This window comes from Phalaenopsis equestris, unplaced genomic scaffold, assembly GCF_001263595.1.
Source record: "Phalaenopsis equestris unplaced genomic scaffold, ASM126359v1 Scaffold234456, whole genome shotgun sequence".
Classification (NCBI taxonomy): Eukaryota; Viridiplantae; Streptophyta; class Magnoliopsida; order Asparagales; family Orchidaceae; genus Phalaenopsis; species Phalaenopsis equestris.
This window is the reverse complement of record NW_018252370.1, coordinates 1-56,338: the sequence shown is the minus strand read 5'-3', so window position 1 is coordinate 56,338 and position 56,338 is coordinate 1. Positions and strand designations below refer to the sequence as shown.

General features: G+C 34.2%; 1 protein-coding gene across 5 annotated transcripts; it reads right to left on the bottom strand.

Moving 5' to 3' along the window:
* Positions 1-19,468: 19,468 nt before the first annotated feature.
* LOC110038946 (GTP 3',8-cyclase, mitochondrial) lies at positions 19,469-52,795 on the bottom strand (the record flags this gene model as incomplete). Of its 5 annotated transcripts, none has more annotated exon segments than XM_020743880.1 (6): positions 19,469-19,518; positions 34,362-34,460; positions 35,191-35,259; positions 51,578-51,769; positions 51,864-52,031; positions 52,153-52,795. In XM_020743880.1, coding segments are annotated over 5 exon segments (1,156 nt in total), but the record flags the coding sequence as incomplete, so codon positions are not given.
* Positions 52,796-56,338: the final 3,543 nt, after the last annotated feature.

Here is a 56,338-nt window from a genome sequence, read left to right as displayed (position 1 = left end):
AAGCCCTCACATCTTCTAGGCTATTTATGTGATCGTTTCACATAAATGTAAGCCTTAAACAAATAAAATTGGCCAGATGAAAAATTTAAATCCAAACAATAGGATGGACTGGGAAGTCACCGAGGTTCTCCTCCAGATCTATGACATCCCCTTGTTCTTCCTCCTTTAGATTCTACAATAAATGTTCCAAATTTGAGCCATTCCCATTCCACACCACTTTGTCCAATTTTGTTGAAAAGTTCTATCCTTTTGACCTCTTTGAAAATAAAATTCCCTAATTTTTATATAGAGTTTTCTTAGGTAACTTCGTTTATTCAAGATGTAATTAATTATATGGGCTTGCCCTTATAGAAAGTTTTTCCGAACCCAGCTTAATATAAACCCTATTTAATTTTTCATATTAAAAAGGGGAACTTTTCGGCTTATAAATAAAATGGTTTTTGCAGACCAAACAGATGTCATGCATTTCTTAGTTTATTTGATCGAGCCTCACCCTCAAGTCTTGTGTTTATCTTTCAGAATAGATACATGGCTTAAATTATAGTGCTCTTTCATTTGAACTATGAAAGATATGGGATCAGTTTGATTTCATATTTTTATAAACTTATATATATATATATATATATATATATATATATTAAATGCCTTTCCGAAGCAGGCGATGAGATTTTGATTCCAACAGCCAACAACTTCCAACTGGCAACTCCAAACCCAAAAATAGATGTCAACAGCCTAAGGATAAGGTGAGGATTTATGCCATACTATACGAGCTACCTCCAAGTCCTATGACTTTTTACTTATTTCTAAGAGAAGATTTGCTGTTGTAGATTGATTTTCTCTCTTGAAGTTGTTCTTCTGTACAACCTTGTCATGTTGTCCACAGAGTTAGCTCTAAAACTCCTCGTTAAAGTAATAGCTCCAGGTTTAAGGTTCAAAATAATTTTCCATATTTGTTTAAGTGTTTTAATTTTTTTGTTATTTAAGTATTATGGGGGGAGGTTAAGTTGACTAGAGCGATATCGGTTAGAATCCCACGGTTCCCTCATTCTGGTACCACTATTTTCTTTTGAATTTACTTAGTATAAATAAGTTTCATTCTGGTACCACTATTTTATTTTGAATTTACTTAGTATAAATAAGTTTTTAAACTCATTTAAACTAGAGAGGTCTCATTAGCAACTGTAGTTTATCTCATCTGAGAGACTTTCGTAAATTCAAAAAGAAGTGTTATGCCTTTTTTGTATTGAAAAAGATGTTTTAATTTTGAAAACAGGTTTGGTAATTTTTAGTTTTGGTATAGTTTTACAGATAAAGTAAATAAATGCAGGTGAGAATATGTCGTAAAGTAAGTAAAATTGCATTGCATATAACATAAATGTGTACCTGGGCCACTGCTACCACTGCATGGTTAGCACCATAAAACATAGTATATAATTGCAGGAAATTTAAATGAATTGCAGGAAAGTAAACAGAAGCATCCAATACTAAAAAAATTGGAAAAAATGAATCTTAGCAAAACATGAGGGAGTATAAGAACACTCGTAGTTACATATAGAAGATCGTGACTAAATGTAAGACATTGATAAAGGTGGGGGATCAGAGTTGGATTGTGTGCTTCCTGACCTTAAGTGAGAGCTACCAACCTAATAATCTATGGAGGGCAGTCCTACCCTCAATCCAAGTGATTAATTGTGGACCTTTATAAATTTTCATTTTTTTAAATTTAATTTTCATGCATGTAAAGTTACCTTAATAGGCAAAGAAATTTTATTTTTATAATTACTTTACAAAGTAGTGTAGTCCATAAGTTAATTACTTTGATTGAGCTAGGGTTATAAGCAACCTAAGAGTATCAGAGGCAACTTTCTCCTCAAGAGTTGTTGAACATTATCATTGGTCCTTATCCTCTCCTTTTATCAAAGTTCCTTGAGATAGGAGAAACTATTCTAAACTCCCACATCGTATCTCTCGTTTTAGCACACATTAACATTATCGTCATTGCCTTAGCCAAATAGACCTCAAACTTACACAAGTCTAATGATCCATATGTGGCAAAATAAATATTCTCTATTGCTCACAAATATTTGAATACCTTAGATAATACTCAAATCTTTGAGCAATGGGTCAATTAATGTAGGATAAGTACTGTAGAGCATTTCTATTGATTTAGGTGAATTATCGGGTCCCGAGGCATAACATGGTGGGTCTCTAAAAGTATTAATGGTAAGGTTTTAATGAAATATTTCCTGGAACAATGTATGATAAGTCCAATTGTCCTTCAAAATATCCAAAAAATCATAAAAGTGTTCAGGGCGTAACCCTAGACAACTTGTTAAACCTCTTGAATTGTTTCAAGTTTATTTGGAATTATTGTTCAATTAATCATCCGATATTAATTTAGGTTCAGTGAACTATATTATCGTGTGCTCAATGAACCTTAATACTTTAATTATCCCAAGAGCGAGGTACTCAGACATTCACTTAACATTTTATTCAAATGTTATGTAAGTAGATGCCCATTCAAGAGCGAGGTACTCAGACATTCACTTAACATTTTTTTCAAATGTTATGTAAGTAGATGCCCATTAAGGCAAGCTCAAGTCATTAAGGATCTCAGACCTACAATTGAAGTTGGGCTTGTAGTGTTTAAGGTTATTTTTAGTTAATCATGTTCCTCTTTTCTAATCCTCATTAGACAAGTTTAAATCAATCCTAATTCACTACTAATCCATTAAATCCCATTTTAAGGGTAAATTTGTAATAATCCAAATATTAAATTAAGTGAGTTTAATTCTCATCAAAAGATCATGCCTATCATTTAATCACCAATTAAAGGAGTTTCAAATAAGTAAGTTATTATCTTCCTAGCTTAATCCCACTACCTTAGGATCATTCAATCAGGTTAACTTCCAAGTCTCAATAATTTAAAAAAAATTACACTTTTACCCTTATTATGAAAAAGTGAAAAGTTGGTTTCTACCTTTTAAACCCTTATGTTTCAGACATCCAAAAAAGTTTATTATGATCAAAGTTTCTCATTTACCCTTCGATTAATCCTAAAATTTAATTATGGCATTAAAATTTCAAAATTCCAAAATTACCATTATTACAAAGTAAGAATTATAATTAAGTAAATTAAGAATATAATCGCATACATCACATTAACATCTATAAAGAGAATCAGGATCAGGTTTTAATTAGGAGGCTAATCAAAAAATTACCCTTATGGTTCCATGAGACCAAGGGAACCTTATTTTGGATTCTCCATGTGTTGGTTCTAGCCATCTTATCCAAAAGCTAAAAATTTGGGGAACCATCGACATGAGTCTAAAAAGAGTAGGGGAGTCAGGCTAATCATTCTTGGTTTAGGCTTTTAGGTTGAGAGTAAAAGTGAGCAAGTGTGTGTGAGCAGGACTGACCAAGACCACCCCACCCTGGGCTAACCTTAAGGTCAAACAGTCCTATGGGGACTCCTCTTGAGCTCCCCCATGTTGATTTCATCATTCTAAGTGCTAGAGGTCAAAACCAAACATGTGTAACTTCAAGAAAATTAAAAAAGTGTCTAGAATTTCTAATAGTGTAGAACTCCTTTACTAGTCCTCTAGGATAGTCAACAGAAAAGTCCTATGGCTAGATTTTAGGTTTCTAAGGAGGAAAGTCTAGACCTCAACAAAAGTGAGGTCAACATGAGCTTACTCAAGGCATTATAGATATTTGATGTCTTTGGTGATTAAGCATCCATCTGTTTCCATTCACAGCCTCCTTAAGAAAAAGAGAAATCAAGGAGCCCTCCTACGCGCGTTGTGATGTGGCAGGTGGATTTAGTGTGTTAATTTTGCAGATATTTTTCATTATTACAAAATACACATTACAAATACAATAACAAATATGCATTAATTCCAACAAAAATAACTTTAGTGAAAACAGTTTTATTTTTTAAAAAATTTTAAACTGTCAAATCCTCTTTAAAAATAACGCAAGTATACGTATCACTCAAGTAATAAAATGTTCTAATGGAGTTCGAGATATCGATCCCACAGGGAAGTTGAAAATGCATATATGTAAATTCTTAAGATTATAATGTAACTACAATTTTTTAAAACTACAAAAAGTAAAGTGCGAAAGAAAGTTGAAAATTAAATACTAGAGTGAATGATAATTAAAATACACTTGAAAGACAAAATTAACGAAACTAGATTCTAAACTTCCAAAAGTAAACTTACAAAAAATAAAAAAGTTTAGCAATCCTATTCTTTACCCTCTTTCGAGTGCATAAAGAATATTGACTAATCCAAAGTTTGGTCCCTAATTCCAAGGCTAGGCTTTTAGACTGGGAGGATATCGGCTGCCACTCCAGAGCTCCCATTAATCCCTCAGCTCCCACTACTCCCTCACCTGAGGGCTAACAATCTCACATCAGTTTCCAATTAACTGGACCAAATTGTGGATTTTAATCTGAGTATATTTCCCTATTTATTTGCACCCAACTACATGGATGACATACTCTCCCATGAAATCAAATGTGATTCTCCCCATGCTGTAAGAAATCATAGCCCTTTCGGGACATTTGTTTCTTAACACATTTTAATATTTTGCCTTTCGGAACATATGTTTCTCAACACATTTTAACATTTCAATTGGCTAAATCGAAAAAGTAAATAAAGATGGGAGTTCAAATCATCATAAATTATTGACATTTAAAACTGTATAAAACAAAATCAATTCTTCACAAAACCATATCTCAAAGTAGGGAGAATGATAAAGAAGACTACTCAGAATTCATGAGAAGGATACGACAAACCATGGATTTCATTAATAAAAACTTTACAAAATAATAAAATAAATAAAAAACACAACTTATCTCACAATCCTTCCCAAGCAAATCCCTAGAAGTTCTCTTCAAGCCTTTCTCTTTACAAGGACTCTTAATTATCTCCTAGAAATGTAATGAAGAAGAAATTTGTCACCTTCCCTCTCCTCTTACAATCTTTGAAGAAAATCTTCAAGCCCATGACTTTCTCTCTCTCTCTCTCTCCCTTTCCTTCTTCTCACTCTCACGCCACGCGACCCCCCGCGCGCGCGCACGCACACACACACACACACACACACACACCTCACTCCCCAAAACTCCTCTTCAAGCCTTAAACTTCCCTCTGTTTTATAAAAGGCTGCCTCCCTCCAAAAATAAATTCAAAATTTTCTCTAAATTCCCTCTAAAAGTCAAAACTTTTGAGTTCAAAAGATGTGTCATTTGATCCAAGAGACATATCCCTTCATAAAAGAACTATCTCCTTCATAAAAGAATTATAAAAGAATTTTCCAAAGTGTCTAGATGCATTGAAACACTCTAAGGGGTGTTTAGAAAAAGTGTCCCTTTTAAAATTCCCCCAAAGTTTGTTCTGAACTGCCTTAATCCTCTAAAGGTTGTCTCTGGCGCCACCACCTTAATCCGTAAAAAGTCATCTCTAGCGCATCTTGCACCAAATTTCTATCAAATGATGCATTCACCTTAATCCGTAAAAAGTCATCTCTGGCGCATCTTGCACCAAATCTCTATCAAATGATGCATCTGGCGCCAATCTGGCACATCATGCTTCAGTTTACTGAATACTGCGTTGTTCTGGGTTTTGGCGCTTCTAGCGCCAATTTGGCGCATCTGGCGCATCTTGCGTCAGAATCTCAAAATTCACTGTTTTGGCTACAAATTTCATCCTTTTTCGCTACTTTTGCTCTAAATACCTAAAATTAATATACTTGTAGCAAAAATATGAAAATAACATTCTTTAAAGTGTAATATAACAAAAAATAAGCATAAAATATATACTTAAAACTACATATTATTTTGGTGTATCAAAATCCCCCAAACTTAAATATTATCTATCCTCAAGTGACACTTTTACTTCATAAAAGCATATGACTTAGGATAGAGATTAACTTATAACTTCTATACTTTAATTTAATAAATAAAATAATAGAATTTGAGAAAAACCTTTAATAAATTAGATTCAAACTGTAAGTCTAAGAGCATTTAGTAATCAATTTTAAGATTTCTGAATCTCTATTCATTTCAAGAAGAATTGCATTTTGTCATTTCAAGGATACTTAAAATAGAAAATGTGTTCAAGTCTTTTTCCTTAAGTTGATTCAAGTGAAGACAATTTTTAATTAAGCATCTCCTCAAGCTTCTCCCCATGTATATTTTTTTTTCTTTTTCTTTTTCTTTTTTTCTCCTCACTCCTTTTTCTTTTCTTTTCTTTTCTTCTTTCTTCTTTTTTTTTTACTTTTAGGATCTTTTCAATCCTTTCTTTTATTTTTATTTTTTTTTAAGTGAGGATTACTATATCTAGATAGCCTTTAATAGTTTTGAACTTCAATATCCTCTTCTTAAAGTCAAAACCCTTACCTTTCTTTAGTTTATAAATTCATATTAGTTTATGATTTTCATAAAGTCTCATTCTTTTCTTTTTATATGAAACTATAAGATTCTTAACACTTCAAAAAAATACAATTTCCTTTACTTTAATTCCTTTACTTTCAATTTCCTTTACTTTAAATAGAAAAACATAGTCTTATCCTATCATACCAAATATCTTTAACTTTAGAATTGACCTTTATTATTAAAAACTTTTTACCTAAATTTACCATAATTTTTGTAAACATAAGTATAGTCATTTAAAGTTAAATATTAATATCCCATGTCATGTTAAATTAATTTTAAACATATAGTTAATTGAGGACAAATAAAATTTAGTTTACTTCTTTTTTAAAGAAAATTTTCTTTCCCCCAAACTTAAGTTTTTAAGTAATTTAAAAATGCTTTAGTACAAAATTGATTTGGTGAAAGAAAATCACAAAATTTAATTGGTGAAAGAAAACAGTAAATGCATGAAAATAAAAACTAACTTGTAGAGGATTTCTAACTATAAAACTGGGCTCTGTTATACTGCATGTACTAACTTTAAAAATACATACAGACTTTAAAACATTAAATCAAACATAATATATTCTAAAGAATTTGCTGAGAATTAAAAATAGAAACAAAAACTGAAAAATACTAAAATTGCAAAAAAAATTAAAAATCTACAGTTTCTATTACAGCATGAAAATAAAAACTAACTTGTAGAGAATTTCTAACTATAAAACTGGGCTCTGTTATACTGCATGTACTAACTTTAAAAATACATACAGACTTTAAAACATTAAATCAAACATAATATATTCTAAAGAATTTGCTGAGAATTAAAAATAGAAACAAAAACTGAAAAATACTAAAATTGCAAAAAAAATTAAAAATCTACAGTTTCTATTACAGTTTTAAGTTCACAACACATAATGAAAGTTTTACGACATCAGTTTCAAATGTTAACCAAATAACATTCAATAAACTTAACAGACAAACAAACAACCAAACAAATAAACTAAAATCTTAGAAACATCAATCTTCACAGCCTTCCTCATCATCATCATCATCTTCCTCTTCTTCTTCTTCATCATCATGAATAAGAGCGTAAGGAGTAAAGCAGGGGCAAGTTAGAAATTCCACATTGGATTCACCCCTAAGATATCTAACCATAGCTTCCTCAAAAGCTATATCATATTGAAATCTCCTCTACTTATACTCATCGTTATAAGCATTTATTGCTCCAATTTCTCCAATCTGATTTTGCATATTAACTATATCCATTTGTTTTGGGTGAATTTTCGGGTCCCGAAGCATAACTTGGCGGGTCCCTAAAAGTTATAAAGGATGATTTTCTTGAGCAAAGAATAATAAGTCCAGTTGTCCTTCACAATATCTAAAAGATCACAAAAGTTTTTAGGGCACAACTCTAAACAACTTTTAGAACCCTTTGAATCGTTTTGAGTTCATTCGGACTTATCATATTTTTCAATTAATCATCTAAAGTTAAATTTAAATTCAATGATTTATTCTACCATGTGCTCAATGAACCTTAATATTTTAATCATCCCATGAGCGGGGTACTCATACATTCACTTGATGTTTTATTTAAGAGTTATATAAATGGAAGCCCATAGGGCAAACTCAAGTCATTAAAGATCTTGGACCTACAATTAAAGTCAGGCTTGTAGTGTTAAAATATATTCATGATTAATTATGTTCCTCTTTTCTAATCTTATTAAACAAGTCAAGAACAAGCCTAAATCACTATTAGGCCCCTTAAATCCAATATGTAGGGTAGATTTACAATAATCAAAATTTTAAATTAAATGAAATTTAATTCTCATTAAAAGATCACACTTATCATTTAATCAACAATTAGGGGCTTCAAATAAGTAAGTTATTATCTTTCTATCTCAAGCCCACAACTTTAAGATCATCCAATTAGGTTAACTTCCAAGTCGCAATAATTTAAGAAAATTACAATTTTATCCTTATTATAGAAAATTGACAAATTGGTTTCTACCTTTTAACCCTTCATGTTTCTATCATTTAAAGAAGTTTATTATGATCAAAATTACCCATTATCCCTTTAACTTAGCCTAAAATTTAATTAGGGCAACAAAATTCCAATATTACCATTTTGCCCCTACAGCATTTCCACTTCATAACTCATTTAATTGAACTCAAATGACTTTGAAATTTTTAAGGTGCTACACTCATGGGTCAATTAAAATATCAGAGATGAAATTATGACTTTCTTATCTTTATTTAATTTATATAATTATTTTTATTCAAAAATAAGGATTTTTAATGTTAATTCATTTAATTATTTAAGATAAAGTTTCTGCCTTTAGAAAAATTATTGGAGGTTCACCTAGGCTAGAGGACCACTTGGGCCAAAGTTCATGATTTTTTGAATTATATGTTAATTATTATAATTATTATTTTTTTATTTTAGTGTTTAATTAAATAGAAAATATAATTTTATTTCAAAAAATACTTTTTATATTTTTCATGAATTTTCTACACCAGGTTATAGATTTTTAAAGTTCAAGAATTTAAATAAATAAAAAGTGCCCTAATTTTCTACTTGTCGACGTGGCGGTCTGCCCATCCTAGGCAGCTCCGAAGTTCCATGCGGTGTGCTCCCATTTGACATCGCCTTCCGCATTAGCGCGACTCGACCTGCGCTTTATGAACAGATCCCTCGTCCGACTCCTCCATCATTAGATAAATACACGCGCAAATGGATGACATCATCCATTCATCATCCCCATTTGTTCTAAACTGAGAACCGTCCACACAAACATTTTGATCTTGCTCAATGCTCAATCAAATCACATGAGATTTTTTCATATAGCTTCATCTAGTCAAGGTGAACATATTTATATGGTTGGTCAAGCATTAAACATAAGTCCAATTCACAATTGATGAAACCGAGGCCTAAAATTAGGGATTTTGAAATATTCCATTGCCCAAGAGGTGAGGCCTTGATTGGGTACTTGTGGAAGCTTCAGTAGAGTCCAACAAGCCTCCTCAAAGTGGTGCTTTCTTTTGATATAGAGTCTGAGAATGAATTCGACCAACAGATGGTGCAACCTTGGTTTAGAAGTGGGTTAGAAGGCTCAAAGGATAGGACTCTCAGTGGAAAACTTTCTCTTTTGGTCCGAGGAAGCTTAAGGGTGAGCTAATTTGAATTTTGGTAAAGTTTTGTGGAATGACAGAAAATGTCATGGATTTTGAGCTAAAAATTCCAGAAAGACAGTGGCTATGGATAGCTGAGGATAGTGGGATTGAACTCAGAGAGGCTTGGAGAGGTTTTCAAAAGATTTTGACAGAGTCTCCCCAAGTAATTGGATGATCTCTCCATTTAGTCGTGAGGGGTGCTCATTTATAGAGGGAGCCATGACTGCCACCAGAGTAAGCCAGGGGGGGACAGAGAGGACACTTATGTGGAGAGATAAATGACGTAATTGTCCAATGGGGTTGAGCCATCTTATAGAGTCCCAATTTTGGGTTTGAACTATTTGGGACCTCTCATACATGGTGTTTTCCGGCCACTAGGCAGACCGGCCAGGGTTGAGCTGGTGGCTAGCTGGGTCAAGGGTGCTAGGGGAGTTTAAGTGTGATGGTTTGGGAAGTCTAGTGGGAAGGATCTCATTTGTTTAGCCAATTTTAGGGAAAAAAATCACTTAATTTAAGGAACCCTTGGTCCATGGCACCATTAGGGTGGGCTAGGTGGATATAGGCTGGTCCCTAAGTTCTAACTTGTCGTTGTGGTGACCAAGTTTGGGCTAGACCAAATGAAAGTGAGTTTAGGCTTAGGGTTCAAAACTTGGGGTTTAACTTGGACTTGGGTTTAGCCTTGGTTAGAGTATGGATTCAGGTCAATTTATTGGCCAAATTGGTGTAGAAGGCAATTATGAGCCATTTGGTATCAATTGGGTTGAAAGTGGGAGGCTATGAAGTTCAATTTAAAGAAATTTGGATTTTGGGGCAAAATTGGGGGGTTTGGTTTGGATTGGATTTAAGCTAGGTTTGAGTTTTTTTCTAGAGAATTGAGGGTTCAATTTGTTATAGGGGAATGTTATGAAGAGTGTAGGAAGTGAATTTGGTGGAATGGAATGGGCTGGGTGGTTCAATTTGGTGGAAATTTGAAATTAGGCCAATTTTGGGGCATTTGGATTTGACTTGGGATTTGGACATGAAATTGGATTCACTTCGGCTAGAATTTGGTTTGCATTGGGTTGGGATATGATAAAATTTGATTTGGATTTGAAAATTGGAGAGTTTGAAATAAATTTGGTGGAATTGGGGGGTGAATTCGAAGAATTTGGTCGTAAAATTAGGATTTTGGTCAAAATTGGTTAATTTGGTCAAATTGGGTCCAATGTGTGGTTAGGATTGATTGAGGAGAGGTTTGGAATGATTTGGGAGGTTTTGAGAATTTTTTGGACATGAAGGGAATTTTGGTAATTTTTGGGAAGTTTTGGGGTATTTTGGAAATTTTGGGGTGTTTTGGGCAATTTGAGTGGTTTGATATTATTTTTGGATAAAACTTGAGTTGATATTATTTTTGGATAAAATTTGAGAATTTGGGTCTTTTTTTGGAATTTTAGGGTTTCAGCTAATTTTGGGAAAGTTTGGGGCTAAAAGGCCAAAATTTGAGATTTTGGGTAAAATTAGGGCTAAAAGGCCAACATGTGGAACTCCAAGAAGAGTGAAGAAGTGTTTAAAATTTCTAATGGGGTAGGGTTCCATTACTAGTCCTTTAGGATAGTCAACAGAAAAGTGCTATGCATAGATATTAGGCTTTTAAGGAAGAAAGACTAGACCTCAACAAAAGTGAGATCAACACCATCAACATCGATCATTCTTATATATTTTGGCATGTTTTACTCTCTATTGCATGTTTTCTTCCTAGATTGTTTTTCGTTATTTCTTTATGGTTTATCTGGGATGATACAAAAATTATAATCTAGACTTATTAAGAACCTTAAATTTATAAACTTTCTACTCAAAATTCTAATAATAAAAGATTGAAATAATCAAAATTTTAGGATTAAAATTGTTAGGATTTTCAAAATCTGCTTTTACTTTTTTACAAGTTTTAAATAGGTTGCATAGCATGGCTCTATCCAAGTCATACTTAATATGGCCTCCTCATTAGGACTTATTAGCTAACTAAATCATATGCATGTCTCGAGGAGAAGCTCTGGTGCTTCTTCAACTTGACTGCCTTAGATATATTTTTGTTTAGGTGGTTGTCTAGTATGCTTAGATCATTAGAAGGTTTCTTGACTCAGAGGGGGTGTAAGTCCTTTTGTTGGGAGTATTTCAACTTTGTATTTGAACCTCACCATTCTCTTCTTTCTAGTGGCATTCTCGCTACTTCAGCAAGTATAAATCCCACATTTTGGAGCTCCACCTGATATTCATAGAACAGAGTTTTGTTCCTTTGACCTTAGAGCTACGGAGATCCTGGTGGACGATGCAATTCATCGATTGCTGACCAGGGATCTCTGGACGCATTAGGTTGACTACCTTCACAACTAAGTAGACTTAGGGTTGTAGTAACTTAGGATGACGGGTCTGTGGTACCCAGACTTGACTACCTCTACTTATTAGAGATTACTCCTCCCATCCTTTGACCATCCACTTGAGCATTATCACTTCTTTTGCTTTTGTTGGTATCATCTCAATAGTCGGATTATCGACGAGTTGTCGCCCATTTGGAATACGACGATTTGTTCTCTGGCCTTATGGCTCGGATGTGCTTTAACATATTGGGATTTCTGATCAAGATGATTTGGTTATTTCACAGGCTCCATATGTCAATGAGACTATTTCCCATGTGGGACTGTGATAGACTCATTCTCCGCTCCGTGGCTTAATAAGAGTATTGGGATTTCTGATCAAGATGATTTGGTTATTTCATAGGCTCCATATGTCGATGAGACTATTTCCCATGTGGGACTGTGAGAGACTCATTCTCCGCTCCGTGGCTTAATGAGAGCTAAGAGTTTTGAAAGCATCAGGGCATTCCCTTGTGAAATAACTATCCTTTAGAAGCCCTATGCTAGTTGTCACTTTAAATATAAATAAAACACCTTGTATCAAGAGTATTCTTAGATAGCCCCCAAGATTTAATTGACTAAGTAGGATACATCCCCTTGGGAGCACTCTCGATCTTAGAACAAGAAAACACACTTTAATCTTTGGTGGTGGGTAGCTTTCATAGGAATTCTTTCGTGGATATTTGGCACAAGCTATTTATATCTGATCTTGATCTGGCGTATATGCTTATCCTATCATAGCGAGGTTTGTGACATGAAAGTTCTCCACAATCTTTCTCTTGTTTGCCTATCTATGTCAAATGTCCTATTTTTCCAGTTCCTCTCTTTTTTTAATCATTCACATGATTTGAAAGAGAGAATTATTCAAAAAAGGAAAGTAAATGATGACTGAAAAACTAACGACTGCTTTAAAAATAAAAGGAGAAAAGAACAAAAATGATCAAACTCATTATAAAGTTTTATTTATACCCTTCAAGGTGGTATACTACTTTTGATGTCACGTTTGATTAACTAAACAATTAAATCTTCAAATCTACATCGGTGTTCAAAGGCCCGTGCAGAGAAAAGAAAATTAACAACTTTCTTAGGAAATGATTCATTAAATAAAATTACATGTTCCCCCCTACTTTAATGGAGTGAGCAGAATGTTGTTAACTACATGGCCAACCCTCTTGTGCCCATGGGGAGGTTCCTGACAAGTGTATGAAGGAAGAAATAAAAAAACTATGGAAGGATTTGGCGGCCCTTCGGTTGGAACTAGAGAAAATTTGTGAGACTTGCTCAATGCTCTGGATCCAAGCCAAACGGAACCATGTAGATGGGTTTAAATTTATGGGTGAAGTGTTATATAAGAAGATGCTTTGGCAAGGACTTGTCTTGGCCGAAGCAGTAGATGAACCACTTACAAACTATTTTCTTTATGAATAAAATTTTTGGTTTATTATTCTTCAAAATGAATTTTTATTTCTCTAATTATTTCTCTCTTGAATACCATGTTGGTGTGATCCAATTTTTCAAAATCAAAGTATGATTTTTATGATGGTTTCATTCCTTCAAAAAATCTATATATAACGGCTAAGGTTTGAATTTTAGCTCTGCACTTTCTGATTTCACTTTTGCTTCCTTCTTTAAGTTTTTCGCTCCTCCTTTTCATTTGAATGGCTTTGATGTATTGACCTCAGCTCTTCGGGTCGATTCTAATGACAAATAGTTTTGTCCACTCACTAAGAAAGGTGTCTCTACTGCAAGTCACTCACATCTTTGATGTTGTTGTTTAGCTACGAGCTGTCAACGTATATGATCACGAAACTAGCCTTTTGGAGGGCGTCTCATCTTTTATAGAGATCAATTTAGATGGTACTTACGAATTCTTTTTGCCATGAGTTGCAGTTGAGTTTCAATCACTATGACATGATTTTGGCCTAATTTAAGCCAAACTCAATAGCTACCCGTATGACATACATCATCTACTGCTGGTGAGCGGGGGTTCCATGGTCACTAGAGCTTCTTTCTTACATGTTTTTGTTCATAGTTATTCTAGATGGCTACATTTAGTTTGATTTAGCTGGTAAGTTCCAACTATTTTACCTCGAGAATAAAATTGAAGAACGGAAAGTGTTTTTCTTCTTTGGATCATCCTCCAATAGTTGGGGAATTTAGCTTATCCCAACTAGAGGGGTGTACAAAAAGAAGGGAACCGTGCCTCCCCATGTCCAACGTGATGCAGAGGAAGTCGAAAGGAGGCAACTATTTGCTCATTGGTATACTAAGGTGATGGTTGTTAATCGGGTCCTACAACAAAATAAATTTGGTGCAATGATTGTAGCTATGTTAGCAATGTTAGTCATCCAAGAGGCAAATCAAGAGACAGACATGGTCTTCTAGGTTTTTTGAAGGAAACAATAAGGGAGAGCCACCAGCCCAGATGCTATAGTGGTGGTGAGTTGAGGGGTATCAATTTCTTGTGCTCGTGAAAGAACTGAAGGTGCAAACTATATATATATATATATATATATATAAAGAACTGAAGATTCACTAGATCAAAATTGAGGTCTCTTAATATACTTTTCAACTGGCTTATAACTTTGATTTGATTGTTTTTACCTTTATCACATTTATATTTTTTACTTGTGATAAACTCTTATAGTGGTTGATGGTTTGGTTTCCTATGAAAGATTTTCAGTTTCTTTTTTTGTAACATCATCCAACTCATGTTATGCTTTTGATATATCTTATGCTTAGTCGGGTCATCACTTTGGACGGGCCTCACATTTTACCAGGCATATTGAGTGGATCTTGTAGCAATCTTCATAAGGGTAACCATCGAGACTTATTTTTGGTATAATTTCCTTGCCACCAATTGTAGATCTTATCATTAATGAGTAGGGAACTATTTATAGAGCTTGATCGAAGTCAAGTTAGGGGACATAGGTTTTTATTGATGCTTGGGTGTTGAGGGTCAGTATTGATAAATAATTATGATCAAACATCTTGCAACACTAACAATCATTTTTATATGATTTTCACTGATCAAACATCATGCATCATTCTAAGTTTTTATTACCTTTTGCTAATCAGGCATCGTACATCACAGTAAATTTTACTGCTCGGGTTCAAGTTCCCTAAGCATTGGCTAGATATCAATTTATGTGAACTCCTTGAGTTCTCAGAGTACTGTTTCAATTTGGGATTACACACATAGTTAGCTGATTCATATCTTTATTATTTACTTGTGTAAAATTACTAAGGTTGGAATGAAAAATGCCTTTATTTTTTACTCAAGATGATACAAGAAATTTGTATGAAAAAAAATTATTTAGGTCATCTCCACTCCATTTTTTAAGGGACTATTTCTCTTGTGTTTATCTTTAACTTATATGCTCCAGGGATGACTTGTTGGTTGATGATAAAAGGGTCGGTTATGTCTGATTTAGCTTTTTTAGTTTCTTGTCTTCATGCATTTGGGTCAGACCTTTTTAACATAAGATCCTCGGGGATGAAGGCCTTCTCTTGAACATGCCTGCAATATTATCGAGTTGTTCTTATCTTCACTTATTATTATCAAAAAGTTTAATCATCCTGATTTTCTTCTACGAGTTCAAGCACAAACATCATACCTTCATCATTCGCTTCCTTCCACTCAATAATAATTTTTTCATCAAATGATGGGGCTATCACGACTCTCTACTGTGGTGAATGTATTCGATCAGCAGCTTGGATTCCATCCCATGCAACAACATGAATGAAGTTTTCCAAGTCATTATCAATGGTGTTATTTGAACTACCCACAAAACTTATAGAAGGATTTTAGTCTAGTTCCCCTTAGCTTCTTCAACCTCTTTCCTCAAAAGGTTCAAAATGATTTTGGTGGCCACATTTGCTTACCCATTTTTTCGAGGATAATGAACATTTAGAAACTTTTGAATGATCTCTTAACTTTGATGGAAGTCTTTTACTCTTTGGTTGGCAAACTGTGGTATGTTCTCAGCGATAATGATCAGTGAAACCCATAGAGAAAAATAAGATCTGTCCATATGAAGTTTTAGATGACATCCATAGCTAATCCAAGTGAGTGCCTTAGCTTTCATATACTCAGATAAATAATCCACGGTAACAAGAATAAACTTGTGTTAGCCTCATGATGGTGGAAATGGACTAAGGTTGTTTAGTCCCCAAATGATGAATGGTCAAGAGCAGGTAATAAACTAAAACTTGTGTCCCTAGTGATGTTGTAATGGTGCATACTTTTGGCATTACTCACGTCTGTTAAGTTTTGTTTAATGTTGGGTGGCCTCTATAAACCTAGAAAAATTTCTATCTAAATGATCAGATACATCATTCAAAAAATAATATTCTATCTCAAAAGATAGAAGCATTATCTTAGAATGGATCTAATTATTTGGATGAGGAAAATCTTTATGATTTATGAATCTACGGAACCAGGAACTTTCCCTTACATTACAAGTGTAAGATAAGATTTACTTTGTTTTGGGGTTTGGTAGCCTTAGGAGGAGGCCCTCATAGTTAATTACATCTCAGTAATTAATTTTGAGAACACTCTCAATTAATGTTATGCCTTGTATCTTTCATATTCTTCAATGAATATTTATAGGAAGAATTAGATAAAAGTGATAAGTTTGGACAATGATTGGCTTCACTTGAGCTCTGAAAATGAGTTTACTCTTAGGCTTGAGCCCAAAATTTAACAATTATGTGATGATACAAAGCTAGAATTAAAGAGTCAAGTTTGAGAAACAAATTTGGATATGGATTCGATTTGATTGAATTTGGATTGGATCTAATCTTCATAGGTTTGGGTTAAGTCTAATAGGATTGGATAAAGTTTGATAGGATTGGGTTACGTCTGATAGGACTGGATAAAATTTGATAGGATTGGGTCAAGTCTGATAGGATTGGGCTAAGTTTGAAAAGATTTGGTTAAGTCTAATTGGGTTGGCTTTAGAAGCATTTTAGTCTAAGGATGGGAAAGAGGGGAAAGAGTAATAGATTTTTAGATGGAGATGAAGCCCTTATCTAAATATCTCTAAACAGAAGGCTATAGTTGAACTGGCCTAAATTTGGGTGAAACGCAACCGGTCAAGATGCTCATGACTTTCCATCATCCCGAGTGTATTAATAGCCTCAGACTATTAACCAGTAAAATAATAAGTTATCCCTTTTTGCCATAAGAATGGCGTAAGGCAGTCCTTTCTACTATAAAGCGGTCTTGAGTATCTTTGTCCATAACATGCGCTACTTCATTCTAGGATACTCTTATAGTCTGAAAGGGTAGGTCAATTTGTTTTATAGGTCCTATTCCTTAAGTGTATTTATGGGGTATCTAGTAACTAACCTAGGCATTTTAGACTAGACAAATTTAGGCGGTGTGTGGTTTTAGGTTTTCATCTATGTTAGATATCCTAGGATCACAGTATGGAGCTTCAGGGTGTAGTTATAAAAATTAGAGTTGGTTACTTTTAGGTTTTTTAGAATTTGATAACATTCAGGTGATTGTTTTCTCCTAAGTTTGTCAATTATGATGACAAATCAAAGTTTTTAACTGTCATTTGGTTTTTTTTTCCATTCTTAAATGTGGTTTTGATCAGATTATCAATTATAACATTTTTGTTCTCATCCCTATGTTTTGTTTTCTCCCCTAAGGTTTTGATTGTGATTGAAATAGTATATTCTGAATGAAAAAAGAGATTAATTTCATAATTTAAAATCTTCAAATTTAGCTTATTTGTTTTCACATTAAGCTAATAGAAGTATACTTTTCATACAAAATAAAGATTTTTTTAAATAGTTTTATCATTTAAAAATATTTAAGATATAGGTTCATCTTCTGTAGGAATTATTTAAATTAAGATGATCCAAGACTTAAATACTCAAAATTCTAAGGCTACAAAATCATCTATTTCTAAAAAGAAACATTTTCATTCATGTAATTATTTATTCCACTGAACATATAATTTTTGCCTAAACTAAGCAAAAGAATAGAGAGCCTGACAAGCATATATGTATATTTCGTCCCTAAAGCTTAGGGGTTTTAAAATATATGTTTTTGAAAAGAGATTGATTGATATCAACTTTTTAATCTATTTCGTCCCTAAAGCTTAGGGGTTTTAAAATATATCTTTTTGAAAAGAGATTGATATCAACTTTTTAATCCTTTGAAGAAAAGATCTCCCAAGAAGGAAATTCTTTGAGAAAATTTCTTTAAAGGAAAATCTCAAAGTTTTAGGAAAATACATTTTGAATTTTAAAAATGAGATTTACTTTAAAATAATTTCTCTTAAATATTTTAAATACAAAGTGCTATTAAAAATATCTCTTAGGTTTTGAAATCAATATTTCTCTTTAATTTTTTTAAAAGAAATTGTTTGTTTTAAAATAGAATTATAAGAACTTAAAAAGATTTTAAAAGGAAATATTTTATAAGAAATTTCTCTAGAGACATACAATATCTCCTTAAGCTTTTCTAAATTTTAAAAGATCAAAATTTTTTAGTTTATTTAATTAAAGTATTAAAAAACTTCTTAGGGGCTAATTAAATTTTTAAATATTTACATTTTAGAATAATTTTAATTATGATATAGAAGATTTTTATTTAATGAAGTTATTTATATTTTAAAATAGTTTATTTTTAAACACTTTTAATTTATTAAGATATATAGATATTTTATCTTTTTAAATGTTTTAATATGATTACCAAGCTCACTCTCTCTATTTACTTAGCTCGCAGAAATTCTATTTCTTCTCCTATGCTTCTCATTCATCAATCAATTCCACTCAAAATTACTCTTAATTAATGCTCATTAATCACAACATGCTTTGTAAAGGAGAAAGGAACAACAAGCAAGCAATCAACATGCAAATCATCATCAAATACATGCAACATGCAGCATACATATCATATAATTCATCTAAAAGCTTTTCAAGTATTCAATTTTTATTTAATGAAGTTATTTATATTTTAAAATATTTTATTTTTAAACACTTTTAATTTATTAAGTATATAGATATGTTCTCTTTTTAAATGTTTTAATATGATTACCAAGCTCCCTCTCTCTATTTACTTAGCTCGCAGAAATTCTATTTCTCCTATACTTCTCATTCATCAATCAATTCCACTCAAAATTACTCTTTAATTAAAGCTCATTAATCACAACATGCTTAGTAAAAGAAAAAGGAACAACAAGCATGCAATCAACATGCAAATCATCATCAAATACATGCAGGATGCAGCATACATATCATACAATTCATCTACAAACTTTTCAAGTATTCGCTGACTTTTACAAGTACAAGGACATCACATTTATGATAAAAGAACAAAACTAGCTAAAACAACCTAAACATGAGCTAATAGCTGAATTATCCATAGGGTTTTCATTATGTGGATTTACATGTGTACACAGATGCCTCACACACACACACACACACACACAGATGGATGGATGGATCGAGGACAGACGGACGGACGGACTTTGATTTTGTGTAGTTTTCTTTATCCTCTGACAATTATACGTGTTTTTCCTGGTTATATTCATACCATTTTCTTGTAATAGCATTGCACTTGAAAAATAATCGTAAAGAAAAGCCAACCAGAACAAATCCAACATAAACGTGCTCGAATAAATACAAAATTACAAATTAAAATAAAGTAACCCAATTTGAAATTATAAAAAAGGGTTTTCATCTACCAAACAACACACTAATTTAAATAAATTAATTAAAAAAAAACCATACCAAAAGATTTATATATGAATGCACATCAAATATCACACCACAACAATCCCATATCTATATAATTATGGGAGATGAACCAAGGCGTTTTCATTCCCCTTGCTCTATGATCATCTTCCATCCCATCCCAATGAAGAACTCGTGCATGATCAGCTTCAAGAAAATAATATTTTAAATTTAGAAGTAAAAAAGATGTTGCTTCCAAACCTTACATGATAGCTGATTCCTATGCTTGGCAATCGAAAGCAAAAAATGACTTGAATAAGAGACATTTTTCATACATACAACCCTATTCCTATGTATTTACATATGTAGCACCTAAACTTCATTTTTCCACATTTATGCCTCCCAAAAGTTTCATCACATGAAAAATACAACCGGTTTAACTTTTAAATAGTGATACACATTTTCATGCATAGGTAAGGTGGCATGTATGTAAAAAATTTAAGTTCAGGTGTTAGATATGTAAATACAAGAGAATTAAGTGGTATGTATGTAAATCTTCCTTTAAATAAAGGCGGTTAGAGAAGAATTTCACAGTAATGATACCTGCTTTGCAAGCGTGCTCATGTAAAGTGTTTGGGCAATATTCCATTTTTAATCTTTCATAGGTAAATAATTATTTTGTGAAACACTCAAAAAGCAAATCAGAAGAAAATTATTACCAAAAAACTCCTACATTTGGTAATGTTGTATCCATAAGGTTCCGCTGTAATTAATGAAAAAAAAAAATCATTGCAACTCTTACAAAGCTGGACTGACTGCGGTGAGGTAGGTAGACAAAGAAGGGATTTCTCGTAATCTATTTGGATTTATGTCGGGCAGGTATACTATAGAAGCTATACATTTATTGAGAGATTTGATGGAGAAGTTCAGAGATAACAAGGAGAACCTACATTTGATTTTTATTGATTTAGAAAAAGCTTACGATTAGTTTCAAGAGATATCCATTTGAGAGTCCTTGAGAAGAAAGGTATTGAAATGACTTATATTCAAGTCATTACAGATATGTATACTAGAATTGTTACTTGTGTTCGAACTGAAGGAGGATTGACAAAATATTTTCCTATTTCTATTGGATTACATCAAGGGTTGGCTCTAAGCCCATATTTTTTTTCTTTAGTTATGGATGGTCTTACTGGGCATTTACAGGAGGATGTACCTTGGTGTATGCTTTTAGCTGATAATATCCTTCTCGTGGATAAGACGAAAGAAAAAGCCCAGGAAAAATTTGAATTATGGAGGTCTACATTGGAGTCTGAAGACCTTCATTTGAGTAGAGCTAAAACTGAATACATGGGATGTAATTTTAGTAGAAGTAGCTCTAGTGACAAAAGTGTAACTTTGGGTGATCAAATTATTAAAAGGTGTGAACGATTTAGATATCTTGGGTCTATTGTTCAAAGCGATGGTGATATAGATGGGGATGTTAATAGTAGAATTCAAGTTGGTTGGTTGAAGTGGAGGAATGCTTCGGGCCTTTTGTTTGGTAGAAAAGTATCGCTTAGACTCAAAAGGAAAATTTTATAAAACGGTGGTGAGACGTGCAATGCTCTAAGATGTTGCATGCTGCCCTTTAAAAGAAAAGCATAATACTAAGTTAAGCATTGCCTAGATGAGAATGATTAGGTGGATGAGTAGCTTTACACTTAGAGACAAAATGCAAAATGAATATATCTGTTATAGGGTTGGTGTAGCTCCTGTGACAGACAAAATTAGAGAAAGTCGTCTTAGATGGTTTGGTCACATTAAACATCGACCATCTGATGATCCGATTAAGAGAGTAGATGTTTTAGATTCGATTTATGTTAAGAAAGACAGAAGTAGACCTAGGAAGCCTTGGGTTTTTTTGTATAAAAAATGATCTTAATTTATTAGAACTAAATGAAAATATGACACTAAATAGGATGCAGTGGAGAAAAAAGATTCATGCAGCCGCCACCACGTAGTGAGATTAAGGCTTTGTTGTTGTTGTTCCGATACAAATTGTTGTAAGATAACTTGAAATGCAGTGAATAATTAACATTTTCATACAACTAAATCAAGCAAAAGTTGCTAATCAGAAAAATCCTCACGGCAACAATCTTACGATGAGAAGTGCAAATGTTTGAAGTACCTTAGTGAACGACCTTAAAAGAATCTTAAAATCTAAGTAAGAAAATAAGAGGATAAAATTTGAACAAACAATTTAAGAACATTATCTTAAAAAAAAAACTAAATAGGACGCAATAAAGAAAAAGGATTCATGTAGCTGACCCCACGTAGTAGGCTTAAGGTTTTGTTGTTGTTATTGTTGTTGTTGTATGTTAAAAAAAATCATTGAACAAAGTGAGGCTTTAAAATAGTTGATATTTTGATGCGGGTGTCAGTTTCCCACAAGACGACGTGGGAGTCTGTTTGACGGGAGACCGCAATGGCACGGTCTGATCGTTCGGCCCACAGACAATTCAAGATTCAACTGACATTCAGGTTTGCTTGGGGTTGTCGCCCACCCTAAAGGGACCACTCTTCTTTATTTAGGTTTATAAGTAAGTTGTTTTCATGTTTTATGACAGTTTTGAATTGTACTTCTATCAGGACAGATGTTTGCATCCCTAATTTCTGTTCTAGGGTTGTATCCAATGGCGAGTGGTGCTCCGGCTATTTCAGAGATGGTGATTGTCCACCAAGAATCGAGGAGCGCTCCGGGTTCCCAATAGGATATTTTGATGTGGGCGTCTGTTTCCCACAAGATGGCATGGGCGTCTGTTTGATGGAAGAACGCAATGGCACGGTCCGGATCGTTCGACACAGACAATTTAAGGTTCAACTGACCTTCTGATTTGCTTGGAGTTGTCGCCCACCCTATACGGACCACTCTTCTTTACTCTAGGTCAATATGTATGTTGCTTTCATGTTTTATGATATTTTTCGATTGTGTTTCTATCAAGACAGTCGTCAGCATCCTTATTTTCCATTCTATTGGCGCTGCGGGTTCCCAATAGAATATTTATCCCTTCACCCCCGGGCCCGGCCCCGGTGGCAACAATCTTATAATGAGTGCAAATGTTTCAAGTACCTTAGTCAAGAACCATAAAAGAATCTTCAAATCTAAGTAAAAAAAAATCATGAGCATTAAATTTAAACAAAAGATTTAAGACCATTATGTTAAAAAAACAATTTAACAAAGCAAGGCTTTCAAATAGATGATAATTTGATACAAGCGTCTGTTCCCCGCGAGACGCAATGTGGGTGTTTGTTTGAAGCGAGACCACGCAACGCGGTTCGGACCATTTGGACAATTCGAGGGTCAACTAAGCTATCGGTTTGCTTGGGGTTGCCGCCCACCTTATGGAAGCCACTCCTCTTTACCATAGGTCTATATGTATGTTTTCATATTTTAGTGGTCCTCTTTACTACAGGTCTGCATATATGTTTGTTTCCATATTTTATGGCAGTTTGAGATTGTGTTTCTATCAATACTATATCTAAGGGTGAGTAGTGCTTCGGCTATTTCTTGCTCCAAGCGGTGATTGTCATCCAAGAATCGATTGACGCTTCAGATTCCCAATGGGATATTTATTTTTTCCCAACTCCTCCGCATCCCCACCCCTTTCTTGTTAACACGTATTCCTCCTCCCTGCAACTGCCTCGATAGCAGCCATTTTGTTCTTCTTCATGTAGTTCCTTGCTATCCAGCTATCCGAAATAGTTGTCCTTTTGTTGTCTCGCAGTCTTATGCACTCCCACAGCTGCCGCCGACACTCCCGCTCCCTACCGCTGACCCGAAAAAATGTTCCTGGATGTTTTAGTGTTGTTCCAGCCCTCCCGAACTACTTCCCTGCCACCTTCCTGACACTTATCCGCTGTCCTAGCCTACCGCAACTCCCTCCCCACACTAGCTGTTGTTCTAGCGGCCCAACACCGCTTCGGATCATTGTATCCCCGCTCCCTAAGTTACCTATCCACTTGTTGTCACCCCACACAACAAATACCCCAGCTTCCCTGATGTACCACCCACCTGCTCCACCTCCGCCCCTTATCACCTTTCTGGAAACCCAATAACCACCACCATCAGCACATGCTATTCATAGTTTATGTCTGTTGTTATTTTCTATTTCCTTGTGTTGGCTGAAAATAAATATTGGTTTTTCCAGTAATAATATTTATTTTTTTATTATTATTTGGGTTAACTACGGTATTATTTGGTATCAAAGCTGGTCAATCCTAATCCTATCTAAGAGTTTCTAGCACCCATGAGTACCAAACCCTACCTCTATACAGAATCATTCACTCTGGTGATTTTTCAAACCAAACATACAAATTTTTCTTTCCCACCCTAAAACCTCCTTCCACCTGCCCATAACCAAACCCTAATCACAGCATCAACGAGACAATTATCAAAAACCTGTTTGGTAGGATACAACGTCGTTTATGAGAAATTAGCAAGAGATATCCAAGAAACTTCTATAGAGGATGTGCAACGGTAAATCCTCTAACTGTAATAGAGGCTTATCGTCTTCGAGAGGAGATAATCTGAAACGGTTACTCGTAGTCACAATAGTGACTTCTCAGATCAAAAGAATACAGTCAATCCCTTTTACAAGACAAATTTTAGATATGAAGAACCACTACTTCGAAGACTTGACATAAAATATCATAAAATCAATCATTTTGAATTAAAAGGGGATTTGTCATTTTTTGATGGCCACATAAAACGAACAAATTTATTGAGCAAATTTGGATAGTGGAACGTTTCTTTAAGTATCAGGAAGTCCCATCGAAGAGAATGGTGAAACTAGCCGCCAACAAGTTGTGGTGGAAAAACTTGAAAATTCTTCACCGCGAAAAGGGTCGAGTAAGATTACTACCTGGGAGAAGATGAAACGATGTATGCAATGTCAGTGTCTACAAGTTTTTTACAGACAGTATACTCAAACCCTAACTTTAACAGTGGAGAGGCAACCTCACCGAGTGATCACCATATCTTACAATCAAAGTTCAATCCCAAGATCAAGCAACAAGAGTAAACACAATGGAACATGCAAGCCAAACTCTCTTGCGAAGATAATAGTTCAGATTGGAGAGTAGGTTGAATCAATCCACATTCCCAACTTCATTACATCCAAAAAGTATTTCAAGTGCCATGAATTTGAGTATATTAAATCAGATTATACAACTACGAGAAGGATCTCTTTCACAAATCAGGGAGCATTTGAAGAAATAAATAGTAACCCGGAAGAAGATGAAGATTTCAGAGAAGATTCTTAAATTTCAGCTGACGAGGAAGAGGGAACTGTGATTCCAACTGACCCCATGAAAGCGATTTCTAGTTGAATTAACAGAAGTTGTTCTAGAGAGGAGTGAGTCTGAGGTAATGGCCTTCAAGTAAAGTATAAGATCGTGGTGTCTCAAACTATCTTTTTTCATGCGTTGAGAAAAGCATCAACAAGACTGGTAATGAAAGTCCAAAAGGGTCATGAGTTTGAGAAGCCTATACTAGACACAGGGCAACCCCATATAAGATGATTTTAGACATTTTAGATATATATTTTACTGTCTGAGTTGCACTTACTGAGGGATGTCCAGCATGTCAAAGATGAGATTCTTTTGTGCCACTTCAGGAAGACTATATAAAGTCATTTGGATATTAAAATCAGTTCAGTAATGTACCCACTAACAGATAATCAGACAAAATAAATGAACCACAACATTGGAAATTAACTTAAGATCTTTGGGGGAAAAATTCTATAATGGGATTCAGGGACCTACCAGAGAAGAGGCCTCTCCCGAGTGATTGTTATTGAGAGCTGTCAACCAGTCATAGATTTGGTCCCATAATTAAATCCTTCTTACATAGTTGTTTCACAGATACACTTAGACGAGTACAATAAGTGGAAAAAGCTATTTACAGACTTAATGACTCGAGGTTTGGTTGGTGAAGATACCTATCCATGTGCAGTTTCAATTCTGGTTGTGCCAAAAGATGACAAATACATATTCTACTAGGATGTGCTTTGGAATGATATCATATACAGGATTTGACTTCTAAAAGAATTACAATATTTCTGATGTCTTCAATGTATCCGACTTGACTTCATACTATGAGGAAACAAAAGCTTCGACGGATGATATCAAATCTCCCACAACCCAGGGAGAATGACGTAGGTGTCTGTTTTTAGCAAGACGCGACACGGGCGCCTGTTCGACGCAAGAACGTGTCAGGCGCCGTCCGAATAATTTGCGGGTCAACCAACATTCCTGTTTGCTTAGGGTTTCCACCCACCTTATGAAAGTCACTCCCTCTTTGCCCTAGGTATAAGTATGTTGTTTTCGTGTTTTAGGGTAGCTTTGGATTGTGTTTCTGTCATAATAGTCGTTAACATCCTCTATTTTCCTTTCAAGGATTGTATCAAAAGGTAAGCGGCACTCCGGTTGTATGTCATTCCAAAGTGTTAACTATCTTCCAAGGTTCAAGTGGTACTTCGGCTATATCTCATTATTGAGAGATATTTATCCTTCAACTTCTCTGCAACCCTCAACTTTGTTACCATGAATTCCTCCTCGCTGCAACTGCCAGACAACAACCCTTTTGTTTTTCATGCAACTCCTCACTATCCAACCATCCTCCTTGTTATCGTAGCACTGAAGAAACCCTCCATTTGTTGTCTCGTATTCCCATGCATTCCCCACAACTACCACTATCATTCCCGCTTGTTGTTGCTGCTCCAAACAACCATTTCTGACTGCTTTACTGCTATTCCAGCCCTCCCTAACCACTTCCCTGACACCTGGCCATTGTCCCACACATCCTACAATGCGTCCCTGCCACATATCCGCTGTCCTAGCCACCCAAAACCCCTTCCCCGAAGCACCCTAGCTGTTGTTCTAGCCGCCTAACATCGCTTCAGATAATTGTTTCTCTACTGCCTAGCCCACCTATCCACTTGTTGTCAGCTTGGGCAGTAAATACCGCCTGCTTCCCAATTGTACCACTCATTTGGTTCAGCCCCACCTTGATGTCGCCTTTACATACCCCCAACAACCACCAGCACCACTATCAGAACACGCTAGTTGCAGTTTGTGTGTCGTGTATGTTGTTATTTTCTATTTCTATGTGTCTGTTGTAACTGTCGATTGGTTTTTCTAATAATAATATTTGTTTGTTTATTTTTGTTTGAGTTAACTCCAGTATCATTTAACATCAGGCCTAGCCAAGTCATAGTTCTATTCAAGGGTTTCTAGCATTCATAAGTACCCAACCCAAACTCAACACAAAATCCTTCCCTTTGCTGATTTTTCAAACCAGCCACCCAAAAAATTTTTCTTTCCCACCTTACATCGCCTCTACACGCCTCCTTCCACCTGCCCACAACCAAACCATAATCACACCACCAATGAAAAAATTTGTTGGATACATGTTCGGGACGAAATAATGTTGTTTATGAAAAATCCGCAAAGAGATGTCCAGAAAGCTTCAAGAGGAGGAAATATGGAAGGGTTCTTGTAACTATAGTAGTGACTCGCTCTATCGAAAGAATACAATGAAGCCCTTCCACCATAAAGATTTATAGATAAAGAATCGTCGTAGGACTTAGATAAGAAATATAAGAGAATCCAAAACATTGAGGTAAAAGTGGATTTGTCATATTTTGATGGCTACATGGATCCGAACGAGTTCATCGAGTGGTGTTGGACAATGGAACATTTCTTTGATTACCAGGACGCCCCATCGAAGAGAAAGATGAAACTAGCTACCAATAGGTTGAGAAAGAGTGCATCTCGGTGGTGGGAGAACTTAAAGATTCTTCAACAACGAAATAAAAAAGAGTATGATAACTATCTATGAGAGGATGAAATGAGAGATGCAGTATCAGTATATAGCAGTTATTTATAGATAGGTGTTGGCATCAATTTTTGATATCAGGTGTGCAGGGGGTCAACTTGAATGACACAGGACTAACCAAGGTTGGAGTTGATATAGTCTTACCCAGAGGGTTCCCTGTTGGTTAACATCAATTTTGATATGGAACATGTCTATTATCCATTTGAACGTTTAAGGGTCACGGTCCATCCATTTGGAGCCTCACGTGGCCCAAGGAATTCATAAAACCTTTTAGTGCGTTTTACGCCCGAAATTAGGATTTGGACCGATATGCCCTTACCATAAGTCTGGCACACCCATTAGCATCAATTTTTTATGTTTCTAATGTTTGAGGATTATATCTCATCCATTCGTGGCCTCTCAAAATTTAAGAGATCCATAAATGATATCCCTGTTCACGCATACGTGTGTGCAGCCTTCACGCGTGCACACTCAGTTGCACATTTATGCTCCTAGCAAAAAATATTGACATTGGGAATAGAGCGAATATTATCGGCAAATACGAAGCTTTTTTTGCTACCAACCTCCCAAGGGATCAATAGAAAGATTTCTTATAGAATGAGTCACATTATTTTAATGCATTTTGGAGGGAAAAGCCACCAATGCCTAAACTAACGTTGGGGTTGAGTGGCCATTCAAATTTCCATGCTTATTACTTGGTTTGCAGCTGAGAGAACTTGAAGAATTAGGAACTAGAGGAACGGAATTTCCTTGGTAAGGAAGCAAATCATCCTTTCTTCTCCTCCATTTTTACTTCCATTTGACTTCCTTTTCTTTATCCAACTTCTCCATTACACCTCTTCTTCTCCACATCTTTTGTGAGAGTTAAGAGAAAGCTTTTCATTCCTCTCAAAGCTCTTCAAGAGAAGTAAAAGAAGGTCAGCCACCTTGCATACATCGGAGAAACTTGGAGCGAGTAAAGAGTACGTTACTCCAAACATTGTTTGCGGCTTTTCATTGTTTCCTTGCAATTCCATGAGAATTTTCCAAAAGCCTTTGGCCTTCGTGCCTATTTTAAGAAGAGAATATACTAATCTCGCTGTTTTGAAGTTGTTAGCTTCATTTACATGGAAATTTGAAGCTTATTATGCTAGAAAATGAAAGAATGCTCACTTTTCATTCTTTAGAAAATGAAGATTTCTCTTCATGAGAAAATCTTCTCTTTTGCCAACCAAAGAGAAGTGGGCACATTGTTGCCTCGCACAAGGTATTGGTACACTTCTCCATACTTTTTTTTAACCTAGAATCCATGAGAGTTCCGTTAGGGAAAAGCACATGTTGTCATTTTGATGGAGTCATTTGCATGCAGTCATGTTCATATGTATGTTTTCCTTGTTATAAAAGGCTGCATAAAATGTTTGCTTAAGAGCATGAGATTAGTCTCATTAGCTTGATGTTAATCTCATTGACTTCTCATTAGCTTAATGAGATTAGTCTCATTTGCTTGATGTTGATCTCATTTGATAAGTGAGATTAACTTGATGGCATGTGTAGGCTTTATGAATGAACTTACATCTGTTTTAAATACATGAAATTATGTTTTCATGCTTCCAATGTTGTATTAGGTACATGGTTTGCTTCAAACATGCACATAATATGATATTTAAAACCAAAAAGTGCTTTTGGTCAGGTGCATATGATGTATTTATAACTAAATTTGTAAATGCATAGAAAATACATCTTTTGGATGTGCCTATGGATTAATGCCCAATACACAACATTATGTGCGTGCTATTCATTTATGATTTAGTGTCTTAATGTATGACAAAATAAGAATTTTGGACCTGTGCTCATAATTTGATGTCAAGCATGTCTAGAACATAGTTTGCTTGCATTTTACATTCATGTATAATGCTTGCATTTTATCATGTGCAAAAGTAAATTCATGTATGATGCTTGCAAGTTCATCATATGTCAAAGCTCCATTTTGTTTGGAGCTCATAAAAATCATATGTTTGCCTTGTGCTATAAGTTTTATTTTGCATTAAAAATTTATTTGGCTTGATAACTTCACTTTTCAATGTATAAAAATTGTTTTCTTTGGAATTTTTGTGCTAGTGTTATTGTTAGCAAAGGTACGTATTACTAATCTTGCTACATCTAACCATCCTTATAAGTCATAACATGCATTATGTGCGCCTCATACGCTGCTTACGATCATCACATGGTGTGTGATTATCACATAAGTTAGCATTGTGATCATCAACCGGGTAAGGTGTAATTTCCCTTGTGGTGTCCTGTACCCGGTGATGTTTTAGTATTTCAGTTATTATCTGAGCGAGATGTAATCTCCTTCGTGGTGTCCTGCACTCGGTGTAACAAAATTCATTGTGCATGAAGTATATTGTTGTCGTATGCATCATAGGAATATAACACGGTATATTAGAGCAGTTTTCTATGCAGGGAGCCATATCCATTAAGGGAAGAGTTGAACTAACATCTTTTCTGTAGGCGTTGCTAATTTCTCTTCCTGTCGAACATTATACGGTGCATCTAAATAACCCATACTAATCTTTCAAGGTTGCAAGTCGAGTTTTTTATTTTAGAACTTTTACATGTATCTTATTAGAGTCCTTAGACCGAGTCTGTATAGGAAATAAGGTACGGGCACATGTTCTAGAGTGTTTGATGTGTGGAACCATGTGACGAGGACCAGGAGCAGTTTGCTTTTGTTTTGTACCTTAATTATAAATTTGCATCGATGTATAGAAATAAAATCAAGTATGTAGATGCCAGTCTTTTTCTGTCTTATCTGAGATATGTTGTCAACGCAGCGGCACCCGACCTATTTCATCATTTATTCATATGACGTGTTTATTTTCATGTGAGTGTTGACGTTTCTCTTTCTTATGATTGTGCTTGGTTTGGGATGCTCTTCACATACGTAATCCAAACTCTTTAAGGACAAAAAAAAATTTTATTTCTATAAAAGCCTAATAATAGTCGAGCTTAACAAAATGTATGATTAAAATTGCTTCATGTTGATGAGCATTTTTATTTACTGTGTTCTTTCTTGCATGGCCTTCGGGTAGGGTTTAAAATGGCTTCGCATTGCATGAATATATCTCAAGTCATACTTAATAAGGTTTCTATATTAGAGTTTGCTTAGATAATTGCATCATTTTGCATCTCCCGAAGAGAAGCCCCCGTGTTTCTTCAACTCGACTGACCATTCATAAAATTTTTACCTGGGTGGTCGTTTAAAACAATTAGGGTGTTAGAGGCTCCCCAACCTAGATGAAGTGTAAATCCTTTGTTAGATGATTTTGGCTTTATAGCCAGACTCCTCTTTTTTTTTCCCTCTCAGTAGCTTCCTTGTCATTTATTTGGCATAAGTCTCATCCTTGTCATAGGGCTTAAAGGTTTCTTCCTTTGACTTGAGGGCTACAAAGGATTCCTTGGATGACACAACACATGAGTTGCTGACAAGGGTGGGTCTCTATTCGGGTTGAGTTGACATCATCACGATCAGATACACTTAAGGTCTTATTAACTTAGGACAGATCTATGAAATCCTGACCTAACTAAGTTTTTTTTTTATACACGTCTAGAACTTCTTTACCTTTTTATTGGTAAACCACCTTTTTAAGCAATTTTGACATATCATAGGTCGTTGTTCGTTTGGAATACAGCGATTCACCCTCAACCCTTATTGCCCAATACTGCCTTGAAGTGGTTGGATGATCCTACTTGATAACCCGGTTATCTCGTAGGCCTCATTTGCTGATTAGTCGCCGCCCATCTAGGGTGTGAGAAATTCTCTCTGCACTAACGGCTCGGTATATGTTTTGAAGCACCGAAATGTTCCTACTTGAGATAATCATATCCTTTAAATAAACCCTTTTCACTAGTTATCACAAAATCATAAACAAGTTTTTTAATTATCGAGAATATTCTTGGATATCCCTCAAGTATTCCTTTGAAAGTTCCTCTTAACCCTAGAACAAAAGAATAAAATTTTGATTCACCGGTTATATGGGTTATTTATTTAGGGATTCTCTTGGTGGAAAATGTGTTTCAAGGTATTTCGATCTATTCTCGTTTTAAATGTATACTATTGGCCGATCATATAAGGATTAACTTACATAAACACTTCATGTTTCTTTTTAATTTGTTTGTCTAACTTTTTCATATGTTCTCCTCTTTCAGTCCCTCATATTCTCTAAATCATTTCGACGATTCAAGAAAGAGAGCTAGATGTAAAAGATAATCATATTAAAGAGAGCTATATGTAAAAGAAAATCATATGATAATAAATAGAAAACTGATGACTCCAAATTTAAAAAGAAACAAAAAAATAAAATCATCAGACCTTAATTTCAAAAGTGGAGAGCTAACTTCACCGAGTGACTATCATATCTTACAAGCAGAGATCAACCCCAGAATCAAAAAACAAGAGTACAACCAATAGAACATTCAAAACGACCCTGCCTGAGGAAACATTAGTTCAGAGAGGAGGAATCAATCCACATTTCCGAGTCCATTTAAACAAAGAAGTGTTTTAAGTGTCACGGATTTAGGCATATTGAATCAGATTGCATAGTAAGAAGAATGATCACTTTCATTGAACAGGGAGCATTTAAAGAAATAAACACTGATCCTAAAGAAGAAGATTCCAGAGAGGTTCTTCTACTTCCAACCGACAAGGAAGAGACTAGCGATTCCAACTGACCTTATGAGAGCAACTCCATCTGAATTAACAGTAATTATTCTAGAGAGAAGTAAGTCTGAGATAATAATCGTTCATGTAGGGTTTGAGATCGTTGTGCCTACCTTTTAACATATGTTAAGAGAAGCATCAACAAAGCTAACAATTAGATGTCCAAATGAGCCACATGAGTTTGAGGAATCGATACTAGATAGATGACAACACCAGATAAGAGAATTTCAAACTTTTTAGATAGAAATTATACTTCCTGAGTTGCCCAAATTGAGGGAGGTCCAACATTTTATAGATGACAATTTTGTGTCACTTTTGGAATACCATAATGAGTAATTTGAATATTAAAATCAGTTCAACAGTGTACCCACAGATAAAGCGTTGGAAATTACCTTAGGATATTTGGAGAAAAAAAATTCTACAATAGGATCCAAGTCCTATCTCCCGAGTGGTTGCTATTGAGAGTTACACAACCTGCCATAGATTTCGTCCCATAGTTGAATCCTTTTTGCATATTAGTTTATGAGATACATTCAAACGAGCACGACTGGAATAAGCCAATTACAGATTTAATAGTTTGAAGTTTGTTTTGTGAAGATACTCATCTGCATGCAGTTTCAATTCTGACTGTGCCAAAAGAAGACAGATACATATTCTAACGGGATGTGCTTAGAATGAAATTGCCTATAAGAGTGAATTATCACAGAATTACAATATTTATGCTACCTTTAACTTATTTTGGAATGACATCACATATAAGATTGACTTGTGAGGGGATTACAACAGTTATGCTATCTTTATCGTATCCAACTTGACTCCATATTGTGAGGAAACAGAAGCTTCAACAGATGAGGTCAAAGCTCCCACAGCCTAGAGAGATAACCCGGGTGTTCGCTCTTTACAAGACGCGATGTGGACGTCTATTCAACGTGTGACTGCGCCATGCATGGTCCAGATAGTTCGAGCTAAACAATTCGAGGGTCAACCGACCTTCCGTTTGCTTAGGGTTGCCTCCTACCCTATGGGGTCCACTCCTCTCATCCTATTCGCCGTTGCAGCCCCAGAACAACCCCTCCTTTTACAGTCCCGTAGTCCCACACATTCCCCGTTCGTTTGTTGCCACCCCGAATAGTTTTTCTGGCTATTTTGCTAGTGTTCCAGCCCTCCTAAACCACTTGCGTACCATCTAGGCACTGTCTTAGGCCTACTGCACTGACTCCCAGCCACAGATCTGCTGTCCAACAACCAGAACCCCCTCCCGCACCCAAGCTTCTGTACAAGCTGCCCAACACCGCTTCAGATCGTTGTTTCTTCGCTGCACAGCCCACCCATCCATTTGTTGTCGTCCCGAGCAGAGAGTACCCCTTGCTCCATGTCCCCACCTAGTCATCACCTTTCCAGACCCCCAAGAGCCACCGCCACCACTGTCAATACACCCTAGTAGCAACTTGTGTATCGTGTATATTGCTATTTTCTATTTCTGAGTGTCGGTTGTAACTGTCTATTAGTTTTTCCAGTAATAATATTTATATGTTTATTGTTTTTTGGTTTAGCTCAAATATCATATTTTCTCTATAATTTTTCTGTCAACTATTTTCTTTTGGTATATCTCTGAAATACATCAGAACTAGTCTAGAAAAAAAAATTTCCTTCCCATTTACTGATTACTTTGTTACTTAATTATTACATGTTGCTCATAAAAAAGAGACTACCAAAAATATTTTACGCACTACTTTGGAAAGCCAGTGCCAGTACGTGATTCAATAAAAAGTATTTGCTCCTGCTAGAAGCTGACTTTGTGTAAACTCTACTAGTTACAATATCTTATGTAATATTACACAAAGAATCATAACTTCAATAAGAAAAAATAATTTCCAAATGGCTCGAAAATATGCATTGAAGATCACAGGCTTTTTAGTCAATGGATTCACAATTTTAAGAAAATTGGTATGATCTGCTTTAGTAAAGCAAGCAAGCATTAATACTAGAGCCTATTTAAAAGTGCACATTGTGGGATCTATGAATTAAACAATACTGACGATTGTATTTTCATTTTCATTCCACAAGTGATAACATTTTTAAGAAAATGTAGAATTAAAATAGCCTTACCTATGATAGAGCACCTCAGCCACCAATACGTATCATTGGCCTATTTGTTGTTTTTGCAAGGTCGAGCATTCCAGCATGCGCGGCTTTCTTTTTCTTTACCTAAACAACAGCAATAGCAGTTATAATAATGGTACACATTAGCTGAATAAAATAGGGATTAAGCCATGATCGCATCAAAATTTGTAGCAAGAGAGATGTAAAGTCGGTCAAAAAAGCAAAATATCACTCCAAGGCGTTCTGGCCTGGACTTTTTGTTTAAAAGATGTTAAGACATGTGTTAAGAAGTTGAGGCATTAACATACATGCCACCCAATTGTTATGTGCTTCCATAGCTTACACCTAAATTTCACTTTTTAGATTTATACAACCTAAATCATTCATATCAGATCAAAATACCACTATTTTAACTTTTTAGAAGTGAACTACACATTTTCATGCATAGGCAAGCTGGCATGTATATAAAAATTAAATTTTAGGTGTTAGATGTGTAAATACATAAGTGGAATGTATGTAAATTTTCCTAGAAACTTATTTCAGAAAAGAGATTCAACATTCTGGTCCAATGTAGCCCGCTTCACTCCAGGGATGCAACAGCACCCCAAATGTACATCAAATGAAAGAGCGATAGCATACGTGTACTAGATCTAGATCAAGCAAGGGGGATGAACATGACTAAAGCAGAAAAAAGCATGAAGAAAATAACTAATTATAATTTCTAGTGAAATTTTATAAATTCATCCAAACATCAATTGAATGTTTGTGCATTGCAAAAGTAATATATGCTGAAAAAATCACCGAAGAATGACTTGGACAGAAGAGAAATTAATACCGCAGCTCCAATTATCTCCTTTAGCCCGAGATCATCAACACCAGCTCGAAGTGGATCTCTTAAACTGACCTGAAACTCGCATAAACAAACTGTCATAAAAGATACAGGACAGTAAATGAACTGGTATAAAAGATACAGGACAGCTAAATACACGAAAATATAATTTATAATTGCATATAGCTTTACCATAACCTCTCAACTCCTGAATAAACTCTCAAGTGGAAGCATGATTAGAGTGCATCAGTAGAATGACTATGAGCTGTAAGGACCATATCAAACGAAGTGTGAATAGAGTTGTAAGTTGCAGGGGGGCTGAGAGATTAGATGGAAACTTTGGTATCTAAAGTTTAGTTTTAATTCTTTGGGTCCTTTTTTCAGTGCGAAACGTTTGATTATGTGATAGTTGCCAAACAAAAACAGGCAAAGTCAAGAAAGAAAATAAAAAAAGAGCTACTTCTAATAACCAGGATTAAGAAAAGTTAGCCAATTATAATCATTCTTGCTCTAGTTTTTGCATAGAGTAAATGTTTTAGGACAACAACAACACATAAGCCTTAATGCCACTACGTGGGGTCGGCTAACAGAATCATTTTTCTCCATTGCGTCCTATTTAGTGTCATCTTTTCATTTAGTTATCATAAATTAAGATCTTTTTTAAGTACTCAATATCGTCGTGAAGAAGAGATCATTGAAAATGTAAAGATTGTAAGGTCATTCCAAGTGAGAATTTTAAGTACTCCATATCGATTATTTGTTCAAGATTTTAAGATAAAGAGTTGTATGATAAAGAATCCTAGGAATCATTGTGTAGAATTAGATGGGGGCAACTCAAAAAGACGAATAAAATTATTTTTATTAGTAATCTTCAAGGTTTCAAGATTTTGAATGTTCATGAAAAAGCAAACTCTATGTGGGATAAAATAACAAACGCTATTAAACAAGTGAGGAATGATGTAATTAAAGAATCAAAAGGAAAAGTTTCTATAAATTAAAATAGTTGGTGATAGAATAATAATGTGCGAGCAAAGATAAAATATAAGAAGTTATGTTATCAAAATTGGTTTAAAAGGAAAAGTTTAGTAAACTAGGAAAAATAAAAAATGACCAATAGGGAGTCTAAGACAACAATCCATGACGCTAAAATTTTTTAGTGATCTTTATAATAGATTAGATACTAATGAAGATGAAGAACAAATGTATAAAGTAACCAAACAAAGAGAAAACAAAAATATGGATTTAACTTAAATAAAGTGTATTAAAAATGAAAATCAAAGTGTTTTTCTTAGAAAAAGATATTCAGCATAGCTAGGTGAGTTAAATTAATAAATTTTTTAATAAAGTTATGAAAATGCAATCGACCTTAGTGATCTTAATATCATTAATAATAATAAAATGTTTCATTTTTATCGTCGTATTAGTAAAAAAGAAGTTGATGAGACAGTAAAAAAACCCAAGGGTGGAAAATATCTAGGACCTGATGATCTCCTTATTAAAGTGTGGAAATATTTAGGAGATTTGGGAGTTCCTTGTCTTACTAAACTCTTTAATATTATTTTAAAAATTAAAGAGATGCCTGAGAAGTAGAGGAAAAGTATTTTGGTCCCTATTTTTAAGAATTAAGGGGTTGCACGATAATGTGCAAATTATAGATAAAATAAGTTGATGTGTCCAACTTTAAAATTATGGGAGGGTAATTGAATATAGGTTAAGACATATTGCAAAGATTTCTCATAATCAATTTGGGACTCAAAATTTGGATTTATATCGCACAAGTTTACTATGGAAGCAATACATTTATTGAGAGGTTTGACGAAGAAGTTCAAAGAGAATAAGGAGGATCTACATATGATTTTTATTGATTTAAAAGCAGACTTAACATAAGGTTCCAAGAGATATCCTTCGGAGATTTCTAGAGAAGAAAGTTGATGATATGACTTATATTCAAGTCATTAAGGATATGTATGCTAGAGTTGTTACTTATGTTCGATCAGGAGGAGACCCAATATTTTCTTATTTCAATTGGATTATATGAAGGACCAGCTTCAAACCATATCTTTTTGCAGTAGTTATGGATGCTCTTGCTGGACATTTACAAGAGGATGTGCCTTGGTGTTTTCTTTTTGCTGATGATATCCTTCTTGTGGTTAAGAATAGAGAAAAACCTCAACAAAATGTTGAATTATGGAAGTCTACATTGGAGTCTAAACACCTTTGTTTGAGTACAGATAAAACGAAATACATGGAATGTAATTTTAGTAGTTAGTTTTAGAGACAGAGTTAACTATGGGTGATCAAACTGCGAAAAGTTAGCCAATTATAATCATTCTTGCTCTAGTTTTTGCATAGAGTAAATGTTTTAGGACAACAACAACACATAAGCCTTAATGCCACTACGTGGGGTCGGCTAACAGAATCATTTTTCTCCATTGCCGCTTAGACTGAAAGAAAAATTTTATAAGATGGTGGTGAGACCTGCAATGATTTATGGCGTTGAATGTTGACCTTTAAAAGAGAAGAATAAAACAAATTTAAGTGTTGCCAAGATGAGAATGCATAGGTTGTTGAGTGGCTTTACACTTAAAGAGAAAATACGAAATGAATATATCTGTGATAGATATATCTAAATGAATATATCTGTGATAGGGTTGGTGTAGCTCCAATGGTGGACAAAATTAGAGAGAGTTAGATGGTTTGGTCACATTAAACGTCGACCTTCTGATAATTCGGTTAGGAAAGTAGATGTTTTAGATTCGACTTAAGAAAGGCAGAGGTAGCCTATAAAGACTTGGGCCTTGTATTAAAAATGATCTTAATTTATTAGAACTACATGAAAATATGACACTAAATAGGAATATGACACTCAATAGATATGACACTCAATAGAATGCAATGGAGAAAAAGATTCATGTAGCCGACCCCAGTTAGTAGACTAGAGGTTTGTTGTTGTTGTTGTTGTTGTTTATGCTATTATGTCTGTTTCTGAAATGATTAATTTACAAATAATATATGCATATAAAGGCAATACGGACTTCAATTCAGAAACAATTATAGCGCAGATGATGCAAGATTAAACTAACCAAATAGACATAGCTTTATCGACAACAACTTCCCCGCAACAACTTCTTCTACAACTACTACATGTTGCTTCTTCAAACAGTTGCAGTTGCCCCAAACAGACCCTAAGTGACAGACTGCAAATAGATTAATGATAGGGAAAGCTATAGAAACAGCTTGATTCAACTCAGTATAATGCAAATAAACATATCAGGTGAATTACACTTTACGAGTCTGGATAGCTTCATTTCACTCCATTAGTTTCAGGAAAACAATTCCAAGTTTAGTGCTAATTCTACACATAATTATTAAAAGATACACAGATAGCTTTAGCTTGCAAATGCTACGAACATGCCATCAACCGTGTCTTCCCATTTTTTTTAAAACAGTGTTAATAAAAGGAAAAAAAATCATACCCTAAGTCACATGCTGAAAAATGACCGAAGGAGGCATGGGAATATGCGGAAGTATCAAGGTCTGACTACAATTCCACTCCCACAACCAGATAGCAATGAAATGAAACTGTCAGGAAACCAACTCTACTGTGCACTATTTCATAAGCCTTGTATAAAGAAAAACTAGCTAACATATACCATCAAGCTCAAAGCAAATAAAATGCAAACTAAAAGTCTGTCTGGAACATCTGTAATTTTTGTAAAGATGATTGTAATGCTGGGACGAGAAAATCAACTTCCTAGAAAGTTACAATTTGAATTATAAATATTTATTTATTTCCAAAAAGTCAGACTACACTTTAACATATCTGGTTGCACAAAGTAACTTCTCACCATAAAAATTTTTAAAAAACATCAAGAAAGCAGTTTCCTAAACCTAACCATGTTCATGGTCTAAAAGGCAAACAAACAAAGTTTTTCCAAACAGACCCTAAGTTTACAATAATTAAATAATTCATGAATTTTTTTTCCAATCTTCCATAATGGTTCTTTTTAAATAAGCAATGCTACACTCATAGCAGTTGCCAATAATGTTTAGACATGCCTAAATTTACAGTTTCGTAAAACAAAGTTTCGATTTGTTTATTACAAACAAAAAATTTGCCAATGTCAGTCTCAATACGGATAAGAAATATTAACTAATGTTTAGTCAATAACCAATAATAAAACTAGGTCAAAATTAAAGAGAAATCAATTTCGGGACTTTATGATTGCTAGAAAATTAACACTGTCATTGCCGATCCCAAGCCCGAATATAAAAAGTAGAGGGTTGCGTTAGTAAGTCGATAGTCAGCGTAAAACTTGTCGAAATGAAATCATGACATGAATCATTTTGAATATTGTGTAAGTGTTAGAGCGTTCCCAGGAAGCAACACGCTGTATGACCTCAATACAGTGAAAAGCGTGCAACAGTAACTACACCGGCGCCCTGGTGCAGTGTTAAATAAGCAAGGGTTCCCACATTACGCACGGATAGGGTAATCCATGAAACTAATGAAATAGTGTTAAATAAGCAAGAGTTCCCACATTACGGACGGATAGGGTAATCCATGAAACTAATGAAAATAGTATTATGATAGTATCTTAGAATATAAGTACTCTCAATGGTATATTAATTAAATGGTTGATATTACAATGCATACAAAGATTAATATCTTATGTATTCAAGAAACTAAATGGGTTGGAGAAAAGGCAAAGGAAATTGATAACTTAAGTTTTAAACTTTGGTATTATGGGAAGAGTCGCACTAGAAATGGTGTAGGTGTAATTATAGAAAAGAGTTTGAAAGATAATGTTATAAAAATTAATAAAGTTGGAGATAGAATTATAGCCCTTAAAATTATTATTGATACTAGAATTTTTAATATGATAAGTACTTATGCTCCTCAAGCAGATTTACATATAGGGTCTAAAGATAAATTCTGGAATGACTTAGAAGATTTATATAAGACTTAATACAAATGATAACTCTTAAAGAAAGAATTTTTATTGGAGGAGATTTAAAAAGACATGTCGGTAGAGTGGTAGAATATTTCAAAAATATTCATTGTGGCTACGGTTTAGAGTGACTAATGAAGAAGGTAGAGTCATCTTAGATTTTGCTTTAGAGCATGATTTTTTTGTTTACTAATACCTTATTCAAGAAAAGAGATGAGCATCTTATTACTTATAAGAATGGATTTAATAAAACACAAATTGATTTTTTTTTTTTGAGAAGAAGAGATCATCGAGATTATAAAGATTGTAAGATCATTCCAAATGAGGATTTAAGTACCCAACAACGATCATTAGTTCTAAATTTTAAGATGAGTTGAAAATAAATAATATTATAACTCATCATCTTAGAATTAGATGGAGGAACCTAAAAGACGCAAATAAAATTATTTTTATGAGTAAAATTCAAGATTACAAATTTTGGGATGTTCATGAAGAAGCGAATGCTATGTGGGATAAAGTAACAAACACTATTAAGTAAGTAGCAAAAGATGTACTAGAAGAATCAAAATAAAATGTTTCAATAAATAAAAATAATTGGCTGTGGAATAATAATGTGCAAGAAAAATAAAAATATAAAAAGATATGTTATAAAAATTGTTTTGAATGTAAAAACTAGAGAACTGAGAAAAATATCAAGCGGCCCACATGGAGTCTATAAGAACAATCTGTGACGCTAGAAATTCTGCTTTTGGTGATCTTTATAACAGATTAGATACTACGGAGGGTGAAAAATATATGTATAAACTAGCCAAATAACGAGAAAAGAAACGTAAAGATTTAACTCAAGTAAAGTGTATTAAAGATGAAAATCAAAAAGTGTTTTTCTTAGAAATAGATATTCAACATAGGTGAGTGAGTTAATTTGATAAATTTTTTAATAAAGTTTCTATAAATATGATCGACCTTAGTGATCTTAATATTGTTAATAATAATAGAATGTTTCATTTTTACCATTGCATTAGTAAAAAAGAAGTTGATGAGGCTTTAAAGAAAACCAAGGGTGGAAAGTCTGTAGGTCCTGATGATATCCCAATTGAAGTGTGGAAATTTTTAGAAGATTTGGGAGTTTCTCGGCTTACTAAACTCTATAATATTATTTTAAAAACTAAAAAAGATGTCTGAGGAGTGAAGAAAGAGTATTTTCGTCCCCATTTTTAAGAATAAAGGGGATGCAATAGAGTGTGAAAACCATAGAGGAATTAAGTTGATGTATCATACTTTAAAATTATAAGAAAGAGTAATTGAACATAGGTTAAGACGTATTACAAATATTTCTCATAATTAATTTGGATTTATGTTGGGCAGGTCTACTATGGAAGCTATACATTTATTGAGAGGTTTAATGGAGAAGTTAAAAGATAATAAGGAGGATCTACATTTGATTTTTATTGATTTAGAAAAAGCTTACGATAAGGTTCCAAGAAATATCATTTGGAGAGTTCTTGGGAAAAAAGGGTTTGATATGACTTATATTCAAGTCATTAAAGCTATGTATACTACAGCTGTTACTTGTGTTTGAGTTGAAGGAGGATTGACCAATTATTTTCCTAATTTTGTTGGATTGCATTAGGGATTGGCTTTAAGCCCATATCTTTTTGCTTTAGTTATGGATGGTCTTACTGGACATTTACAGGAGGATGTACCTTGGTGTATGCTTTTTGCTGATGATATCCTTCTCGCAGATAAGATGAGAGAAAAAGCACATAAAAAATTTGAAATATGGAGGTCTACCTTGGCATCTAAAGGCCTTCATTTGAGTAGAACTAAAACTGAATACATGGAATGTAATTTTAGTAGTAGTAGCTCTGGTGACAGAAATGTAACTATAGGTGATCAAATTATTAAAAGGTGTGAACACTTTAGATATCTCGGTTATATTGTTCAAATTGATGGCGATATTGATGGAGATGTTATTAGTAGAATTTAAGTTGGTTGGTTGACGTGGAGGAATGCTTCAAGCCTGTTGTGTGATAGAAAAGTATCGCTTAAACCGAAATGAATATTTTATATAATTGTGGTGAGACCTACTTTATATTTGACTTATGTTAAGAAAGACAGAGGTAAAGCTAGAAAGACTTTGGCTTAATGTATAAAAAATTATCTTAATTTATTAGAACTAAATGAAAATATGACACAAAATAGTACGCAATGGAGAAAAAGGATTCATGTAGCCGACCCCACGTAGTGTTATTGAGGCTTTGTTGTTGTTATTGTATGATTGCTAGGAAATTCCCCATACGTAGATCATGCAACCTAACCCAATTGCGGAAAGCTGCAAGAATTTTGTCACAACCTAGCCCGAAAGTTTAGAATTTTTGAAGTGAGAACAGACGGTCATACAACAAAAATTAAATGTAATTTTATATTCTATCATTAATAATTTATAATCTAAATAAATCAAAAGGACCACAAACGAATAAAAAATAAAAGTAAAGCAACTATGATTATAATTACATTCCTCTAACTTGGTTGTGTCTTCCACAAAATATTTATCTTATATCACTTATCTTCTAGTCAAAAACTTAAGCTTTAAAATGTTAATTTATTATGGTGAATTCTCAACAAACTCAATGGACTCTCATATTCATAAAATAACAACATAACAAAAATAATAATAATAATATGCATGATAGTCAAACAAAATAAATGAGTATAAAAATAAATAACAATTTACTATTCAATGTGAATTCAAGAAGGTTCGTAACATTTTATCGCATAATATATCATCTTATTTATATATTTTCATTTACATCCATCACAAGAGTACAGTCTAAGTTTTACTAATTAAAATACGTCAATAACAATAATATTTTTAAATTTTACGTACACGGGTACCTTCACATCCCCAACTATCATCATAAGAGAGTGAATTCCGTCAATAAATCATGGACATACAAACATATTACATAGATCATTTTATTCAAATTCCACAAATCATTCTACATATTTCTATTTTACCTAGTGTATATAATAAATTTAAAAGTTAAAAATCTGTAACACACACATCAAATATGACTAACAAAAAATCTACAGAGTAGATAAATCATGAGCAATTTGCAGTATCAATCTAAGCAAGAATTCATTTAACACATTTGATTTTAAAAAATCAATAATATTGTTGCAAAATAGAAATAAGAGTACTCACTTTGTTCACTTGCTTGCTTTCAACATTGTTACACCTTCAAGACTCCTATAATTCGATGTTGAGTTTATCATAATAAAAAAATAAAATTAAAAAAATTTATTTAATTATGCTCAACTAATCTTTCAAATAATTATTGGAATAATTACATGTAGAGTACCTAAGACATTGATATTTATGAATTAAGCACCCCGGTGATTTTTTGAACTACCAAACTAAGATATTTCGCGTGCCACAATCAAACCACTCAAAAGTAAAAAGATAAATAAATTCATTGATTTATATAAAATCGATTAGGCATACTCATTAATTTACAATCTAAGGGTAAACAACTTAGTGGAAGCTTTCAATAAGATATTTATCAAACAACACAAGAATATCCTCACTAAGAATGAAAGAGAATGGCAGATAAAAATAATGCAAGTTCTATGAGCATACCAAACTATGTATTACACTAACCAACCTTAATTATTATGCCATGGTTTTAAATCGATGAAGACTTACTCGAGGTAAGTTGTCATCGCTTCGAATACTCATCCAACACAACCTCAATGAAAAGCAAAATGCACATCTGTGAACGAAAAAATTCAATGGTTTAGATTAAATTAGACTATAAATTCAATAAAAAATCTAGAAATTTATTAAGCAAAAATGACTACAGCCTTCTATCATATAATGCATCCTCAGGCATCTCAGATAGAGCATCCTCAGGCATCCCAGATAGAGAAAAGTATTATTGTTATTGAGAAGACTAATAACTTAGTATCGAAGTATTGTTCAAAATTTTGAAGCTAACCGAGAAAGTCCTTTCATCATCAAAAAAACATATCAATGTGAAGTCTGTCAGCTTATTAACTTAAACGACCAACGACCAATACCATCAATCAATGATTGATAGTTGATGCAGTATCACACATGATAGCAAAATTAAAAAGACGGGATAGTCAATTTCTTCTCAAAGATAAGGCGAATGTGGATCGCAACAACACGTATTTGAATTTCACTTAGAACTTTTTATAACACAAGAAAGCATTTCTAAGTTGTCATAAACATCCCCAATAAAATATTTTATATTTTATAATGGTTGGAATTATTACTGCAATGTGGTGGGACATTTATTTATATTTGGGTCAGCAGTATACTTCATGTTCAAATCCCAAGATAAGTAGCTGGAATTATTTGTTGTTAAGTCACACGCAATTGCATAAGCAGAAATTAAAATCAATTTTCAACAAGATGTGAGAAAATTCCAAACGTCAGAGGTCATACTCAACCAACTAAAATCCTAAAGATCTAACAAAAAGATTTCCTAATTTGCAAGCTTTAATTAGTTGAGTTAGAAAAGCATAAATTCAACATATCTTAACTCTAGCACTCGAAAAGGGCCTAAATGTCACTCAACATGCCTGAATATTATTGTCATTAAAATATCTCATTCAGCAAGCCATAAAACTGAAGTTGTGTGTAGCAAAAGTCTAAGAATTTAGTAGTTCCTAAAAGTTTGATTGGCTAAACCATCTCAACTAAGTAAACTAAGGTATGCAACAACCTAAGACAATAAAATCATGAGATTTTGATTTGGACTGACAATAATTTCCCCACCATCAGCTCTAAACTAAAGGAGTGAATTACTTTAATTTAAAATCAAAATTATTGCTACTAGATACAAAGCACTTAGCGCCCAACAACTAGCCACTATGAAGCACGGACAAGGATATGGGAATACGGACGCAGCACAACAAGTGGACACGACATAATTGGAAAAAATAAGACATGATGAGTCCGTAACACTTTTTAATATTTAATTAATTATTAATATAAAATCTCTTTTTTTTTTCATTTTTCTTTATTAAAGACATCACAAAACAGTATGAACGAATAAAATTCAACAAAGAGGGAACTATTGATAATCGGCTTCGAAGAATTTTGGATGCACTTTTGAAGCTAGATTTTGACGTGTTAGAAGGAGCTCTGACATTTTCAACTATGAGATATAAGTTAGGGGGATTTTGATGTATAAATAGAAATGTTATTATTTCTTTATTATTTACACATTTTTATGGATGAGATTACACTTTAAGGAAATGTATTTTGATGTTTTTTTGTAGGTATAACAGGTATTAGAAGTAAGAAAACATGGAGGTTGGAGCAAAAGGAGCACAAGAAGACTAGTGCCTAAGCGTCGAACCCCTGGGCGCCTAGACGCCAGTCCCAACCCTGGTAAACTGAGAGAACAGTGCTTAGGCGCCACCCACTTCGGGCCTAGGCGTTGTGATACTGGCGCCTAGGCGCCACACCTTTCGGTGCCTAAAAGCCCATGTTGTTTCTTGCATACAGAGAGTCTGACGCTTAGACGCCAGCCCCAGAATGCCTAAGAGCCAGCAACTCCCTTGAGTTGTTTTGACAATGACAAGTCGGGAAGTCTATCGTGGGAAGTCGTGGGAAGTCATTGGGAGTCATGGGGAGTTGCTTAGGAGGTCGTGGGGTGATGTTTATGTTAATTAAGAGTAAATATATGTGCTATGTATCAGAGACTTAAAAAATGAATGAAGGATTGATGCTGGCAGGTATAAGATTGATAAAGAAGCGAGCATTGAGTGGATTGACTTGTTGTAGTTTATCCTTCTTCTTCTAGTGCAGAGGATAAGGAAAGTCTCCAAGAGCAGCAGCGAGAAGTCAGGAGGGGCATTGGTGGAGCATCTTCAGGTCATTATAAAGGAGAGGAAGATAAGTTTATTGTCTTTCTTGTTGTATTACTGTAGTAAACCTTTAGATAGAGTAATTCTCTTGTTTCAATGACTTGTGTGTTGTTTCTCTCATGCTTCCTAAGTGGATTTCTTTACTTTACCTTGTGATGATTAAGTAGGATATGTAGGAATGTTAAGTGTTATAAAATTACTTTTAATTTTTGAATATGATGATTATTCATTTACTTTTGCTTCAGGCAAATGAAATGTTAAAATGTATTATGAACCATAATAACTGGAGAGAGTTATGATAGAATCAACTAGGTTAATCAGTTGAACTATGAGGTATATGTGGATATGCTTCGTAAGGAGATGCAAATGTTAGGAAAATATTCTTAGACGGGTTCAAAACGGGATTTAAGGAATTAAAGTCGTTTTAACCAATCACCTTTATGCACTCGGGAGAGGGTAAAGAAGAAAGTTGCTCCTATTTATCACTAGTTATATTTACTATCTGCAGTTTATACTTTCTGTACTCCACTACTTCATTACAAGGGAGGGTATCTTTAGAATATGATATTCATCAATCCAACACCTAGTTAAGTAGGATTTCAACGTGACAATTGCTTTAAATACTTTAGAATTACTTCGTAAGACTTTAACATAAACTAAATTCCAAAATATGAACAAAATCAATATGCTAGAATTTTTTCTATATTAAAATTACCTCATTTTCAGTGGGATCGACATTCCAGACTCTAAAATTCGATATTACTAATACAACACGTGCACTTGCGTGAGCCCCCAATGTGTAGTAGCACCTGAAGACGAGTATCATAAAACTAAAGTCCTACGTCACTTTGCAGTCACCGCCCATTGCCGACCACCACCCGTCGGTCGTCGTCGATTATCATCGATCGCTGCCCACTCCTTGCAATGAAGCACCGTGTGAAGCGACAACTAACATCGCAGAGTCGCGAAGAAACATGTAAAGCGATGCACCATCCCGAACATCGGGATGTCACCCCAAAGGCAGTATAATAATGTATTGCGAAGATGGTATAATGAGGCACCCCGTATACGCTTGTGCATCTCTCGACTACGGCCCCCACGGCCTACGAACGTCACTATACTCGTCAATACAGCCTACGTGATCCACACCTCGAGCAGCTCCCGACTCTGAGTCCTGCATTCTACAGATATCGCTACTACTCACCACTACGGTCTATCTGACAAACTACGATTTACGTGGTCCGCAACTTTTGCAGCTGCCTCCTATGGCTTCTCTGGTCAATCAACGCTCCTGGAGCAATCATCTACAACACGCAAAGAACTACTACTTCCACAACGATCGACTATGGCCCTTACAGTCTGCTGTCGCCAAAAACTACAGCCGGATTACGATTATACAACTTTGTAATTCCATCTTCCCTAATTCAGAAGAATAGTGGATATGTGTATTCATCATTCATAATGGATTATTCAACTGAGCTAGGCCCCGTGATTTTCTCCCTTTCAAGGGTTTTTCATAAAAAAAGTCGAGATGTTTTTTTCTACTTACTTCTCTTCTTTTATCTGAGTTTGCGTTAAATTGTTGTGCAACGCTAAGATGAAAATCTATTACTCTACCATCGCCAATCTTCTAGCACACATCAAGTATAAATTTAAAATATGCGCGTTTGTAATTTTTAAAATAAGTATGGATTGCAAGATGATATTTGTATGCATTTTGAAGCAAGAAAAATTCAAACTTAATTTTAACTCATTCAACATTCTTAAACCATATGCCTGAATGTTTGATGAATTTCATTAGAGCACGTGTTGGTGTTTAATTTTATATGTTAAGATAATTTAAATAACCATAAACTTTTTCAGAGTGAAGTGCATTGAAACAATTTTAAATAACATGTGCAACATTTTCAAACGTTCAAATTTAAATGTTTTATATGATTATTAGTCTTTTAAATTTCATATATTTGAACTACTTAAGAGGAATTTCACATTTTTCAAAGAACTTGATGACTTTCAAAATTAAATTTGAATTGTAAATTACTTCATGAAATATGAGCAATACTTAAAATTTTCAAGATTCAACGATTTTATGTGAGCAATTTTATCATTAGATTAAGCATAAAATTTAAACTTCAAATTTTTAAATAGTGCCTTGAGTCCACTAATATACATGCTATGGATCTGATGACGAATATTTGAATTTCTCTAAACTATTATCATACAATCAAAAAATTCATTCATTTGCCTTTGATCTCCATATGTTAAATTCTTGAATAAACATAAATCACATAAATCTTACAGTCAATTCTTATTATGTCAAATTTAAATTTTTTAACTACAGCAAATTAATCTACGTATTTTTTATCATTGCTTGTTAAATAATTGTGTTTAGTTCCGGTCCATTCTCCATTCAAAATATTACACTCAAAAATCTTATTTTTTTCAAAATGTGTATATATATATATATATATATAGAAAAGGCTAATATATTAAGTAGAAAGAAAGATACAGATATAATGTGTGGGACGGCCTAAACATGACACCCTGCCAACTAAAAAACCACAAATGGTTCCAAAACTTAAATAAAAAGTCTAACAGTGCCGAAATACATATTATCAGGTGGCTAGAGAGCGACTCAATTTAGTCTTGCCTCTGTCTCTAGTTCTAGGGAAGGAGCAATCTAATAAGCTGGTAATATAATTGTCATTGTCAAAAGTAACCAATGTATCATCCATTATGTTCCCGAGCTGGAGTCGGCCTCCATTCTTCTTCTTCCTCCTGGAATAGACCAGTCATTCCTCTTCCGAAGAATCAGTCTGATAGTGTGGTAGAGCTGAAGCAGAAGTAATATCAACAATAGGTTCTAATATATATGAACTATGAGTTGCCTCTACATCGGATACTTTCGGAAGAAGTGAAGCTGCGAGACTCTCTTGATTATTTGTCTTAACACTATCATTTGTAGATAATTGTCCATCAGTATTGTTTTCTATGGGGTTTGAAGGTGTCAATATCACATCACTCGCAGTAATAGTAACAACAGTGTCATGGGGGTCCTCAGGGGCAACAGACACCTCCTGTCTGGTATATATATACATACATAAATAATATATATATATATTGATTTAATACAAATGATCAAACTTTATTTAGTTCTTTTCAAGTCATTTTACCAAAAAATTTGACAACCTCCTAGCATCTTTCTTGCAAAGGGGGGCATCAACGATAATATTGGACATTTTTACCAATCTTAAAAAAATGGTTGATGTCGTACAACACCATGATCATAGAGGGTTTTCTAACCCACCAGTTCATAGAGCGTGAATGAGGATTCAATTTACTTGAATGAAAGTAGTGTCAATGCAAATTTCTTTGCTAAGTTGGAACGACCTGAACGAATGCTTATGTAGTAGTTTTTCCTATCACACTAGACAATGTTTCAACAACCCATTTAACGATTTTTCATAATACTGAACGAATGCTTATGTAGTAGTTTTTCCTATCACACTAGTACTTATTTAACGATTTTTTCTGCTAATTTTCAACAACCCAAATGAGCACTTAGTAAATTTCCTAGCCAAGTTGAAACAACCCGAACAAATACATAAGGTTTCAAGCATTTTATATCTTTGAGTGTGAGGGGACAACGATCGGGAGAGAACGAATTTTCAATTTTTTTTATTACTCTTCGATTTGTTTCTATTTTATATAATATATAATATATAATAATTCAAAGAGAGATAGGGGCAGATATGGTGTTTACGATCAGTGAAATGGGTAGAAGTGGGTTGTTGTTCTGGTGCAGGATTGGGATGAGTGTAAAAAAAAATAATAGAGGCCTAGAGTTATCGATTTAAAAGAAGAATGGAAGTGGATTGTTTCAAGGGTATGAATTATAAGTGAATAGAGAAGAGCGGAGCATTGAAGGGGGAAGATTTCAGATCTAGATATGACAAATTAGAGGGAAATGGCTTTGTTGAATCTAACGGAAGGTAGAGATAAGGGTTTTCTTGTGTGGCTTTGGCGACATGAACAAAGAAAAGGGCGAGAGAGGAGGCACGAATGTGCAAATGGAACATAGAATCGTATCGGATGTGGTTGGGGACTTTATTTTGCGAGATGAAGTGGAATGAAACACAAGGAGCATCTCTGCGTACGAAATGAAGAGGAGACAGGCTGTTGGCATGTGTAATAGAGGAGGGGCGAGAACTGTAGGAGAGGAAGATCAAAGCAGGGAAAAATGACAAACTCGTGTGAGAGAGTTGCATAGATGGTTCAAACACAAATAAGTAAGGAAGGCAGACATGAATAGTTGCAAGAGAGAGATAATGGATGAGTTCAGCGGGATTAAGTTAAGTATAACAAATCAAATAAGAAGTTTAATGAAAAGAAACAACTTAACTAATTATAGGAATTTTATATTTTAATTGGATTCACCTATAGGAATTCATATTTTAAAGTTGCTTATAATGTCAAAAGCAAGAAATATTGTTTATGCATTAAATAGCAAAGTGAGTTTTCTTACTTTTAAACTAAAGTAGTATTTTGTTTCTTTTAAACTAATTGCATTAGTAAATGATTCTTGTTAAACTCAATTGCACGATTTTATTCTAATTTATATAATATTTTATAGATTGGTTATCTTGTTGTGAACGTTATAAATTTTTCAATAGGATTGAGTGCTATGTATTATTTATTAGATGTATATTTTTACTGAAATGAATGACATGAAATTATGAATAAAATGAATTATATTGAATACTTCTATGTGTATGACTGACTCATAGAATTCACTCCCTTATGGTACTAAACTGGGACACTAAAATACCACTGCACGTAATTGAAAAATGATATCGATATTGATGTACATTAAATAATACAAAATTTAAATGATGCTCCTATAATGAATATATATAAAATGATATATACAATACGACATAATGAAGATTTTGAACTACTTTGAATGATCAAATTTGAAAATATAAACTATTAAATTGTTTATATTGATTTATTGTATGTTTGAGTAGCATAAATATTATTTTATTATTCGTCATGCTACTGTAGTTTAAATGTATGAATATTCATTATTATTGATAACTCACAATGATGTTAAATAAATACTTTTAGGTTGAGGTGTAGAAAGAAAAATGAGCGGTAGAAAAGATAATATTTATAGAAGACAACCAATCTAGAAATGTAATTTTATTTACCTATGTTTTATTTTCAGTTGAATTAATTATTTCTGTTAGTATCACTTATTAATTCTTAATGATAAAAAATGAAACTAAAATTGAATATACCATTTGATCGTCTGCTTTTATCTTAAAAATTTTAAGCCCCTGAGCAGAATTGTGACAACAATATTATATGATTCTTAGACACATGCAAAAGTAATGTTTCAATGTTTTACACCATTTTGAAGTTGGAGCAAAATAAGAAGATTATTTCGAAAAAAAAAAAAGAGTTGCACCAACACCGAGGAATGATTGAATAGAACAACGCAATAACTTATCCCAAAAAAAAAAATTGATATGGCATACCTCAGATGGACCAAAGAGGCACACTTTCAAGTTTCCATCAGCCAATAGCCGCAATCTATTGCAACCAGCACAGAAATGGTCAGTCATTGATGTAATAAATGAGATTGTTCCTTGATGCCCATCTATTATGAAATTCTTGGTTGTATCTGAAGGATGATTTGTAAGCCTTCTCACACCTTCAAATCGTTGTTTCTACATCAACAAGATAAATCAAGCCTATTTTCATCATGCAAATAAATGTTCACTAACGTTATAATGATAAAATAAAATAAATACTTTATATTACCACTTTATCCAAAATCTCAGCATAAGGAACTAGCTTCTTAGTATTCCACACATTTCCATCAAATGGCATAAACTCTATAAATCGAACGTTAATTGGCTTTTCACAAGTCAACTCCACAAAATCACAAATCTCATCATCATTGATACCTCTCATTACAACACAATTGACCTGCAAAGTGCATTTTACACCAACATAATTCCATCTACTAGTATGTAAAGGCAGACATGCTTATGATAAAACAAACTTGGCATTGAAGACTGAAAAAAACATTTAATTGACTATAACATACTTTAACAGGATTAAATCCATGCTCCACAGCAGCATTGATGGACTCCACAACCCGGTCATGCCCTTTACGCCTTGTCAATAATTCAAACTTTGCTGGGACTAATGTATCTAAGCTGATATTTATCACACTGAGTCCACACTCTTTCAGCTTGGGGATCTTCTTGGCTAAAACAATTCCATTAGTGGTCATCGCTAGCGTTTTTAATCCTTTCAAGCTAGAAAGTTGGAGGCATATTTCTTCAATGTCTTTCCTGATAGTTGGCTCTCCCCCAGTTAAGCGGATCTTATTTACTCCACAATTTACAAAAAGATTGGCCAATCGAATGATCTCGTCAGAACTTAGTAACTGTGAATTTGGTGTTAGCTCGACACCTTCCCCAGGCATACAATATTGGCATCTGAGATTGCAGCGCTCTGTTAGGGAAATTCTCAAATAATTATGAAACCTTCCAAATGAATCAAGTAACATATCAGAAGCAGCGTGATCTTCTTGTGATATTTCTGACCAGGTGGCACAAGAAGTTGCATATGTCACCCCCTTTGGGAAGCCTAGTCCGTCACAGTTAGTATTCCGATCATCATTATTTTTGCATCTGAAGGGATAGCTGGTCACACCACCTAAGTTAAACTTTAACGTCTCCGCCTGTTAGAGCGGATCAAAATAAATAATCGCGATGCATTCGAAATCATTGTAAGCTTGTGAAGTTCACTGAGTTTAGTCTAAATTCATCCTATCTACAGTACATCTTGATGCGGTTCTTCACAGATGAAATTCAAAACTAATGATCATATCGTTAATAACTTTCATAACAAGTATAACCATGGAGTATGCATATTTCCCAAAAAAAAAAAAAAATTAAGTATCAATCAGGTTAACAGATATAACAAAAACACTAAAGGGAATTTTGGTTGTAAAATTTAGCCTAGATTTGGCTAGAAATTATGCTAATTCTTGCCAATTGATTTTTTGGGCCACATAAATCATATTACCTCCTTAAATATCATTTTTCTCACACCATAGGCTTAATTTCGGATTCAATGAATCTTGAGAAAAGTAGGATTTAAGAGATTTACACTTCTTCTTCTCGCCATGCCTCTCTTGGGCCTTCATGTAAATCATAGATTTTGAAAATACAGGACAAAAAATTTAGCATGATTTTTACTTTATTTGAAATCTATCATGTCAAACAATCGATAAGGCCTGATTTGGAGCGGCGCGGCTTGAGCTGCGCTTTTTGGTGATTTGGAGCGGCGGTGCTACTGCGTCGCGGGGCGTTCAATTTCGACCCCGCGGCCCGCGTTTCTTTACAAATTACCATGGGTGCCCCTCCGATCTCTCACTTCCTCTGCGATCTCTCGCTTCCTCTGTCATAACCTCTCGTTCCAAACTTTGGTATCCCCTTTCCCTATCATTTCTCGCGTATGTCGATTTGGTTTCTCGTTTCTGTTGAATTTTGATGTCTTTATTGGATTACTTTGATTTCTATGTTGGTTTTTAATGGTGGTGATGGAGGTGGTGGTGTGGATGTTTCTGTTCGTTGTGAATTTGAGAAGAATAGGGTTTATTGTGTTGTGGTGTTGGGTTTTTTTGCTGTGGTGTTGGATTTGTTCTACTGTGGTGTTGGATTTCTATTGTGATGGCCTGAATTTGTGGATGGCCAATGTTGGATTATCGTGGTGTTGTGTTGGTCATTGTTGTTGTGTGGTGTGATGGTTTATTGTGCTATGGGTGGTGTTGTGTTGGTCAGTCTTGTTGGTGGTGCTATGTTTTATTGTGGGTGGTGTTGTTTTACCAGTGTATTTGTGTGGTGTAATGGTTTGTTGTGCTATAATTGTGGGTTGTGTTGTGTTGGCCAGTGTTGTGGGAGGTGTTGTGCAGGCCAGTGTTGTTGTTTGTTGTTGCTTGTGGTGGTGGGTTGCGTTTGTGTTGTGATGGTCAATGATGGGTTGGTGTTGTGGGTTGTGTTGTGTTGGTCAGTGTTGTGGGTTTGTGTTGTGTTGGTTAGTGTTGTGGGTTGTGTTGTGATTGTAAGTGTTGGGTTGTGTCTGTGATTTGTTGTGTTGTTGTGTTTGTCAGTGTTGTGGTAGTGGGTTGTGTTGGCCAGTGTTGTGGTCGTGGGTTGTGTTGTGTTGGACAGTGTTGTGTTGGATAGTATTGTGGTTTGTTGTTAGCAGTTGTTGTGGTTGTGGGTTGTGTTATGATAGCCAGTGAGTTATATTGGGTTGGTTAGTGTTGTGGGTTATGTTGTGATGACCAGTATTGGGTTGTGTCTGTGGTTTGTTGTGTTGTTGTGTTGGCCAATGTTGGGACTGTAAGTTCTGTTGTGTTGGTCAATGACGTGAGTGGTGTTGTGTTGGCCAGTGTTATGTTTTGATGTTGATTGTGGTTGTGGGTTGTGTTGTGGTGGCCAGTGTTATGTGTTGTGTTGTGTTGGTCAATGACGTGAGTGGTGTTGTGTTGGCCAGTGTTATGTTTTGATGTTGATTGTGGTTGTGGGTTGTGTTGTGGTGGCCAGTGTTATGTGTTGTGTTGTGTTGGTGATACACCTAAAATATATAGTATTTTTATACACATTTTTATACCTATTTTTGAGACATTACGGTTTAATGAAAGGTATTTATGTATTTTTTTTCTTCAGGTACAATTAAAAAGGTGAAAAATGACAAAAGAAGTGAAAAAGAAACAAATATGGAACAAAAATGAAAAAATGGTGCAAAAGTATTTTGGCGCTTAAGCGCCTGTGAAACAGAGAAGGTCGTGCCTAAGCGCAAGAGGACCCGCGCATAAGCGTCAGTGCCAGTTACTTCCTTGACGGGTTAATTCATTTTGACAAACTTGAAGGGACATTTGAGGCACCTATTGACTAAAGAGGGTGGTAATAACCATTAGAAACAAAAATATGATTAAAAGACTTGTGAAAGGAGGCATCCTTTGGAGAATAGATCGAATTTGGGCCCATTTTGAAGAGATACCAAGACACCTCTTGGAAAACTATAAAAAGAAAGGCTTGAGATTTTTCGAGGGGCTGCTTCTAGTCTCTTCAAGTGTTTCTTTTAGATTTTTCTTTGTTGTGATTTCTGGGAGAGACTATAAGACATCAATATCTACCATTATTTTAGTTTTAGTTCCTAGTTTTTTAGAGTTAAAAGCGTTGTAAGAAAAGAATATATTCAAAAGAACTTCAAGAGTTTGGTGAAGAATTTGAGATAAATTTCTACCTTTTTGTTACTACATTTCGTTTTGATTGAGACTTCTTGTTGGTTTGAGGATGACTTTTGATTTTAAACTAAAGTGTGGTTTTGATTTCTTCATGAATTCTGAATAGTTTTTTTTATTTTTTTCCTTAAAATGATAAGTAAATAAAGTATTGGATGGAAGTTATGGAGAGTATTGATCTTTAATTTTGGAAGAAATTGTGATGATTTAACTTCATGTACTTCATTTACATCTTGATTTGGCCCATCGAGATGTTAAAATTTATTGTGAGAACATATAAGAATCGGGAAGTTATTGTCCCAGTCAACAATTGGAAAGAATCACATGAGATTGTATGGATGAAAATGTAATTCATACGATTGAGTGCAAATAAATAAGGAAATAATCTTTGAAGGGCGTAGTTAGAAGACTTTATAGTGACAGGTTAAAACCCCCAACTTGGTTTATTGTTTTAGGTATTGATACACGATGTTAGCCCCCAGGTGAAGGGAATCGAGGGAATCGAAGGAACTCTAGAGTGAGAGCTGATATCTTCCCTGCCTAGCCGATTTTCATAACTATTCAAATTTTAACTTAATCAATGTTCTTTATAGCATCTCTAGTAAGGGTAAAGAATAATATTGTTCATATTTGACACAACACAATTTTGCATACTTCAACAACAAAATTCTTATACTTGTTACTGATTCATGATAAAAAAAAAGATATTTCATATTTAGTGCTTCTTATCTTACAAAAACTCAAGTTATCTTTAGTTATAGTTTTGTTAAAATATCAAAAATATCAAAAAGAATTGAATTTTAATTACTATGAGAATATCTTTAGTTTAAGTAACTGTCTTTCTGAAATATAAGTTTGTTACTTAATAGTGCATATTGTGAACAATCTCTGTGGGTTCGATATTCGGGACTTAATAAAAAATTATTATATTACTAGATAACGATTTGTATACTTGCGTAGTATCCCAATA